This window comes from Cataglyphis hispanica, chromosome 12 (genome assembly GCF_021464435.1).
Source record: "Cataglyphis hispanica isolate Lineage 1 chromosome 12, ULB_Chis1_1.0, whole genome shotgun sequence".
NCBI classification, from domain to species: domain Eukaryota; kingdom Metazoa; phylum Arthropoda; class Insecta; order Hymenoptera; family Formicidae; genus Cataglyphis; species Cataglyphis hispanica.
This window is the reverse complement of record NC_065965.1, coordinates 3,208,605-3,280,693: the sequence shown is the minus strand read 5'-3', so window position 1 is coordinate 3,280,693 and position 72,089 is coordinate 3,208,605. Positions and strand designations below refer to the sequence as shown.

The following is a 72,089-nucleotide window of genomic DNA, read 5'->3' as shown; positions in this document are numbered from 1 at the left end:
ACAACTGGACCGCTATCTTACACTCCGGGAAACAATTTGTTTTAGGGGAAATCATTTTATTTTTTTTTTTTTTTTATTTCTTTCTAAACTCGCAGTCGGACGCTCGCGATGGATTAGTTCTGTGAGCGCGCGTATCACATTGATAAAAGAGAAGCAGAGGACAGTTAAAAACGGTCCGTGAAATAAAAACCATACTATCAATAATAGTTATCAATCTCGTCGTCATTATTTTAACTAACGATGTGCTTCTTTTTTTTCGTGCTGTTGGATCATAAGGACATTTCACATGTGTCACAAAAATATAACAAAGGGCACCAGATATATTTTTTTTTTCAAAATAACGAATTTTGTCATAATTGTGTATTGAATTTATAAAAATAAAATGCGACAAGACATAAAAATGTATGAAATAGAAAATATAGACAAGATGCAAATGATGGGATAATGAAAAAAGAGTATGAATTGGAAAATGAACAAATATATTTAATAAGCAGTCAAACTTTGTCGAAAGCAAAATTTAACATTGAGCAAGATATTAAGGTAATACGAGTTTGATACAGGAAATATTAGAAGTTCCTTCAAAACAGTCATTGCTTTTCACGCAAATTTCAATATTTTTCAAATACTTTCTTAGGAATTTTTAATCTCTTCAGAGTTGAAATTGAAAAAAATTTATTTCATTTTTTTTAATTATATTTTTTAAAATGTATGTATAATTATAAAAAACAATTTTATAATTATAAAAAACAATTTTTTTAAATGTATGTATAATTATAAAAAACAAAAAAATAACTTGAAGAATGTTTAAAATTTCTGAAAAAATAATGTACACATAGGCTTTGTATACATGGCCATTATGTTAAGATTAATTATTCGTGAAAAGATTTTATATAATAAAATTCTCTCTCTTGTATGATGTTTCTGAAAAGATTAAAAAAATAAAAAATTCAGAAAGAGAATACGCTTCTTAAAAATTATTATAGATACATTCCTCATACACACATACAAGAGTGTAAATGCTTTTCGTAAATAAAATATACGGGGATCAAGTTTGACCTAATTCTAGTATATAGCAGTAGAATATTATGATACTCAAGGGATAAATAGTTTAGTTTAGAATCTCGTTATATTTCGTGGTGGAACAACGAGAAGTCTCCATGTGCACCAGCTGATAAGCTGCCAAGTTTTCGTTTGTTTCTTCGAACAACGGAATGAATACTTTATTATTGAAGAAGATATGATGAAGCGCAACGAATATAATTGTAGCACTACACTATTTTGTACTGCTGGCCTGATTAAACGCCACAGCTCAATTGGATTTTGGACGAGATATGATACGGAATATAATTCACAGTTTAATTAAAAGTATGCGATCCTTCATTTGTGCCCGATTATCGCAGAAACATTTGCAGGCGAATATGCATTCATAATAAGGTATTGTAAATTTAACATTTAATTATATATATTTTTCTCTTTCACTATATTGTAATATAATATATATTATTCGCTAAAAATAAAAATATATTATTTTATAGTATTTTAAAATTTAGCGATACATTTAATATAATATCAAAGAAGAAAGTTTTTTTTAGATATCATGTTATATTTTTCAGACTATCGTTTCTTTTTGATAGTAATTTTATTAGGTAGTTAAACATAGCATCATAGGGATGCAAACAAATGTCGTATATGCTCGAGGTGCTATTATATGTGCTGTATCGAAGTGGACATTAATGTCCTCTTACGGACGATTTAGTGCATATTCTATGATTAGAATAATATATGTTGGTTAAAATAGCCGAAATATCTCAACAGACAGTTAAACGCACGAATATAATCTCGAATATTTAGAAATTTTATTGTCAATAAATAAAAACTTCTTTTATTTCTCATACATAATATTCCACTTATATTTTTATAAAAAATTATAGGTTTTCAATATTATTTTAATACATAAAAAAAATTATTTATAATTATTTTCAAAGTGTTAAAAATCGCATAAAAATATTTTTTTAAAAATATTTTCTTTTCGCAATATTGTTATTTTGTCGTTTCATATAAAACAATATTCAGTAAATATTTAAATTAATCGAACCAAGTAATTTTATTATGTCTACCACAGGCGAATTTTATGATCGGAAAATATTTGGCGATTAAATATGATTTTTATTTTATATGAGTAATTTTGTTATAAGAAATATTTGAATTCAAAATATTCGATCAGATCGTGAAAGGTATTTCGAGAGTCGTGCGTATTCAATTACATGTTTAACAGCTTGAAAACGAAATTAGCCTCGTGAGAGCGACCGCGCCCAACGGAATTCGGCCCGTTGAAATGCATTCAAAACTCGTCCGCATCGCGCCATGTATTTTGGCCTGTACTTTGATATCGTTAGCCCCCAGGCGCGTTAAACATTTCAGGAATGTTGGCAATACGTATATCCATGCCCGTGACATATGTTTCTAATGATTTTCGTACGTATTGAGGCGCGCGTATTGGCAAATATACGCGCTATATACGCGACGAACGGATTTCTGTCACTAACGATATATTATTAATACGATTAAAACTACAAACTTTATCATATTTCAATACACTTTGAATGATTCTAGATTGAGGACAGTTTTGTTTTATCAGTAAAATTTAAACTCTCTATTTTCACGGTAAAAAGTAGTCGTATAGTTGTGATATAACTGCAAAATTGACAAAAAGATTACATGTGAGTTAAAGATTTATATTGCATTCCATGTTTTTTTATCCCTCAAATTTTTCCATTATTCTATTTCATTATATGCAATCTTTTTAAAAGCGATATATTTAAAAAAGAAACTACAAAGTACTTTACAAAATTGAATCGTAATTTAATTTTGATAAACTATATGACAAAAAAAAGGAAAATATGTGAACAATTAATTAAGGCAATGAGAAAATATAAGCATTAAATTTTTATGCCTTTAAGATGTCACATTGAATGAATCTCAATGAATGTAATATAACACGAGAAACCTCAGATCTGCTAAATAATTTAAGAGAAGAGCAGAATTTCCTTTTCTTGTATTTTCATAATCTGTTTTACCGTTAATAAAAGAGTCTCTTCTAGCTCTTCTGACTCTTTTTAATTATTTACGTTCGTTCGCATTTCATGTATAATTATAAGTTAAAAGGAAGCTCTTTTTGCGATCTTTATGCTTATTTAATTCATCTGTAAAACTTCAAAAAAGGAAAGAGTCAAGCGGGACTGTATAGGGTTGTCAAGTCGTTTGTAAACCGATGAATCTAAAAATATCTCGACGGCGGGGGAGTCAGAGACCCATAAATTCGGAGCCGGTACGATAAAACTCGCTGACACGGCAGAGGCCGTAATTGCTCCGAGTGCCTCGTAAAGCGCGCATTTATAACAAGCGTATACGTATTTTGTGAACGTCGGTATGTCGTTGCATTCAACCGAGCAAGCGAAGTTTTTCGTTAAACTTGTCGCCGCATATATGTGTGAAGGATTTGCATGAAAACAGCCGAGTTTATGACATTGCATCTTTCACGCAGAAACATCGTCGTCTTTTTAAGATATTCAAGCAACATCCGCTTACAATACTAACTATACTTTCTTAAAGTTCATAATTAAACGTTTATAAAATCATTTTTGTCTTGATCATTTATACTCGAAATTATTTAATATAAGCTACAAATGAAAATTTTTATTCGAGACGAAAGATATCGTTATATTTTCAAGGCATTTAAAACAAAAGTTTTCGCAACATTAACTATATCATTCTTTTCTTCGATTTTATAATTTTATTATATGAAAAATAAAAATTTTAATTGGTGTATTTGAAATTATATTTAAAATTATTTTTTGTCAAAAACACGATAGAACAAAAAATCACGAGCAGTAATTTATTTTCTATTTTATATAAATTGATTTGATAAATATTAGAATGCGCGCCCATGAATGCTAGTTTGATGTAGGCGTATCTGCTAGATTCAATTCAAAATATTCGGTTTATTCTGTGATATTGTTTTCTGAGCAAATTTAATCTTGTTGTGGTGGATCGCAATACACTTGGATACTATTAATGCATAAAACATTTAGTTGTATAACAGTATAGGTATATTTGGACTAGTCACAAGATGGACGCAAATGGTGATGGTTGCGTTTCATCGTGATACTGTTATATTTCAATAGCTATACTCGCAAAAACAATTCTCGTCAGGAATAGTCAAAAGTGGTTTATGCGTTTTATTTGTCTCCAAAATAAAACGCACTATCTACAATCGACGCTTCAACGTTTTCAAAGCAAACTTTTGTCAGAGATAATGCAAAAAAAAATATTATTTAACTGTCAAAAAATATTTTCTATCTATAAAATAATTGTTTTTTTTTTTTTATTTTTTTACATACATATATGTATATTTAATTTAAGTATTTTACAGAAAGATATTATAGATATGAATTAAATTTATTTTATAATTTTTTAATTTTATAATTATTTGTAATAAAAATATTAAATAGAAAATTGTATAATATTAAAATTTATCTATAAAAATATGAAAATTATAATAAAAACGTATCAAAGTTTGAAACTTAATTTAGATTTTATATAATATCAATGCAAGCCACATCTTTTGCAGTTATCTAATTTAGACCATATAGAGCATATCGAATACATTGGATCGATCCAGGTATGAGATAAGGTACATTAAATCCACGCTTAGGTCTGCTTAAGCTCGCACTTGACCTCAATCGTAATGTGGACAGATCTAAGATATTGTTAGCATATTGATTACAACTTAATCGTGACAATGTAAAGCAACTTCCATCATTGAGGATGTTACAAACCAGCATTATCAAATTTTGTATTATCAAACGCGTTATATATCAAATTATGAAAACAGATATTGATTAAAATTTAAATAAGAAAATAATATAAAAGAATAGCTCTTATTCTTAACAATCTTAATGATATCATGCATAGGTAGATATGTAAAGTAAGTATGTATTTATTCATCCAGTATTATTTAATCTACGAAAATGACTTGCCAAAAATATATGCTTATCGCATTGGAAGGTTTAAAATTTAAAAAAATTTTGAACAAACATATATATATATATATATATATGTGTGTGTGTGTGTGTGTGTGTGTGTGTGTGTGTGTGTGTGTGTGTGTGTGTGTGTGTGTGTGTGTGTGTGTGTGTCTGTGTGTGAAACGTATCGGAATTAATATTGACACAAGCAATGACGGGTAAAGAGAATAAATCAGTGTAACGAACAACTGTCAAAACAGCGCCATTTCTCACACCGTTATGCTCAGTCTGCTTAAGAGCCTGCACCCCTATACATTTCATCTCGTCTCGTTTCGCATCACTTCTCCACAACTTCTATTATTTCACACTCGTGAGCCTTTATCGTTTTGAATCGCGACAACACATCGTGTTGAGCAAGTAAATAAAATAATCCGTCTTCCCCTTCATCAATATTTTCCCTCACTCTTTTCAGCAGTTAGCTTAACACTTTCAAATGAGCAAGATACAAGTGAAATAAATGCTAATTTATTAGAATTAAATCTCGTACAATATATATGAGGTAAAAACCTGCGGTTATTTATTTTTTATTAATTATATTAAAAACTGATTACATGCGTTTAGCATTCTTAATGAGTTCTTTTCGTAATTGACTTTGTAATTTCAAACACAAGTTTTGAAGCAAGAGCAAATTTACGAAAGCACAAAGTGGTGTACTCCAACATTGGCGCAAGACCAATATTTCCTCGTTGATCTATATCCTATTAAATTTTCATCACGCTTTCAATAACACTACTTGTAACAATCAATCTGCGAGCATCCAATTAAGTGCGTCGGATTATCCGGCAGCAATTTTGATAGCTACGAGGACTATATTTCTATATATTCATATATTTTATATTCATTATCAGTCTCTGTATCCTTTCCGTTTGAGCACAAAACTAAAACTACATCATCGACATAGATTGTTGTAAATATTCTGTTTGAAAGAATATCTTTATATTTTTTAACAGATACATATGCAATCTTAAAAAATCCTTGTATAAGAAAAAATTACAATAAAAGAAATTAATTTTTAAATGAAATTAAGCGATTAATTTACGTTATAAAAATTATTTAAATCTGAAAAAGTTTAACAAAATATAACTGTAAAAATATAACAAAAAAGTATGAAATATTGTAAGTATGTACAAAGATCGTAGACATGTCATTTTATTTCAATATCGAAATAGTCAACTTTAACATTTCGACAGGAGCGAGCATATACATATACTCACGATCTATTTCTATTAAACGACGTGTCTCGCATAACCATCGTTTATGTCAATGGCGAAGATCTAAGCGCAATTTCAGGATCGAAATGTCGACTTTGCGAAATTATTATCTGCAGAACGTGGCGCGATTGGAAAACAAACCCTTGAAACTGTCTGAATGATACATTGGCGTCAATGGATTCGCAAGCAATTTCCCATTTATTTTCTATGATTTTCTTATCTCTTAGCACAGGAGATGAGACTATTATAAAATGAAACTTACATAACTCGTGTCTCCAAATACAAAAGAGATCTAAATTATGAAGAATGTCTTTCAAAATAAAAGTAAATTATTTTAACTGAATATCTTGCAGTTTAACTCCACTTCGAAAGAATAGAAATAAAGTATGAACAACTTTGAGAAACTTGAAAACACGTTTTGCATGTAAAAAAGAAATTATAGAAGAACTGATAGAAATTTGAATAGTTATAAAACAACTTATACAATTTATCGCCAAAATAATTAATTAAATAATGCAATTGTCTAACGCAATTTTGTATTTACATGGTAAATCAAAATTTATTACAATGTACAAATGTTAGCAAAATTGTTAGATTATTTTTAATTTTTTCTCGAAAGAGAGTTTAAGTCAACCCATCAATTTTCAAGTAGCCTGGCGGATCTCGCGTTAATCTCTTCGTATCTCGTACCACGCCGTTAGAACTCAGTAATTAAATTTCAGTCCCAGGCCAATTGCTCGTGATTGATTTGAATCGTTAAGTGGATATGGTTATCATATTACGTCCACGTTGTTCTCTTTCCCCTCTTTCTAACATTTTCGCGCTCGTGTATATATAAATAATTTATAATCGCGCAAATTTATTCTGCTTTCTCCCCTTATCTTTTACAAAGCAATTTTCCATAAGCGAGCAATAAATTTATGCAAGGCATCTTTCAACAGTGTATTACAGTATAAAATAGTGTAAAATCTTTTATCAAAAAAATTATTTTATTCTAATAAAAATTTTGATTTTCTCAAAGTAATTTCGTGTACAACTGTTCTATTAATATCATTCTAGATCTATATAAATTTAATAAATTTTTATAAATTAAATAAAAATATATAATACATATTAAATATAAATATATAAGCATGGCTATACGTATAATCTAAATTACTATCATCAAAATATAAGATTTATACAAATTTGTATTTATATTTAATAATTTTATTTAATTTGTTAATGGTTAGAAAATACCCTTATGATTTAAAGAAGATATTCGCTCAACTCGACAAAGATGTACATAGCTAGTTTCTGTCTAACATCTGCTGCTAATTACTACCGATCTAATTATCATCTGACTCGAAACAGTCTCTGCAATTAATCAACACACACATTTTTACGTATTAGACTTTTACATCTTTCTTTTATTAGGCTAAATTTACATAGATATATACTAATATTAATAATATAATAAATACTTATTTAAAAAATATTATACATACACAAAATTTAAAAAAAATTATATTATTTATTAAAAAAATAAAGATGTAAACATATTTATAATTATTAGCAATGCAAAAAAAATCTGTACAAACCAAAGACAAAAAAATAAAGAACAATTAACTATCTTTCATTATTAAATTTATTTATATTATTCTGGATTTACATGATATTCTAAAAGTATAACAAAAACAATTACATATAATAAGTATTATTCAAGTGGAAGATATTCAACATATTTGCCAATTAATTTATTTCAACGGCGATATGCATTCATAAAACTCTTTTTTGACAGCTTCCTTTTATTTTTGGCATTAATTCGTTTTTCTGCATAAGATGTTTTAATGTGCGATAATCAATATTCAACAATAATATCCATAGTATTCGATTAATTTAATATAGTACTGATAATATATATACACATATAATATACATACAATCTCAGCTAATAATTTCTAATCACAAAATATGAAATAATAATTTATTATCGAGATAAATAATCCGCAGGTTTTGAAATAATTTCTTTAACACAAAAATTTCATCTCTCTACGTGTTTGACGGTGACATTTGTCACCGATGCGTCTGCGTCATCGTGAGCAGATAAGAGCAGGTCAAAATGAAAGTTTGCGTCGCGCGCGAGAAGGGCGGGGTGATATCAGTCAAACTGTTTTCGAATTTGAAGGATAACCTCGGGTAACCGACGACATCTCCAAAGAAAGTATCTCCGACCTGCTTTCGCCGAGCCGGATCGATGGCACCGAACTTGTCGTCGCTACGTACATATATAGCGAACCGGGCTACAGACTCGTTTATCCCTGCCAAGGACATTCAGACGTCCATTTACATGGTAACATGGCACGACGTCGACGTCGTGTAACTGGGCGAGTTTCTATCCGGCTACCCGACAAAAGGTTATTAGATCCTGACGATCTCACTCTCTCCCCCGCCTCTCTCTCTCTCTCTCTCTCTCTCTTTATCTCGTGGCTCACTTACACGCGACGTTATGGCTCCTCGGCTTTCGACCCGTCGAAACAAACTTCTGTCGTGTACTCGGAGATTTGGAGACGTAACCGTCGGGGCGTCATCGGGAAGAATCCCGCAACGTGTCGTCACCAACCAGTGCAGCGACATGCCGGAAGTTATCGAGAAACATGGAATGTATAGGGTACGGTTTACCTCTTGGTGTATATATCTTGCATTCGCGTTGGAACAAAGAAATCTTGACAGTTTTGAGACAATGCATAACACGGAAGCAAGACAATCGCACCTGTGCACTTGTCACATTGTCATCTCGCGATTCTTCTTAGAGTGTTGAAATATTATTTTCTTAATATCTGAAAAATTAAGAGTCAGAGCGAAAGATATTCCATTGATTTTTATTTTTTATGACGAATGTGTCGTAATTAATTCATAATCCGATTTCAAATTGGAAAAGTAGAGAGATTCAATATAAAACAATTTTGATATAATTTTTCCTTTTTCTCACTTTTATCAATTATAATATCCTAAGCGCGCGCTTACTATATCATTTTTTTTTAATACAGTAATGAGTAAAGTACAGAAGATTTATATGTGAAACATCGCACAAGTTTCTATCGGAAATAATAACGATCGTATATAATAACTACATAAATTGCTTCTGCACTATGTAAGCATTATTAATACACATATTTACGTATATAATTGAAAGCTGATCAGAATATCCGAGCGTTATACATTACGATTAATATATCCCGTTCACGCCGTTCCGATTCAAGACTGACAATGAGCGTAACATCTCGTAATCGATGATAAAGTGCGTATTCGTAGCTATTAGTAATGACGAATCGGTTATTGTGGAAACAACATCGCACCATTTCCTCTCGGTAAATCAACCCTCAGAGTGATTGCCGATCATCTCTCTCCCCTCACCCCTCTCACCTTCCTAGAAACTCTAATTATCTCCGATGCTCCCAAAGTGACGTATGAGAAGATGATATCTGATGCCTTCGTCTAAGTTCATACTAAAACTTTGTTTTCATCGGATTGCCTAAGGGCTGGTAAGCTTGCTCCGTAATCGCTAGCCAAGTCATCAGAATCTAATAACCTTTTGTTCGGAGAAACTAGCGGCCTTACATAGCGTGTCGTTACACCATAAACGGTCGCTCCATTATGATTATTCGCTTAGGTCTATCTCGAGCCAAGATATGCAGTACCTATAATTTAAATTCATTGTCTGATTTGTATATGATGAAAAGTGAAAGAGTAAAGTGATTTTATTTCTCTACACAACGATTCTTGCACTTTGCAATTAAAGATACTGATAAGCGGAAGTCATACTCACCGATTTCTTATGCAACTCGTTGTAATAATCTATGTCTGGTTAGCTAGAATCATACATTATAGAATTTCAGAAATTAAGATAAGCGTATCATTGAATCAAAACATTTCTGGACAGCAATCGAAGAATATAAAATACGATAATCACATTTAAATAATAATAATCTGCCGCTGATATAATCGTTCACGATGATAATTAGCTCATCAAGACTCGACTTAAAGATTCAATCTGGCATTTTGATTCGAATCACAGACGCGGTTTTGAAACCTTGAATCGATACACCTTCGATTTTGCGAGTCCATCGACTTTACTATTGCCCGTTTATCTTGATCTTATCGCTTATTTTTTTATTTATGACCTGTTCTATCAGTAATTCCGCGAGCGTAAAAAGGGTGCGATATAAAAATACGTATACGTTAATCTATGGAACATACTGGCGGTATATATATATCAGGAAACTATATTGATTTAACGGTCGGATATAAACGGTACTCTGACATTGGCTCTGTTCTGTTTAGATGTGCTTACTGTTATATATGCCGCCGTTTTTATTCAGTATCACACAAACTTTATTATTCTAACATTTTTTCGTGCTTTTTAAATATTATTTTAACAGTAAAAAAGATATTAAAATTGAATAAAACAAAATTCGCATGAATAATGTAATTCGAATTAAATTTTGATAGAATATATATTAGTACTTAAAATAAATTTATTAAAAATTTACAAACACTATAAAATTACTAATTCGCTGAAATATCTGCAAAAATTTATAAAAGCTATTCAAGTATAAAAAAACTTTATATTTATACTTGAGTCTTCACATTCTGCGAAAGTATAAAATGAGATTCTTTACAAGCACCAGGAAGATATATTCTCGCAGAAATATTATCGCAAATTATACAAATTATTTAATAATGTTTTTTCCGCACTTAACATTTAAATAGAATAATATACGCCCTCTCTGGCAATATTAGTTCTTGCTCTTTATTACGTTTTCGCATTTTTACTATTACATAAAGAAGAAACGCATACGCGTTTGTATATCACGTCTGTAGAGGGGGAAGTATTGCGATTAAGGCAATTAAGTTAAGTGGCACTAGATTACGAACGAAGAACTTATACATCCAAGATACTGGAAGAGAATTGAAATTATTTCAGCGGTCTCGCAAGAGAACTTATGCAAGCGCAGCACTGCATTCGGGTTAATGAAGTGGAAGTCTTGGGAACTAAAGTTTCCTCGAGAATGGCCTAATCAGCTCGCGATCATATCGCGGCGGATTTTCCTAATCGCCACGCGATGTTCCTTCGCAAAGTGTGTGATTTTATCGCGATAGATCTTACACACCACTCACCGAGCTAAGAACGGATTGTCACAGCTTATCCCGCTGCGTATCACACGCCCGCCCTCAGAAGTCGTACGTACCTTTCGTATCACCGAGAAAAGTACGTTCACTAGGGTGCTAGGTACGGATTTTAATGGAAAAAGCGTATCTGCACAACGGGTGTCTGAATCGCGAGAATAGTGCCGAACATAGTTTCTCTATCTTGTTTATTTCTCTCCTTACATTTCGGACTATCTAGCTCGGGCTATAAAACGCTGCTCACCCTGTCCATCCTTTCTCACCCTTTCCTTTTTCAACTTCCTCTCGCTATCTCATCATACATTCTTGTTTTTCTCTCTTCATTTTTCCATCTTCTTTCTTTCTTTCTCTCTTTGCCCGTGCATCTCTAGTACAAACGTGCCGTTTTACAGCGAAGCTAGTAACCTTTTCTCTATGTTTGACTCTTTCCCTTTTCCATTGTCCTTAGAGTCGACCGTTTCACTCGGGAGCCGTAAAGTCTGAAGCGCAAATAGCGAAATATTCGAGGCATGTACGCGGCGCGGTGCAGTTGAACTGATATTTGTAGTTAACCGCAAAACACGGATGAGCGTGTTTCTCGTTCTTAACGGCCACGCTGCAGAAACGATAAAGTCACCTGGATAAAAAGGGTTATACGAGAAACACGTATAATCGTGCTGTGTACTTCGAGCGCCATTTCCGACGTGTTATTCCGACTAAAATTAAAGTTTTTTTGCCTCATCCCCGTCAAATCGAGAGAAAGACGAAAGAGCTGGTTCCACGCAACGGAACTCAAATTGTCGACGATGTATTCGCATTTGCGCGAAAACTGATTCGCCGCGTTCGTTCACGGTTCTCTCTTTTAAAAATTGGAAAAAAAAAATGAAAGAAAAAATTCGGGAAATTCTTTTGTAGGTAAAATCGAGAAGTGTTAATTATAATTTTATTAAAATTAAAAAGACTCCTGATGTGTTATACATATTATTAAATATTATCAGATATTTTTATTATTTTATTGCATCGCGTTTTAGAAATCAAGCCACGTTTTCTTGTTGATCAAGTATATTTATTTACTCTCTTGTGTATCAATTTTTGCAAAATTAATTTCATTAATTCTCCCCTGCTGTATAAATTATTCGAATCCCGAGATGCTGTCTCTCGGAGAACTTTAAAAATATAAAGATTATTGATTGAACGAGTTAATGAGCCGATAAGTCGAGCGATTCAGAAGCTTAATACATGTCAAAATTTAGAAGACGATAAAATAATAATAATATAACGATGAATCATAACACACAAGTGCATAAAGTGGATAATTAGAGCAATGTATACTAAGACATTAAAGTTTTGTTTGCTTGTCAAACATAACTGTTCTGAAACTTGTCGGAATAATAATGATATGTACTTCTGTATATTTGCTCATCAATTAGAAAAGAAAATACGATTATGTATTAAAAAATTAACAAGTCGAAATTATTTTCCCGATCTATGTATTTATCATACTGTGTATTTGTCACTATAACAAAGTATAACTAGATTTTATTGAAATTGTAACTAATTAAATAATTTTTGTAGCGATAATTTGCAGCTTATCGCGAGCAAACTTGGCAGATTTATAAAGACTGCTCTTTTCTAATTTATTATGAAAATTAATTAGAGAGGGCAATTATTAAATATAGTATATTTAATATTTTTATTTCTTTGTTTTGTCTATTGTACTCACTGTAATGGTTGCCTTCTGAAATTATCCGCTCCATCCCATGTTTGTTTGATCTCGCTGTCATAATTGCGGCTGGCTATGCAACGATTCTCGCGGTTGTACTATATAGTTCGTATAATATCTGCGTCTTGTTGGAGCTTGTTGTTGAGCTGCCTTTGTAGCACATACTCAAGGATTGTCATGGTTTTCTAACCGTGTACGAAACACGGTACTTTATTGCGGAATCTGCAAAACCGCGCGGCATCTCGCGAGCTCGCTTCTTAGGTATTTCGCGAAGAGAGAGCGTCCATCACTTTGGCCGCTGCAAATATGCTCGTTAACTGTAGAGGGATATCGCGTTACGTTTCGTCGAGTCGAGTCGAGCATTTGTAAGTGGATAAATACGGGGTGAGTGATCGTAATCTATTTAGATGTCTCTCGCAAATTGGGAGAGAAATTGAGGATGCTTGCACAAAAGATAAAGCTATAAGACAAGCATAGGCTGAGATGCTAATGAATACTAAAAAAACATATGGAATAGAAGATGAAATATGATATGATATTATGTAATAGAGGAGGAGAAGAGATATTAGAAGAAGAAAAGATAATTTTATTTTTAATATTTTATCAGCTTTTGACAACGGTAAATATAGCAATCTCTAGAATTTATAATGACTTATAAGTGGTATATTTAGAAAAAAAATTTAATTATTTTATGTATTTTCCGATAATAATGATTAAATTTTTATACTTATGATCGAATATGCAACTGTTTCAACAATCATTTTTTAATACCGCTTATGACATTAGTATAACCGCAGCATTTTGCTGCTCACGTTTTTGTCTCTTGTTTCTCTTTGAAAGAGAAGTACTGTAAGCGTTGAAATTTTTAATGCAACGGAAACTTTTTAGGAAGATGTTTCCCCAGTAGCCAGTTATCCTTAATTTGGAACAACGCCAATGCGCAGTTATTAGAAGTTGGCGACCCGTGCGTATTGTGATAGTTAAATATTCAATTTCCATAATCTTATCTAGTCTCATGCCGATTCCGTTGGCAAAAGTGATTGAAAAAACGCAATGATTGTGCCAGTGTCTTATCTAAAGTGTATGTATTTTGATCGTTACTTAATTAAATAAAAATTAAATAAAAATAAGATTAAAATAAAATTTCTTGATAAACGTCAAAATTAATAAAAAAGGACACGTTAAAAAAGTTATATCTGTGACATATTTAGTTATATATATTTTTTTTTTTAATATTTTCTTTTTTTATATATTTATTAGGAAAGGCACATAATTATGCTTTTAACGCGACGGTTGGAAAGTGATAATGAATCTTCTATGCAAAAACAATTAGCTAATTTAAAATAAATATCAAAAATAAGCTATATCGTTTAAAAGCAAAAATAATCATTTGCAAAGGAATTGCGAAACGTATTTTGCATTTGTTCAACTATTCGTGCACTTCTCTTCAAACGATGTTAATTAACAGAGAGCAAATGTTTCGTATTCATCTAAAATTTTTTTTTGCATCAATGAAATATAAATAGATAAAATATAAAAGAGAATATTTGTATTTTTTATTTAATATTTTAATATTTAATACTCTTATACTACTCATACTTTTTAATTCTACGAAAGATTTTCTTAGATTTAATTACATCAATATTTCTGAGACTCATTATACATTGCTCTTTTCTTTAATCCTGCTAATTAATAGAGAAACATTATATCAAAAAATGATGAATATGCAATTTCTTCTTCTTTTTAAACACAATTCTATAAATATTTCAAAATTTGTAGTATTATTAATTAACAACTGACCTATTATTTATTACACAATATTATGAATATGTTTTTTTTTGTCACGATATATTCTTACATATTAAATTTAATGAATCTTATAAAAATCTTATCAGACTCAATCAATTTATTATAAAACAAATACAAAGAAATTGGTTTTTTATATATTTGGTTGTCACATGTGTATATGAGTGATTTAAGTAGATAGATAAAAGTGTGCTTTTTATCTGAGTTTCGATGCTTACTTTTTTTGAATCTTCTCTTAATTCATCGTTCCGTGTTTCGAATACAATCATGTGACAATAGAGTGTCAGAAATACCGCTCGGCAATGTCCTTTGAAGCTCGTTAGTTACTTATCGTTGGCAAAAGGAGCATTCTTGATAAAAGACTGTCGGAACGGAGAAGACGCAGGTCTCTGAAGAAGGCAAAAGGATTTCTCCGAGAATCTGGTCGTTTCCACGACTGTGAGATGTCTCTCAAAGATGAAGATTGTAACAAAGGAAATACTCTCAAGCCGATCGTCTAAAAGTGTTACGATGTCACCTTTGTAACGAACTTCTTCCACTTTTTTATTGCATATTTATTTGAGAAAAAAAAATATGGAATCAATCTCGCATCAATTATTTAAATATAATAACAAAAAATATGATTAGTATAATATATTATTGTGTTTATTAAATTATATTTATTAAATATTATCACATAATATAAATCATATTATATACATAATATTAATAAGAATATATTTAATAAAAAGAATTTTTTTTTTCTAAAGAGACTATTTAAATACGTAATATTCTCGGTTTCTGAATTTGATGATCTTGAAAGGAATTTTTTTGCGGACATTATAAAAATCAATAGTAAAAAAAGATTAAACATTAAGAAAAAAAATCATAAATTTTATATATGTATAGTACTATAAAGTAGAATTATATTATTCGATACCAGTGAAAAGATCGATGGAGACTTATCAGGGAGCATTTATTTTTTAGGATACGTTATGTACATGCGGCTCTACATGCTCCACCCGAAAGAGCAGGCCACTCCACTTCCTCTTTCAACATTTTTATTTAGTAAACATCGTAATATCATAGTATGTACAATAATATACCTATCTATTTCTAACGATATCACTGCGATTACGGATTTCTTTTGTGTCCACTTTTTTTTCTTCTTATCTCATACGCTTGCACTTAGCGAAATCGTCAATTAGAATCTACGGCTCGTCGAATTCCGGTCTGTCGTATTGTTTCAAGCGCACACTCCAAACAATTAATTCACAATCTAGTTAACGATTAGTTTCTCACTCGGCGCCTATCACCTGTCGCTGTTGCGAAATTTCACGCGCGCTTTTGTGCCCGCAATAAAATGCGCGGCGCGCGCAAATTGAACGCAGCATCGATACGGACGAGTCGAGAGAAGATGAGAGCGATACTTTAAAATCTCTCTGATTTTTTTTTTACGAAGAGCGATCGCACTTTGTGAAGCTCTGCAAATCTGCGCACACACGACAAATCATTTTTCCGTAAATGTCCTTTCTGTACAAATAGTGTACACAAAAATACAGGTGTAAGCGAATACAACCGCACGTTCATATGTCACAACTCCAGAATATATTCGCGGTATCTATATGAAAAAAAAAAAAATGTGCACAATGCCAAGGGAAAAAATAGTCTAGGAAGTGAAGACACTGAAAGGGAAACAATCGCATTGAAGTTCTGAGATCGGAATGAGGATGTAAGGGAGGTTTCGCGGACAAACCAACCACGGACTTTGAATTGGATTCCGTTCGCGCCTGGAATTCAATTCTCGACACGGCCGGCCACGTGGAATGAACAAAATTCGAATTCGTTTCATCTTTCCGAACTCGGGCAACGTGCCGTGTTTACCTCATTTCACGGCTCGCAGAGTCGGGAATTCGAAGCGTGTTCGCTTCTATTCTACGCACTATAGGGTAAGACTGCCATAATGTTCTCTCTTCACGAGAAATCCTTTAATTTATTTTGAGATGATTTTTCCAGACATTTACAAGTTTCAAATAATTAATGATAAGAAATAGAAATTATTAACAAACTAAGCTTAAAGAAGAAAAATAAAGACCATAATTCTTCGGTTATTTCAAAATAAATTTTTGTTAAAAATATGTATATATGTATATGTTAAATTTGAGAATAAAATAAATAAGCTCTTTATAAATATTTTCGGAACAAGGAAAAATTTTTTATCTCCAATTGATTCTGAAAGTAACGATTAAAACGACATTTTAATGATTCTGAGCATATTGTATGTCAATAATTGTAAAAAATTGATAAAAATTACTATAATCAGAATTGTTCTGCAGTTATCACTTTTTGACAGCAAGCGACGTGACGCTTAAGTTACTTCCGTTTCCGTGTATAGATGAATCCTAGCGAAAAGCCACGCGATGCCTGGTACGATATTCGGTCACGATATCACTCTTGGTCGATAGGATATCGCGTGATGTACACGTCGCGTAATGAAACGAGTGTTTCATCCAATAATTCGTATTATTAGAAAGTAATATTACGCGAGAGAAAGAGAGAAATAATTTTCGAATGTGTGTACAGTTGCAGTTGCTGATAGTTTCGTTTTGGGATCAGACAATAATTTCGCTCGCGCATTGCATTCGAAGGATGATGAATGCCGCTTAATGGCTCGCGCAAAATTGCATTTGATTTTGAATTCGCCCCGAACACTCGGTCCGGCTAATCGTTACGCTAAAGGAATCAGTTTATCGAAAAATATTGGAGAGTAATGGACCGAATATATTTTCATAATTAAAGTTAGAAGAGCACCAACTGCGTTACTGCTAGATTTAGCATGATTCTTTTGTATGTACAATTAACAAAATTGACATTTTTGCGCATCACAGATATTTTAGAAAAAAATCTCTCTCTTGTATTAATGTATCGTAAATTCTATATGATGAAGGATGAAAAGAGAGAGAGAGAGAGAGAGAGAGAGAGAGAGAGAAGAGGAAAAATTTGATATTAATATTATAAGCTACAAAATCACAGCCAAATTGTGTGTATATTCTTAATTCTAATTTATATTGACGATTTTATAAATTATACTCAAGCTTAATTTAATATAAAACGTATTATATATATTATAATTATTAAAATGAAAAATAATACGTATTTTATACATTTTAAAAATATTTGCTCTAAAACATCACACTATATACACATATTTATAACAAGGATATAATTTTATCTACAAATTATGAATTGTTTCAATTCAACATCTATAAGTTGGGAAAACAGTTTATTTTTAATCAGATGCGATTTCAGACAAATATTTTTGGGAAAGGACATTAGTTTAAATATTATTATTAACGAACAGTGAGTTATATAATAGAATTAGTGTAACATAACATTGAATTTCAGAGAAACAGGTAAATGCTGTATCACATTCCGGTTCATGTAAATCTAAATTAGGAGAGAGTAACACGTTTATTTCATTTTCGGATTATTCGATATTGGTGCACTAATCCTAGCCTAATGCCATAAAAAGAAAATATCATAGAATATTATAAAATTCCAAAAAACAAGATGAACTGATTTATTTGCATTTTAATACGTTAATTGTTTTTATAATTGTTTCAGACGCTATTTATATCTTTATATAAACATATATTTGCATTAAGAAAACATTAACAATAAATTGATGGAAAAATTCGCGTTAGTAAATTCCCGTTAGCAACATACAAGCATTTACAAGCATTCTGTGTGTTTAACCGGAATAACCAGGGCCATTGATACGCCTTCCAAACATCCGCTCGGTAACGGGAAAATCGATGCGACACGCATTGCGGACCCGGTTCCGCGACTCAACGGCGCGCTTCCTATCTCTTACACCCAGTTTCCGTCGAAAAGAAAGAAAAACGCCTGCAAACTTTTGTTTCGGCCTCTGACACTCCCGTACACGCCCGCACAATTATTTTTCTCCCATCTTCTCATTGTATTCGAGGACCGTATATTCCACCGCCGAACCACACGTGTAAGCGTGACTCTAGCAAGTTTGGCCTCTTGAGAAAACTTCCAAAATATTATCTTTTTTACTCTTGCACTCTTTTGAAATTATGTGCTTTTTCTATAGCCACGTGGCAAGATGCCGACAGATTCTGCTTCGAGATTTCTTTATGAGCTTCATTTTTCTCTGCTTTCTATTTCTTCTTTTTCCCTCTTTTCGAAGCGTAATACATTTAAGAGGAAAGATGTGTCAAGAAAATATACGAATAACTTTCTGAAAGCCATTCTGCGGCAGAATAAATAATATTATCATTGTTATAATCGGTCATAAATATATGTTTATTCTTCTTAAATATTATAAATAATGCAAAAATTCTGTAAATTTTGTAAATTTTTCTATTCAGATAATTCAGAGAGCTTCCTTGATACAAATAGTACACTGAAAGAAGAATTTAGTTTATACTTTATTAAGCGGTGACATATATACGAATACGATTGGGTGTGCCTCTCCACTCAACTCAATGCATATATATCTCTTTCATCATTAAAAAGGCTTTTGTGAAATCTGCAAAAGATTTTTTTAACAATCAAACATCTATTTTTGTTAAAAAATTATGACAAATAAAAATGTACACTCTTCTTAAGATTTTATATTTTTCTGGAGTTGTGACAACACACATTTCTATATTTTTTCATTCCTCTCTCGACTCATCGCGTTACATAAATTGCCTCTGACAAACGACCATCTGTGTCGTCCTAGAGAATTTCTTTTGTACCAGACGGTGTTGTATTCGCGTAAAAATGCAAGTAACTTTGCTTCATCGGACATGGATGACCCGAATTGATACTTTTGATACTGTTTGATTGCATTGGCAGACAAACGATGATTCCTTTTACCGGTTTTCCATTTTCTTGCGACTTTCATTTTTCGCGTATGCGCAAGCGGCAAAGAAGTGTTTTGTTCACGCACTATTGCACTGAATCTTTCCAATATAAAAATTTTTAATATTATTGTTAAAAATAAGATATTTTTTAGATCTATTTAAAAATATATATAATAAACTAAACATTTTTCTGAACATTTAAAAATTTTTTACGCATTTTATTGATTAATAAATGTGAATGTGAATCAATTTCAACTTTTTAAATGTATAAAAGTCAAAATTCTATTTAATAAAATCTATTAATATTATTAGCATATTTGATATATATAAAATAAATTTATAAATTATGTGTTAAAGAGAATATTTATACATATTTTTGAAAACTTTTCAATTAGTGCATTTATGATCAGAAACGTACAAATAAATTACTATTAAAAAAATTTTGCTTAAAAAAAAATAGATGTAAAATAAATCTCTCTTTCAATGATGTTAAAAAGCCGAATTTGTTTTAAAATTAATAAAAATAATTGTATAGAATTTGAGTGTAAAAAGAAATATTGTATTATTAATTGTATACGTACTTGCGATGATAAGTATTTCTACATTTAACATAACGAGACCTAAGCAAAATTTTTAAGAAATAATAACTGAATTTTAATACAAATGGTTGTAGATCGCTTTTTTCTGTAGGAAGTGAAGCTTCTTCTCGTTAGACAGGTCGATCGTCGCTCGTCAGCGCTATCCGGCAGGATGTCACATCGAAACATACACAAATAGAAAGTGAAGTCCTTCTCTCTCTCTCTCTCTCTCTCTCTCTCTCTCTCTTTCTTTCTCTCTATCTCTCGTTTGTGCGATTGGAGAGTGATTCCTCCGCATCAAAAATTCGCGATTGTCTGGACGCGTCCGAGAGCGAGGGGAGAGATCGGCTCGCGTCTAAGATTTCCAAAGGCGTGTGAATGTGATGTCGCACAAATTATGATACAGACATTATGTACAAATTCGCGATTTGGTATGCTGATGCTAACGCCGGCGGGACGTTCACTGAAGGACAAAACAGGTCGGTTTGACGCATTCGTCGCATTGCTGATTAGAGCATCGTCATTAGGCTTAATCCGTATGTAGACGCGCACGAAATACGTGCCAGCGAGGCATTGGTTGCGTTTGTGCGTGCGTGTTAACACGGGTCAAGAGTTTAACATGTGTCCGGTAAGCGAGCTAACACGCGTGTTTCTAGAAGCTCGTCTTTTAATCTCCATCTTATCAACTGTCAGCTTTTAGTTCAGCTGTTATTATTTTGTTCATTCTATCTGTGCGGCTGTGGATCTTTAGGGTGACGACAAACAATAACGGGAGCGCTCGATGTTTGATTTGCCATCTTTCATTTTCTACCAATAAATTAATGCATTCAAAATTATGCAAAACTATGCCAATATCACTGATATTTTGAATTCAAGATCTTTACGTAATCTCTACCAGTGTCTCTACTAGTATTGTGTGTTTATCTCTTTAGTAATTTAGTAATTAATTTGAATTACTTTATCATTACTTGATAGAAATATCATTATAAAAATAAATTATTAAAATATCATTAATTAATATTGCATTTATTTTAATGAATTTTTTAGAAATTGAAATAATAATATTTCGCTATCATCAAGTTGTGTCTTCTAATATATCATTCGATTCTGTATTATTTTATTCATATCTATAACGGAATATATGGCGATCATATGAAATAAATGATCATAATTAATTGCAAAAATTAACTAAAGGCAAAAATATATCGAAAAACATGGTGCAATATATAAAATTTTTTATAAACTGGCTAATGATCGATTTACAGGGACGAAATTTAAAGCGTGCTTTGTCCATTATTTCCATCGATAAAATGCTTATTTATGCGTGACCCGCAATAATCACTGGCGACTATTGTATCACACTGTCGCGCACACACGGTGAACTTCAATTCGATTATTCAACCGTTTCATTCGCGTTTATTTGCGATTATAAGATTAACTTTCATGCGCGTAATGCCGCTTTTATTGTTATCTGTCCACGTTAATTGCTTTTTACTGGCACTTGATCAAGTGTCGTATGGAAACAAGCGCGTCTAATTGTTTATTTTTGCTTATTGTCTTGAAATAAGTGATTATTATTAACGCTACATCCATCGCATTACAGTTATGTTAATTTTGATGTATGCATTTTCTCTGATTTTTTTATAGGCTTGCTTTTTTTGTTCATAAAATATTTGTAATCAATTTTTATTTCTCAAGTGTGTTTTTAAAGATTTTACATAAACTAATATATAAAAATTATTAAATTATAAAAAAATTATTAAAAGATCAAATTTTTTCCTTAATTTATTTTTAATTATTTCAATTTTATGTATATATTTAATTTTGTATATTTATTATTCTTTCTTATAAAAATCGAAAAATATTACATATTGTTTTTTAGGCATTTCATTCTCATATTTATTTATTTTAAATCTTGATGATTATTAAGCTTATATATAAAAAGCTTCGAAATGAAACGTGTTCCGATAACTTATCTCCATGCTGTTCAATATTGTTGAAGTTTTTAATTAACGGCTAATCGTGAACAATAGAAAATTAGAGGTCATAATTAAAGCATTCACAATGAGCTACTTAAGCCGATTGTGAGTTTATGCTGATTGCATTCAATTACTAATTCTCTATGTCACGAGTTCAATCATGAATTAAACGAACACACATAAATTTAGATACAATTTCACAATACGGCAATCAATGCATACCGTCTCGTATTAAAACGTGTCTTATCGAATATCTGTATCTGATTATATATTGAAAATATTTGCTAAAATTTATTCGAATTAAAACATTTTTAGTATCAAATCAATGGCTAACTATTTAAATCGATGGATTAATATAATTAATACATATTTGTATAATTATAATTATTAATATGAATAATTTGCGAAACGGCTACAAAAAAAATGTGTGCAAGTATTTGCAGCAAACAATATAGAATTAATTCTTTTTTAGCTTAATGGGTACATTAAAATTTACATACAACTATCAGTATCAATCTTTTCATTCTGTGCCTAGAAAAATAAATAATATTTTCAACGATCAATATTTTTTGATATAGCAGTACTTTCAAATTATTTGATTATTGGTGATGATATATATATCTTTATATAAATTTTTCATCATTTTGTAGTTTTCTTAATAAAGACAATAGGGATAAATTGATCTCTACGTGATGATAATAAGGTTGATTGCAAAAATGTCATAAAATTTATATAACAAAATTATCCATTAATATAAAGAGTCTTATTTTAAAACTGTTATAAAATTTACAACACTTTAAAGGGGATTTTCTTTTTAAGTGTCAAAATTTGAAAAATATTTTCAATTGTGATAAGACTAGTCGTTGAGAAAATATAGTTGGAGAGATAACTCAGCGAATCGTAATAAAATTACGGGAAGCGTCACACCGGGAGCAAAGATTGATTTCGCGAATAGTATATGAGGGTATCGCACCGATTATATCGCACGGCATTTTTATGAAATACGGAAAATTGTCAGATCGAGCACTCCAGTCACGTTTTATTTTCCATTGAATCCACGTAGCATGCATTCCCAAGATTCGACCGCTCGTAAAACGTACCGTAAAGGCAATTGCTTCTCGCCTTTACGTTTCTCGTAAATCGGTTTCTCCCGATGCGGATTACCTAGATTATCGGAGGGGACTCCAGCGGCGGTGGTCGCGACCCTTTTTTCTTCCGTTTGTGGGGAAAAGGTGGCTTCTTATGCGCCGGATTCACCACGAAGCGTCCGCGCTTCCGACATTAGCATCAACGTTTACTTAACTAAATGCCTTTTCGCTGAAAGGTACATACACACATCCACACACATGCATATCCACATACACATACTCTCTCTCTCTCTCTCTCTCTCTCTCTTTCTCTCCTTCCGTCGCGATCGCGTTCACATCGATAACGCGCACGATTTCATCGCGGCCAGTCGAAATGCGCGCGACAAAAGTACATGCATTCCTGCATTCTCCATTTTGATTTCTGATGCACGTCGGCACGAGAGTGTTATTAATTAGTAGTGCACGGAGAAAGTGGCGTCCCTTTGATAAGAAGAAATCAATTAATTAATTCGACAGTAACTCGATGTGTACCATCGTTCTTTTTGAGATCAAAAAAGAGAAGGAATAGATTCGCGTAAGCGTTTTCGCTTCGCGCATTCTTGCTTTACGTTATGCATCTTGTAATTTATCGCTAATTAATTGTAATTCACAATGCTTTCGATAATCAGTTAATTATAAACACTGTTAATTACGAGAAGATAATTGTTGTTTTTCTATTGGCAGTTTTTTTGTCCTTACGAAAACATTGTGAATTACATGAAACGTATATTAACTAAACACGCACTGTCTTAATCATTTTTTTGTTTCGGAATCTCTTTATGTCCCGTACAAAATAATGCAGTATCGTTCCGCGATCACATCTATTAGATGAAATACGTGGAAACGCATTCGCGCATAAACGCATGAGGAACGTACCGCGACGGATGTGAACTCCGAGTCATGGCGCCATTTCCGTTTTCATTTACACCGAGGATATGTACAAAATGATGAGGGACACCAATAGACAACTCGAGGACAGTATCGGTCCCGCGGTCCCGGTCTGCATCGCTTCCGGTCGCTCGCCTGGAACACGAAGAGCAAACTTACTTAAAATCGCTCACCTCGTACAGATAATTGCCGACATTTTATTTTAATATTTTTATTTCAATATCTATATATAAATATATAAGTTGCGAGGAGAATATTTCTCTCTATTTTCTCGAGCGGTTCCGTCTTTTATCGTGACAGGTTGGCGTCGAATTATCCTTCCAACTGGAACTCGGCTAACCGGCTATACATTTTTATTACGTCACTCTTGCTTCTGTTACGCGGTAAACCCATTATTACGAGAGGTTCTCAGTGGTTTGTGCCAAGAATAAATAAACCATCCATCAATCTATCAAGTCTCATTCAGTGAATATAATCTACTTCACGCGAACCGGAAGCGAAGGAGGAAAAGGGTGGGCACAAGAAAAGGGGGCTGAAAAGGCCGGGATTGCGGGTATGATCCGGATAACGAGGGCTCACTGCATGCAGCACGTGGCAGTGCCACGGATTGGATTTTTGCATGGAAAGTTATTGAAATACTAATGACGTGTACACCCGCGCGAGGAAAGTTTCTCCGTCCAATGTGACTGGCTGAAATTAATTGAATGGCGCGCGCGTTCGTTTCGCGACGCATCTCGCAACGCGAAACTTTTTAATGAATTTCAACTGAGAACGGCGCGATACATTCAGATAAATGATCCCATTTTCTGGCGGGCGCAATTTGCCGGACCGCGCGGCGCGGGATCGCCACGTTTGTTTGTCCGTTCGGAATGTTGATTGCGGGCGATTTCGCCGCTATTGTAAAAGTTCTGGCCGGAAGGTACGAGCGGCGTGTATTAGGCTCGCCTCCTTCCTATCCGACCTTCTATCGGATATCGGTCACTTCATGAAAAAGCGAATCGAAGTACAATTTCCGGTGACGCGCGCCCGCGCCCCTCCGCTTTTATCCGTAATGCCGGACGCGAAATTTTCCGACTCGGTCCTCGTAAATTTTCCAAGTTTCGCGCCACGCGAAACTTTGCTACTATTTGCGCGCTATCCCCGTTTCTTATCGCAACGCAAGAGATTTCGGAAAGACATTCCTTCCAACGACGAAATTAGAAGGAGGAGGGAAGAGAAGGGTTGAGGGAGAAGAAGATAGGAGAGAGATGAACTTTCTCCGAAATTGTTTTTAACGCATTGTAACCGGAAACTCTGAGGAATTATTCCGGAATACGGCTAATGGTAAAGTTTTCACGCCAAGTCGGGGATCTATATATTTCTTTCGACGTGGAATATCGGTCGCGGCCGGACGGAGCCGTGCGCCGCTCTATGCGTGTACGAATCGAAGAGTAATTTCCGCCCCGTTCAAGCCGTATCAAGCTGGGTAGTTGTAAATTTCTGCGAGCTTTTAAGATGTCGTATTCTACGGATGGGTCGGGGATTTTTCGACGGTAAAATTTCAAGAGCGTATGCTCAAGATTTATTTTGCGCCGTTGCAATTTGTATTTTCCGCGACAATACGCACATTAATCGATATTGCAACATCAAATCACTGCGATAAATTTCGAAGCAAACATTCTGAAAAAAGTCAGAAAGACTTAAGATTGGAAATTTAAACACGGATTTATTGTACTTGATCTACTTTGTGAATTCTTATAATTTACGTGTTAATATTATATCAAAAATCAATATATATATATATATATTTAAAAAATACATTTAGCACATAATGCAAATGTTAAAAGAAAGGCAACTATACGATTCTATTTTCCTAGATTTTAATGGAAAATAGAAAATAAAAATTTGTGTCTAGAGATTATATATATTGTGGATATTTATTATGGCGATTGCTGTCCATCAAACTGTATCACAGTATTGATAATATTGATCCATATTCAGCTCTTAAGTAAATGACTTTTTTTGTGAAGCAGACAAAAAATTTATATATGAAAAATTTTTATAAATGTATAACGTCAGCTTTCTACCTTTATAATTCCATTAATGGAATATTATTGGATAAATGGCTTTTTCTCATATCGGAATATATTGCGAATATATATATAAAAACTATCTGCACATATAAAAGAATTACAACGTTTCGCAAATAGTCGCTTGTTACATATAATAGTACACCCAAATTATTTTGGTGTCCCATAATGTTCCACTTTATGATTTACAAATTCCGATAACCATGATTCACTAGAATATTCACGAATTGAAATTTGTTCCGTACTCGCGCGACGTTGTCGCATCATGAAAAGTAGATCGGAATAACGAACATAATTCTATGTTTTCCGCACGAGTTTCATTAATAAATTATTCAAGCCGGATCATCGAAGCGTTCGCCAACTCCGCGCGCAACTCCTTCACTCGTCGCGGATGACGAAGAGTCTTATTATACGAAACCGACGCATTCGTGTTGCCGTGCAGACACTCGCGTATTTGCACACGCGAACTTCACGACTGCATAATTGCCGGGAGTTGATTAGAGCGGCAAGTTTCGAAACCGAAAGCTGGGAAGAGACAGCTGCGAATGTATACTTCCGATCGATATTATTTTCGGGATATCGATATGAGTGAATCACGCGATGAGAGTAATAAAAATGCGAGAAAATATATTTTTCTTTTCGTATCTCGATCGCATTATTATCGTCGGATTTCCATTCTAAGCGGATTCGTGAATGGTGGCGGAGCCATTTGTGCGTTCCGGAAAACTTTTTCGATCCGCATCGAGAAAAAGATCCGCGGCAAAAAGATTTTAACGATCGTGATTGCGAAATATCCCGAGTTTACGAGTTGGTTGTAAATAGTTAATGCTTAGAGAGGCCCCATGCGGAATCCCCGAACACAGCGGCGGCCAATAGAATAATTCTGCACGCTGCAAAACGGGGACTTACGACAACTTTGGGAATTTGTGGGGCGGAAATTACAACTTACGGAATGAATAGTCGATTCGGAGTTCCGGTATCTCCTCTTGCGCGTTTCGAAACAACATGATGTCCAGTCATTGCGCGACGAGGTAGAATTACCGTAACTCTATGCAACTGCATGCACAAGTGAGAGCTTGTCAGTCCGATAAGCACGTTTTTATTAATTTCTTAATATTTTCACAAAAATTTGAAAAGTGTCAATAAAACGAAATATTTTATATATTGCAATATACTATTATTTCATAAACATAATTAAAAAGCTTATGGTAATTAGTAAAATTTATGCATAGATTTTATGCACGATAATTTATTAATTATTCGTAGCATTCGTAGTTTGTTTAAATAAATATATTAACGAATGCTGTATATATAATTTGAAAAGAAAACGAAATCTAAAATATAAACTATCTCAGGCTGCTTCCGTAGATTTGACTAAACGATGGGATGCAAAATCTTTACGCGAGTATCCGCTCAGTGCACGTGACCTCTCGCAACTGTCATACTCGTGTCGCACATAAAATATCGCCGAAAAGACAGAGCTGGCGGGGAACTCGCAGAAGTAAAGACTCACCATTTAGAACATGAACCCTGATGGACGCCGTATTGGCGTTGCTGGGCTTGCAGCTGTACTCCCCGGAGTCCGAGGGTTGCGCCGTCTGAATAAGGAGCCAGGAGGTGGTGACATCGCCACCCTTCTCGGTTATCACCGAGACGCCGCCCCTGGGACTGTCGTAGCTCAGTACGTTCGCATTGTAGTACCAGAAGATGTAGGCTGGTGGCTCCGAGCTAAAGTGTATGGCGCACGTCAGGTTTATCGTGCTGCCAGCACCGACATACAGCTCGGGTCCGCCCAGTATCGTCGCCGTAGGTACTGCGATAAAGAAGAATTTTCTTTCGCTTTTCTCTTTCTTTCTCTCCCTCTGTCTCTCTCTCTCTCTCTCTTTCTTTTTTCTCTTTTCTCACTCGTTGCTCTACCTCCTTACTTCTTCCACTATTTCTTGCACATTCCCCTCTCGCTCGCTCGGATAACTCCAGAGATCGTGAAAGCTCTCCGCATGAAAGCCCTTCGGGACTTTTGGTACTTAGCGAACGAGAGGAATGAAAAATCTTTAAAGTCCTCTCGTCGATCTGTGAGAAGTAACGAGGTGGAGATTCTTAACAAACGCAAGGTCAGTCTAATTGAAATAATGAGCGGGACGTTGACATTATTCTCTATCGATGTTGAGAGTTTCGGAAACTTCATCGTTAAACTATTTAATCGTCAAGCGTATCTTTCTTCTTTGAATAGATATGAATATATTTTTATTTTAGACTGATTATTTTTGTTATTTATTTACAATCTAAATATTATTCTAAGCATGATTGGCAATAAAATTTATTCACAATCTGTAACATATTTTATATATCTATTTGGCAATCCCCGAGTAAATATCTAATTTTTTATGGTCATGCATCCGTAGATTCTCTTTGTTGATCATACAATATATATTTACTAATTTACTATAAACATAAATAAAATTATTTAAAAAAAACGTTGATCTTCCAAATCGAGAGAAAAAGAGAGAGAGAGAGAGAGAGAGAGAGAGAGAGAGAGAGAGAGAGAGAGAAATATTACGCGAATTAAAGAGGCAAATATATTTCACTAAGATGTATAACATTAAAAAAAATGTTATTAATAAGAAGAGAACAATGTAAGATTAAATCGTGCGAAAATATACGTGAAACTTACCAACGACGTTTAAATAAAACTGATACGACTTGATAGGTATGGTGGAAATCTGACATTCGTAGATTCCCTGGTCTCGCTCCTGTGCCCATTTTATTTGGAGAGTCCACTCGGACCATTCGTTATTCTGACCCGTTTTTTCTGTATATAGCGCTCCAAATCGCTGGTCACTCGTGTACGTATACATTCCCGCCGTTAGGATGTGGATGTCTCTATGCCTGACCCAGGATACCTTTGCAAACGAAAATTGCAATAAAGATGATAAATGATAAAGAAATAATAAATATACATAGCATCCATAAAGTGTTCTATATGTTTTTGATTACACTACATTTTATTTAAAAAAAAATTTTTTTGATATTTTATATATTGTATTATTAGTATAAATTACCGTTTTAATTTTTTTTATTAATATCTGGTAATTTAATTATTATGTATATATATTATTGAGTTAAAAAAAAAATATAATTTATTTTTCCAAATTTTCAGTCAATTCTTTCAAAAATTAATTTTTATACTAAAAAAATTTTATTGCCATTGCTATACCATTATTGCTCATCCAATAAATACCGAAACGCAAATTCAAAATAATGACAAAAAATTACAAATTTTTGTATCACTTTTATAATAAAGATTAATAATCTAGTAAAATATTCTTTCTCAATTATTTTAAGGTTTAAATCATTCTTTAAGTTTTATCTTTTAAAGTAGATGCATGTACAAATGAGAAAGTTGCTTCTGTGACTCATAAATTTCATGCGTCACGTTAAGTGAGTTTTCTCAGTAAGAGCGACTTGCAAGAATATACTCTCGTACTAGAAGCTTACCTCTCTCAATAACTTTGAACCTAATCCGCTCGACTGCACTACAGTCTAGCATCGTGAAGTGCTTCGTATATAGTATCAGATTTTATTGCGATTCCGCAATGGAAGGATTGAACGAGAGAATCTATTCATCTATTTCCGCGGAACGCCGAAAACCAGTGATCCGTGCCCGAGAGACGGTAAGAAAAGTTGCGAAGAAAACTTTTCCAGAGAAGTTTTAGCGTTCCCTTCCCCTCTCTTGGCGCACGCAAAGCAGATTCCGACGAACGCGTGATGGTGTCAGTGCGAAACTACGAGTCCTCGACGGTTTTCAGGAAAAGCCTTCGAACGGAAAATAAAAGGATTTTTGCGAAACGAAACGATCCAGGCGTTCTCTTACATTCGAGAAACTCTCCCTCAGAATTCTTCAGAAATAATATTATTCTAAGAGCAACGCCCTTTACTCGAATCTCCTTGCATTTCTTTTAAGCGACTGATTTCCTATCTACTGTCCCTTATCTTAACTTTCTTAACCAGCTATCTTATCTTGAAAGCAAGGTTAAGAAAGTTGCAGTATAAAAAGAAAAATCAATACAATTTGACCGGATTAACAAGTATAAAGTTACAAAATAACACAGATTTGCATAAAGAATTGATTTGTATGAAATAGAATTTTGCTTTTTGTTATGGATATATTTAACACAAAAATTTATCAAATTACACATTGTTTATTATTAAATAGAAATTATAAGAAAATTTTGAATAGTTATCTTATACGGTCGTAAATTGTAAGTGAAAACTATTCAGAAGAAGCAGTCGTTTCTATCTAAAGAAATTTTAATTATCATTCTAATTACATGAAAGAGACAATAAAGGGACTAATTTAATCTCCTTTCTCGTGTGGAATAATAATACATTGCGGTGATAAGTGGATAGGAACGAGAAATTAAATCTTTCTGATGAGGAAAGTTGGGTCATTTAAAAGTTAGATCGTAAGAAAAGGCACTTTGGCCTCTCACGTCGAAGCTCACCGACTACTTTAATATTTTCAAAGACTACTCGTTGAGCTTTCAATAAAGTGTATACATCTCTGTTCCGACAAAGCAAATATTTGTATTCTTTTATAGTTTTTCAAATATGAGAAGGAAGAGGGAAAAATCTATAAGTTTTTATATCGAAGAAAGAGATTTGTAATAGTAATAAAAATTATATCTAATAACTCACAACACATTCTGCGTTTGTGTGAAATAATTATATAATATTTTATTCAATTATTTTTATATTAAATTTAAATCTCAATTAAAAAAGTTGTTATTTTCGCCGATATACCCATCGCGCTTTGTAAGCCATAATGCCATTAAATCATAGTGTTCAAAGAGTCATATGTGCAAAATAATATTCATATCGAGATAATTTATCGCTGCCATCCATCAACCATCCATCCCGAGAGTAATCGCGAAGCAAAGAGGGAACATTGGAATCCAACGGTATAAGTTCGACGCGTATTAACGTCGAGTCTTCGTATTTCCCCAATGCGGGGAAATTTCAGAAATACATCTCCGTGGGTGGTCTTTAGCAGAGAGAGAGGTTGGAACTTGGCTGTTTGTCGATATTTTCACAGTGTCCGACCTCATACGTAAACCAGGAGAAGAGAACGGTTGTGTGTCGGTGCACACATACGTATTACTACTGTCAACATATACGCATGTCCCGGCGTTGGCATCACTTAGCGTATTTACTCGGCGAAGTTTACGTCTCTCGCGGGTGTCTGGCTAGCTGGGCAGCTATCGCCCAGCATGGGAACAAAAGCAGTTTAGCGCTTCCTAACTTAACCATCGGGACGAATGGGGCGACTCACAGACGGATGCAAAGCGGCGGCATCCGCGCTGAAACTACGAGACGTCGGGAATGATGTATGTCGAACGTTAAGTGAAACTCGCGCGAACATAACAGGAATGTAGCAAATGGTTTCTCATAATGTCTGCAAGGTGAGTTCTAGCATGTACATTTTTGCAAGGAGATTCAATAGAGAAGTTCTTCTAAAACCGCGATTTATTAAAAAATAATCCATGCTGATATAACGCGCGTAGGTACATTAAGAATTTTTTAATTCTACTAGTGTTTTTATATTTGAATATACGTATATACACACATTTTCTATTAATTCCAAAAATATTATTAAATTGTTTTACAATTAATATATGTGCGTGTATTAAATCTCTTCTAATCTTATTTCTTCAAAAACTGATGAAAAGTGTCTTTTCTAAAATTTCTTTCATTTCAGATTCGACTATTTTGATAATCACACAAATATATCACAATATTTATTATTTTTTAATATCAATATTTAAAAATTTTTAAATAAATTTTTCAAGAACCTTGATATTAAAGAGAATTACAAGAGTTTTAGAATCTAAAAAAGTCATCCATTTATATTATAATAATCAAAAAATTAATTTATATATGAATATTAAATATTTAAAATTGATTTACTTTGTATGCTAAAATACAACACTTCTTTGATTTAGTAATCAAATATTTCTACAGTCAAAATATTCCCTGACAAAAGTAGTCATCATAAAAATTAAAGCATTACATATCTTTTGCATTTTTCATAATAAAGAGAGACAACTAGTTGTAAATCGGTATTGCTTTATCTAAACTGTTTTGTATATGCATTACAAATAAACTTTATATTTTATTAAATAAATTTTATATTTTATTAATTATTTTTGCCCCTTTTTCACGCTCTTGCTTTTGCGTCAATTGAGCACATGATATATCCATCTTGTTAGTTGATGATCTTTTTCGTATTTATTTTCAAATCATCGATCGTTTTTATTTACTGCTTTACTCGTAAAATATGTTTTTCGTCATGTAAATATTAGCCGTCAACTCGTTGTGACATTGACATAGTGATTGGTAAATGCATACGCGTAAACAGATATCTAGTGTGACATGAATCAAGATATATTTCCAGTCTCGATAACGTCGAGAAGATTCTTTATCTTCGTAGTATATTTTATTCAAAATTATACAAAATTTATTTATCGCGAAACAATATTATGAGAATAAGATATTCATATAATGCAATCTCATGATATAAATATTTACAATTGTAACTATAAATATCGTTTATATTCTATTTTTCTACTTCAAAATATACATTTATTTTATAATTTGTATCGTTTCAAACTAGGTATATCTTAAAATTTTTGAATTTTAGTTTTGTCATTTGCTATCTAAAATACCACCGCAAAATTGGCAATTAAAATTTATATGTCTTTCAAAATTAAAAATATTCTGTTGCTTATTATACGTAAGCTCATATTGAGAAAGAAAAAATTTTTATGGCCTTCCAAGCTTTCAAACAGAATTTTAAAAAGTGAGAGAGACTAATCCTCTCATGTATATATATTACTAATATATACTACTAATTGTTTGCTGAAATTTTTAAACGAGAATTTTGTTATTACAAATAAAAATTTTACTAGTATATATATATATATATATATATATATATATATATATATATATATATATATATATACTAGGATACGCTAGTAATATGATATACTACTAGTGGAATTTTTATTTGTAATAGAAAATTCTTGTTTAAAAATTTCAGCAAACAATTAGCTTTTCAATATTACTTTGATAATTGTGCGTTATCATCTCACTAAAGTTTCCTTTATTCGTATCCGACTTGCAGAAACAAACACAAACGCAAATTTAACACTCAAACAATCTATGAATCTCGAATATTCAGTCTCAAATAGAGATCTTGCCGTAACAAAAATCAATCCGAGAAACCCATATTTGCTGAAACTATCCATTTCCCCCCTTTCTCCGGTAAAATCAATGTTCCGTCTGCCCATATATACGGCAACATGTTCTGTCATAGATGAGAATATGAGATTACAATAAGAACCTGTACTGTGACCTAGAATGTGGCATTTGGGATACTATTCCGATAAAAATCATCTTGCAAAACGCGGCGATTATGAGACGAATAATTTCGTTAAATCTTTCATTATGTTACCGAATCTATAATATAAATTTTATACAATTTTTTTTCGTTAAAAAATATAATAGAAAAATAATGTCCGAGATTTATTTCTCTCTCTTCTTCTGTGATTTATTTTATTTAATATTTAAAATTTAAAATAAATATTTAGTATTTAAAATTAATTGAATAAAATTTGAATATTAATATTCAAATTTAACTCGTCTATTTTATCTATTCTATATATTCTTTTACATCCTAAGCTAAAAAATCCTTATAATCCGCATTATTAAAAAATAATGGTATGAAATACAGACATTTCAATTGAAATAAAATAACTTATGATTAAAGTCACATTGTTTAAAGATTCGAATAAAGGTGAATATGATTTTAACCCTGAAATTTTTTATTATATATAGAATTAGTGGCGAGAAAATTTGTGACGCAATATGAATTTCTGCATTAATACAAAATAATACATATAAATAGTTTAACCATTTTCTAGAATAACGCTTCCATTGTTTCAATATTTTACGGAATATTGTATTTTCACTTTTGTAATATATCTTCTTTGTATCTTTTTTAATATCTACATAACTTGCATTGCGTGAAATTTTATTATTTTTCTCTCGATAATCCTGCTATCGCACTAATCAGACGAGTGTTTGTGTCATAAAATACGATTAAAAACTCCCTCTTTTAATATGCAAAATTTAATCCATGATGTTAAATGAAAATAATGCTGATATTATAAATTTCCTGAAACATTCGATTCTATGCTTGCCTGTAGTTATCGAAAATAAAAATTATAATAATGTATCCTGCATATTTATGATAATATACGGAGTTACAAGATGCTCTCAGGTATTTTTTTTTTTTTACAAAATTCATTAAAAATCTTTGTGATTCAAAAATGATATTACAAGTTATTAACACAATTGCATATATTTAATTCAATAAAAAAATAAAAACAATTTTTTATACTAAACTGAATATTCAGGAAGTTTGTCAAATAAGATAAAATAAAATTAAACAATTTTTCAATTTAATAAATTCGATTAGTAAACATTATATAAAATTTAATAAAAACAACAATATAGATAAATTAAATTAAATGAAATATCATGAAAATATCATCAAAAATATACTTAAAATAAACTTATTAACAAAGGTAGAATATACATGTACAAAGTATCATATTTTAAAGATTTCTTCGAAGAATCTTTTAATATTAAATATTTAAGGAATAGAGAAGAAATATTATACATAACAATTTTTAAGATAAATATTTATAGCAATCTAATATTTTAATGATTTAATTATACTTAAATTACTTTAATAATATTAACTTATGTATTTATATTGTATATTAGCTTTGCAACAAGCAGCCTCAGGCAACTAACCAACTCGTAAATCGGGTTCCGCGTGAGGCAGCTTAACCATTAGTGCACGAATAATTAAATTGCTTTGTGAGAAAGCAAAATTGCGGAAAAATTTTTGAGTAAAACCCTGATCTATTATTAAACACAATTACCAAGTAACGTCGGGAAACAACAATATGTACAGAAGTGCAAAGTCAATTTCTTTCTTATGTATTATTGCATCCGACGCTTTTACAATAGCGCTTAAGTCTTTACAGTTTCAATTATTTCAAGTTATGATTGAAAACAGTAAAAGATATATTTTTAGATAAAACAAGTTTTGTGCAAGATATTGTATTTGCATCTTACATTTATAATATTATATCAATTTTTTTTTTCCTTTTTAATACAAGTATTTAATAAAACACTATTTTTTCTTTTTTAATTTTAATATTAAATATTTTAATAATTTCTTTGTTTAATTTGCGAGAAACAACTTTTTGCTTTTAAATTTTGAAACATTTTCTAAAACTATTGAAGCGACTTTTTTTCGTGTGAAAAAAATTAAATCCAGATTAAAAACGAAATTTTGTCGAGAAAAAAGTATGGGGAGCAACTTAACGTATGTAACAATTTTCAATTTTTGTCATGTAATATTTCTCTCAATCTTTTTAATTGCTTCATAAAACCTAACATAGAGTTACGTTTACTATTGCTGTTTCAAGAAATTTTATTGGCATCGTTAGAGTAGAGTAATTGAATCTCTGCCTTGTAATAGCCGAAAGCGAATACATCGTTATATGATATCCAACAAACGCATTTATTTAAAATAATAAGAATTACATGTTTGTGTATTCTCATAAACGATTAAATTTAATAAAATGATCTATATAAGATCGATCAATTTGATTATTTAACAGCTCTGATAATTTCTTTCAGAGATAATAGTATTGCGATAAAATGGAGTTTCCAGTTACCTCTAAGGTCAATTAACGTCCAATCGACTCCGTGCAATTCGATTATATCCTGCAAATCGTTTATCTTAAGATCGGATTCTTTAATAAAAGAAGTGAAAAAGAGAAAAAGAGCGAGAGGGAAAGACAGTTTGTCTTTAATTTAAATGTCACACAGGTTTAAATTAAATGTACATAAAAAATTAATAATATTTTGTATTAAAAATGTTATATTAATAATATAATATTATCATGCGTTATATATTAAAAGTATCGTATTATTAATATCCCCTTAAAATGTAGTAGCACTATTAATATAACAATGCAGAAAGTGGCGTTTTCATAATCAAAATGAAGATTTTTGTTCATTTATGCAATGAGCTGAAATATGAATATTTTTAATCATATTATGATAAAATTAATAATAAATAATAATCTATGGTTATTTTAAATATATTATTACTATTATGAAATAATAATTTTAAATATATATATCATCATATCATTTGTTGATGTTATCAAATCAAAGTAATTATTACTATAATTTACAATTATAACATTTTAAGTTATGCGAGTATTATTCTTATAGATGACATCTCTTATAGACATTATTATATGGTTTCTTTTTTTTGTAATTTATAATGATAGATAATACATTAAGGAAAAATAACTCTTACGGTCTTGTCGCCCAAGTTGCGAACTCGGCACGTGAGGTATGCTGCTTTTCCAATCAGAGCCGTCACGTTAGTATTCTGCGAGAAGTCGAAAGTGGGTTCCGGTTTCGCTTTCAGTCCCGAAGAATGATCCAGCAATTGTTGTCGTGGTCTGGTTTGAATCGCGTGTCTGTCCATGTTATCTATCGTTCGATCTCCTAGACTCAGTGTATCTGAAACGAAGATAAATTCGCTGATTGAGTATTCAAAAGTTGCAGCATACATCGAGTAATCGATATTAATTACGATATTAAGTACGACAACACGTGTAACATATAAATTTTACATATTATTCTCTCATGTTTAATGTTTGATAAGGAGTGCTTAAAGCTGCATTGAAATTGTTAACAAATTTTATTTGAATTTTTTATCATCTTTTTAAATAAAAGACATGAAATTGTGACTGATATTTGCATCTGACATTTTCAACTTTATAGAATTTCAATTTATACTGAAAGAATACATGAATAGAACATTTTATCTGTATCTTTTAATTCATTGATAAATTAGCTTTTAAAACCAGACAAGCAATTAGTAAAATTTCGGGTTAATTGAAATCTCCAATAGCAGCTATTAAATGCACGAGCGAGGAATAACGAGCGAGGAAGCTCTGAAACGTCAATGTCCGCAAACGTTTTCAACTCTTTGAAAAATACGCAATATTCTCGACAGTGGCATTTTTTCTAGAATTATTCGCTCCAAGTTTCAATAAAAACGATCAGATTTTTTTGTAACTTGAAAATCGATTTTTTTATCAATTCTCTATTTCAATACTCGCAGAAGCTAAACGCAGGTAGCGACAGTTTGATACGCAAGCGACGATTCTAGTATTCCTCGAAATAGAGAACGATTGGCGTTTCACTCGACAAATCGAGGATATTGATTTCGTCTATTCACTCGTGCCGCATTCGCTACTATCGCATGCATTTGTATCTTTTCTTGCATGTGATACACTCACGCGCGCGCAATAATTTTTGTTATATTTTACTGCGACTCTTGTATGGAGGCTTTATTACAGTAAAAGCTTTAGATTTCTGTGAGCATTTGCAGCATAGTCAACTTAGGGACAAACCTATAGGAAAGCTAATGACGTTTGAACTTTAAATGTCTCTAATTGTCAATAGATACAATATTGTGAGATAAAGACTGATAATAAAATATAATTATTTATTAGATTCTTTTCTGATTCATTTACAATAAATAATTTTAACAATATGCGTAATGACTATTTGAATAACTGTTGAATTTTATTATATCAAATAGAATAAAATATCTTTATTTTAACAATTTTTTGTTCACATACCATATACGTTTGTGTTAAAATCTTCAGAAATTTTTTTTTTCAAAGTCAAAAGTCATCTGCGCTGAATACGTTTTAGCCCGTTTCAATCTGTGATGTTGATAAAATGAAATTGTTATATACAAGGCACTTTTTCTTCTATTTTTCTCTTTTGATTTGTCCAATCTCTTCTCTGTGCTCTCTTTCTCTATTCCGGATGTATTTTGCTCCTTTCTTTCTCTCTCTCTCTTTGTTATAATTAAAAAAATTACTCTATTCGCATAATTGCGAGAGCAAAGCGAATTATTTGCATGTATTTATCTTAAGAAAAGTAACGAATATTTTAATAGGAACATACGTGAAGGTAAGGTGCACTGATAAACTTTCGGGATTCGTTCCAGCCAACTGCGGACTATCGATTTTCGAATCGCGTATAAATATCAATTTATAGAAAGCAATCGCATAGCAACAATCCAAATATCATTAAAGCGCAACGAATATGGAACAATTTAATTGTATCGAAAAATGAAAATGGCGTTTCTTATAAAGCAAAAAAGAAAGAACATAATTTGCACTAACTAATGTAATTTTATTAAGTAAAAATTTAATAAAAAATACATTGCGCGTAATTTTAATTTTAACTGGTTCTTTGTTAATTACTTTGAAGAGAAAGTCACACCATAAATGAAATTCATTGCAAAGAGTTATATTATATTTGATTGATTATATCCTATATAGGACTCTATCCTCTATTTTATTCTCTATAGAACTTTGCTAGAAACGTTACAAATATTAAAACAACATTCTCTTCTGTTTGTCATTTTCTCCTGAAATTATAAAACATAATAGAACATAACTATGTATAAGTGGTTTAAAATCCTGAGTAGTTGAACTATTTACCTCAAAAGTTCTAACGTTGATTCTAAATAATATGTAGATGTTAACTTTTAACTAGATTTGTAAAAGTTACGAAAAGCACGCACACCTTTACGCTGCAATATTTGAAGTAATGTATTATAATTACAGTAGAAAGAACAATATATCAAAATCACATATTTCAAATATTTGAGAAATATATAAAAACAATAATTTTTATTTTTAACCATAATTTAATGAATGAAACTCAATCAACTATTGAGAAAATTTAATGACATTATTCAAGACTCGTGTAGCTGTGTGTTGAGATGCTGCAAAATGGTCTGTAGCAGTCGTGCACTTTGTGCACTGTGAGTTGTTGAGTTAGAAATGCACTCAGGAACGGTCGATATATGTTTCGAAGTAGCAGAAGTGTTTGCTTAGTGTTTGAAACTAACTCTGCTGCATATTCCGGATTTAATGGCAAAAGATATATCTTATACTCTTGTACAAACTTATGCCATATTTAAAGCATTTTAACTAATTGTTTCTTTCTCACATTTTGACTTTATTCTCATTATAATATGTTTTAATTTGTATGTGAAATATTTATATTTTTTAATTATGACAAAATAATCAAATAAATAAATAATGGCCATTAAATCCTGAATATTTTATCTTTACGTATATTTTTTATATATTCTTGGTATTTTATTTTATCCTATTACAATAAAGAAATAATAAATCCAATTTCTTAAACAAAATGCCCTAGTGTTGTTAAATCCTTAGTATTTAAAATATGAAATAATTGAAAACGAGGATTCTAAAAAAAATCCACGATTAAAAACTGCGTTTTTATTCAGTGTATAGATAGTAGAGATCAGCTTTAACAGCCAAATACATTCAAAGTATCTATAGTTTAGTAATCAGAGAACTGTAATAGCTGCGGGATGTAGCTATAGCCGGAGGAAGATTGGGAATTAGATTAGATCAGAGCTCATTACGCTTTAGCTTAAGAGTGAATTAGGTAAGAGAATGGGTAAAGGACTCTACTTCCGGCCAAGATAAATTCTTCTTCCTCATTGTTTTTCCTATAATACATCACGTGGATGATAATGACACTGCCATCTTGAAGACAATGGCGATGAGCCGCAATGTAGTAGTCTTGTCTCTCGAAAGTCTGAGTGCTGAACTTTAAGACGCCGACATAGCTCTTCAGCTTTGGCATTCTTGCAAGATCTGATACACAATATCAGACGATAGCAAAAGTAGTACATTTTTTCGTATTTGTGGCTTCTTCGATTTTGGCGTGAATCTCTTCTTCCGTAAATCCGATCATCATTCTTCATATTATTTGTTCTAAATATAAAACCGTATAACGAATGAAAAAAGTAATAAGTATAAAAAATAAGACTTTATTATCTGTTTAAAGTTTTAAAACTTTGTGTAAAAAAAAAAAAATTATATTTTTAGTTGTTTATGAGCCTAACGCAAAAATTATAAAAATAATTAACATTTCTTTGTGTTCAATCTTTAGTATTTATTATTGTGATAATATTGTGTAAATTTGCATATATACATTGTATAAACGAGCCAAATAATTACGTTACTTGTTTATTTCGACTTTAACGATAAAATTGTTGAAGCTTCGTTTCTCATGAGACAACAAAGGGGAGTAAGTCGAGTTGTTAGTTTGATGTCAACGCACTCAAATGGAAACGGTAGATTGTAACCTCCCTAATTAACGCGGACGTATCGTAACGAGCGAGCAAAAGCTGATAGTCTGCGTGGAAAACTTTGCACTTCATTAGCTTTCCACTGTGATATGCCTCAGGTGCAGTACAGTCTCATGCTTTTAAAGCTTTAACAATGTGATGTCCGTAGAGAAATGTATGTATATATATGTGTGTAGTAGTATTAGTAGATGCTTGCTCGAATCTCGATATACGAAGACAGCAATGATGATATAGAACAGACGAGTTCTGGGAAAAGCTGAAGAGAGGGACTCCCCGGAGTGCATGGAAAAGCTCGCTATAAGCTCTCTTTGGTCTTAGTTGCCGCTACAAAATTAATTAAAGTAAGTGCTCGCTCAGGCGGACGCGAGATATCAAGAAATGTCTTTTTGTTGGTCGCACAGTCGTTAAATCCGTATCATTTCACAGAGGATAATGAGCGGCAGGTATTTCCTTAGATATGTCACTTAAGATTGAGCGAAAAGATTATTAAGATAAAGATTAAATTATATGCGTCACACGTAAAGCAAAAACGTTGTTGGGTGTTTATATCTTGTTCGTCACCATTGTGGCATCGCGTGGCATGCTAATATAAAATACAGTGGCTCGCGTGCATTTCGAGTGACGTGTTACTGACGTTGCAGAACTCTTGTTTGGATTCTGTTAATTTATATGTTCTTTGTATAATACGCGTGACAATTATTTTTATACATAATTTATTTAAATCTCCGTAACTCATATTTCTAAAGAAAATATTAAAATAGATATGTCATAATTAGGTAGTAAAAGAGATCATTAATATTTAGTTTTAGATGATTAATATTTTAAAATTTTTAATCTAAAATTAATTTTCTAGATTATCAATGTTAGAATATGAAACTGAACATGGAATATTATAATTTTAAATTCTAGATAAAATATTTTTGATAAAAGCATATTCTTATTATTTTGCGATTGTTAATCTGTTTAACGAATGTGAAACGTTCTGCAAAAATACATAAATCTCTTGGAAAGACAACAAATTATTTTCAATAGAAAAAAAAAACATTCTGCGAAGTAAAAATATTCGCGAATAGATTGTAATATAACTCGGGCAATTTTCATCGATTTATAGACGACTAGCCGTTCAGCAAATTGCGAACCATTCGTTTTCAGTGAGTTAAGGAAAAACTGGATTTGTCGGCGGGTTCATGTCGTTTCCTTTTTTTTTCAAAGCGACTCTCAGTAATTGCGTTCTCTGTCACTTTGACGTCATTTGACATGGATGGTTACTCGCGTTATTATGGTCGCGCTTAAAATCATAGATTTCATTTATAATAGATATCATAAAATAAATGCGCTTTAATTGCAATTATGAGGAAAAAAAGTCACATGGATTCTACGATACCAGTAAAAAAATTTAGGTCGGATACGATTTCCATATTCTTTCTTTTTCATTAATTATGCTTAAATGTATTATATATATTTTCAGAAAATAAAATTTTTATAAGTTGGCAAATTTAACATTTTTATTAATTATATTTTACTGATGCTATATTCATTACTACTAATTTGCGCCTCAAACACAAAAAATTTATATTAATGATTTATAAATTAAAATGACGGATTATTAACGTTTGTATATCTATTAATTTTTTGAGCCTTAAAAAGTTTTATAAACAATTGACATTTATCGAATACATATATATTGTTATATTTTATGTAACTTGAAACAAATCTAATATCTCGAGAAAATCGTGATATAAAAGTAATATATCAATCGTGAAGAGAGATATCGGACAAGATCTCACAATGAATATAGATGGTTTTTCAGAGAAATCTAAAACAAGATGAGAACGTTGATTTTTAAAGGTAGCTCTTTCTACAAAATTTAAACTTAAAGATTTAAATATATATTTACTTTTAATGCAAAAATATTTTTAAGAGCTAGTATGTCATGGAAAATAGGCTCAAAAGCTTTGGAAAAAAATAACATTCTCGTTTGTATGATTTCTCAATTAGTTTTCCCTCAATTTTTGATATCGCGTATAACTTAGCATGTTATTGCTTCAAGCCTCGTCCGTCATTCACGCGGTCAGTGGCGAACGCCGAAATTCATTACGCCGGAAAATAGTTCGCGAAATGGCAGACGCGAAAAAGAATGGCATATACAATGAGTTATCGACGCGAAAGTACCAATAGATATTGTAACAGCTGCGGCAGCCGCAGCCGTATCATAAAAGGCCGATGATGGAGGAGGAATAACGATACCTCCGGCGGGCACATATTTCTCGCGTTACGATATATCGAACGTCACAAAATAATCTTCTTCATAGCGCTTTCCGCGTCTTCTTCCGGAGCATGTTGGATGGAAAATTACTTTTCGCGTTGACTTATTTGACGCTAACTGCCTGCACGTGACCCGAAGGATTTGCGCGCGAATCGCATCGGTGCTTCTGGATTAAGATATTTAAACGAACATAAGATCGCAGCCGTCTCTGCGTTGCAATTTCTTGAGAGAGAGAGAGAGAGAGAAAGAGAGAAAGAAAAAGATAGTAGAAAAGAGGGGAGAGGGGAATTCCAGACTGGCACTGCATCCAGCGATCTGAATATTTAGATCGCTCTAGGGCATCGGGCGAATGACCCTCGCAATGGTGAGAGAAGATCGTTTTCCGCCTCTGTAGAAGTGGACGGTAAAAGGTACGATCTTATTTCGAGCTCATCGCAATTTGTACTCAGAGTTCCTCGGAACCTTTACGGTTCGAATCCGTAACTGCGACTCGACGAATCGAACGAAAGAGCTGAGAGTTTTTCTACGATCGCGGTAATAGAATATTGAAATCTAATCACGCTTCTTCGCTCGTCTTTCTCTTTATATATAATGAGAGTAGATTAATTTAATATTTTCAATATTTTTTTTTTTACATATAGAATTATGTATTCAAACGTTATCTTAAATTTTATTATTATTTGACGTTACATTTTGAGTATGTCTGGGATTACAACTCAATCAGAAGCTCAGGGTATCGCGCATTATTTACCTGGTTTGTAAAAGTGCCCTCCAGTCGGATATGCATCATTGTGTAATAAACGAGATTGGACATTTTTCACTCTCTACATGCGAAGAATTATTGGTGCGCAAAACTTGTACGTGTCGCATGAACAAATTTGTAAAAGCACGCGTTTTACAGTGAATTACTACGCATTTGTTGCAAAGTTTACGTTTTTGTAAAATTTATTTATAAGTAAAAAAAAATATATGGCATAATTTTTATAGAAATATATGTAATCTATATTCAAATCAGAAGGCGCGCGAGTTATTTGAGCAACATTTCATGCATTATTTTGCAGCGTCTTGCAATGCGTGATTTCATTCTTTCTGAACGTACACGAAATCTTGCTTAGAGGCATAGAGGAATTGTTTGCAGAATTTAATAAAATCCCGCGCGAAAACCCGCGATACGCTGCCAAGATTTACGACCACCGGAACAACCACCGCGCACTGTGCGTGCCGTTTCGCGGAAATAACGGAAACGCCGAAACGTAATTCCGTTCCAACGGTATATGTTGTGTTTGTATGTGTGTGCTATTAGTTTCCAAATTATGCATCAGTGATGCGCGCGAGTGTTTAAGAAGAAGGGGTGAGAACAAAATATGCAAATTTAAAATAAATTGACAACCCGAGAAGCTTTAACGGCTTTAACGGCGTTCTTTAACGGTCACTCTCGAACAGCTTGTACCTTCGATAAGTAAGCCAAATAAAATTCCACGGTTATTCTTATCTTTGAAACTGGCCGTGTAATTTAATCATAGCGGCGTGCAGTCGCGTGACTTTCGCATCATGGATTTGTCTTCCATGAGAGTCGTTGCGCCGGTGCCCGATGTTATGTGCCCGCGCGAGAGACGCGTTATTTTTTCACGTTGCCCGAGATTGCACGGAAATAAATCGCGCCCGCTCGTACGCGCGCCGCGAGCATAACTTTTGCGTGTAGTAACGAGCGACGTAAATGATTTGTGGGTAGGTACGAAAGCGGAATAAAACGGGGAGTCCGCCGCTGATACTATGGCGTGCGAAATGCGCAAGCGTATACTTTTTTATTTTAACGAAATTAGATGGAACTAGATGGTACTTCTGAATCCGAGAAGAGCAGAAACTCAAAATGATATGTGTGTGCGTTATCATATGAAAATTTATCTGATAGAACAAAGCATTTTTAAAAAAACTGGCAAATATGTATATCTTTACACATTTTATAAAAAATTGTATTCTGTTAAATACTGTAAAAAATTGTTTGCAGTTGGAAATAATACATAGCATATGAAAAGTTATTTTAATAAAGCGAAATGTTTTTGAAAAGCACAAATATATATATATATATATATATATATCTATAGATATTGTATTTTATTTTGTTAAATAAACAATGTTTATCTAAATTCAAAATAGTATCGCGTACGATAAAAGTTTATTTAATAAAACAAAGCTTTTTTTATCTAAAAACAAATATATATTTTTGCATTCTGTAAAAAAAATTGGAATTTTAATCTTTAATTTCAATTCATTAGATATAATTTTTATGTTTTCCATAGAAATAAAAGAATGTAAATTTATTTCTCTTTATAATTATTTCATTATAATTTTCATTATATGTATATGTAAACACAGCTTACATATATTTAAATCTCATAGAATATATAATAAAATTCTATTTCCTTAATTCTATTTCCTTATTTAAAAATAATTAGATTAATGAAATGTTAAATTTATTGTAAAATTTTGTTTCAAATTATTACATTGATTTCACCATATTCATATTTGTATTACATATTTATATGCGACAAATATTATCTAAGATTTGGCAATTTTTGCTTTGATAAAAAATACAACTATCGTACTTCTCGCAGTTATCTCAGATATACAAAGCACGATCCATATAAATGTAATATATATCTAATTAAAAGTTAGATCTTTGCGGGAAGGGAAATCGCTTTATTTTCCACTCAGAAGGAAAGATTCAGAAACTTATAATTATAATATTACGAAAGTTGCAATAACCACACAGAAAGATTGTTTCGAAAATGCAAAGTAGATATTATTATGCTTATTATATATGTATATTATGCGTGTTTCTAGTTCGTTCAACCATCTCCCTAATGCCGTTGTGCAGCCAACATTTCCCCTCAAATATCTCTAGCCATGACATCGCAAGTGCGTTTTGCATTCGCCGAATTTGTGTCGGTTTTTTTCGAGATTACTCGCCCTCGTTGCTCGCGTCGCGCATTGCATCCAATGCATAAAATCGTCGCGTAAAATTTCCCTCGCTATAAACTGCACAAATTTACGGCAGGGCATTACGATGTTTAAATGCGAATTTTAGAGAAGTATTTTGTACCGCAAGAGTCTCGGGATATTTTCACGTCCACTCATAAATTTAAACGATTATGATTTTTATTATATGAAAACCTGAATAGAAGAGGACAGTATTTCGTGGAATTGAGAGATTGTATAAAATGATTCGATGCTACATTATAACAAATATATTTTATATATAGAACGTAAATTAATCGGCGTAAATTGAAATAAATCCGTTTTGCAATAAATTATAATGTTCTCTGCTTATCACTTGATTTTCCGCCCGTCGCGTAAAATAATCCAGTATCACGCATTAAAATAAAATATGTATATAAAAATACAAATATCCAATATTTAATATATATATAGTTACGTCTCTTAATGTTTAAAGTTTAGAATATTACAAATTAATAAAACTTTTTATTTAAATATTTCTATAAAAAGATAAGTATTACTGGCTAATAGTACTAAAATAAAGCCAATATTAAGAAGAATAATATAACACACAAGATTCTTATTATATCTTGCATAAAGCATAGTTAAAAAGAAAATTAATATATATTTGTGATATGCAGTAAAAATAAGAGTTTTTATTTTTATACAAGATTAAGAGCAAGTGAGAGAAAATAAAAGCAAATAATTTTCAAATCAAAGCTCGAGCACTGTTAGATGTCGGCAGAATATTTTTTGCAGACTCGTTCAGATAACAAAGGAGAGAAAGGACTTTCTTCCGTTAATAAAGAAATACTGTACTTTTAATTAAATTGTTTGTATCTACATACTTAATAACACTGATAACAAGTCATTCTATCACCACCAACTGCGACGCAAAAGAGAGATCTTAAGTGCGCAAAAAGTTAAATTTATTGACGTATAAATCTCGTAGTAACGTCCCTCATTATAACCGCTAATGATCTCAAATCAGACCTCGAAGCTTCCGCTTTTTTCTTTACTCTTCAGAAATATCTTCCCCAACTTTCCTCGCTCATTACGTACGAAAGGAAAAAAGGGATGTTGCGCCCTCGCGGGACAACAGAGTGATAGAACCAATTAATTAAAAATGTGTGTAGACCAACTGCACGGAACTTGAAATCTCCTGGCTATGTGACGTATCAAATGTAGGGCGAGCAAGTCGCGTCGCAAAATAATGATAGTCATGATTCCGCGTGTTTATCGTTTACTGTCACGTGACGCGGAAAGGCAAAACTGCAGAAACTGTGTTTAAAGTAGGCGAAAGCACTCGCACTTGGTCTCGTAATTAAAACAGGGAGTGGAGCTGGGGAAATTTAACGTTTCCTTCCTTTCAAAGATTTGCGAATAATAATAAGTCCCCCAAATCTTGCGCAATTCAGTTTAAATTACGTTTTGCATCGTGTGCGCGATGTCATTTGCGAATCGCATGCGAGAGGTAGACGAACTGATGGAGGGGGAATTGAAATGAAATTTATTTGCATAACGCAGTAATATAATAACGAATTTCGTTACAACAATTTCTGAATCTAAATTTAAGTCGATTGTACTGATATTTGGATTGCATTGAATTTTCGCTATATTAATGTAGATATTAACCAGAGCTTTATTATATGTACTCACGAGAACAAACTCGATAAAAATATTTTCAACGAGATACGTACGATAATGGATGATTTATATAGGCGTAATTCAACAGTCCCATGTATAATTAGCAAATGTATTAAATCGTTGCAAAATATATTTTCTTTATAATTCTGTAATATAATGAATTTTACATACAGACACGAGTTTCTATTGCAACTTTGCAAAAGACTCTTTTATCTTCTCAGCGTTTGTTTGGAATAAAAACATAATTAATTATCATGTGATGGACGGAACGCAGCTCGTTAATAAAATCTTTGTGTTCTACGATCGGAAGAACTTGCCCATGAAAAATTGCACATGCAAATAGCGGCTATAATACGAAAACAATGTTTAATGATCCTAAAATATGTCGGTTGGTTGTTCAAGATTTGGAAAGGATTAAAAACTTTGGAATAATTCCCTTCTTTTCTTTTTCACTTAGGTAGGTTTATTTTGCGAGCATTCAGCATTTCCCTGTATTCTCGCTGTATAATGTCGCCCCATCATCTTTTTTATATAAAATATCGAGTCAATTGAGCGCGATTCGAGCCGCCCAAGCGCCTAACAGTGTTACTTTTACGAACTTTGCAGTAGCTGGCAGGTGCGCCGTCAATCTCGAGAATTTACCTGCTAGACTTCATCCTAGAATCATTTTATTCCTCTTTCGCACGCGCTCGAAAAGTATGATGAACCTTGAAATAACTTTTCGCAATAATAAAACGAGAGAGAGAGAGAGAGAGAGAGAGAACGAAGAAGAGGGAAGGAGAGAAAAAGAGAAAGAGCTCGACTAACAAGTTTGCAAGCACGGAGTTCCTTGCCTCGGTATTGCCCTCGGGCGCATTTGGTTACTCCGGTCGAGGATCTCTTTTTAGAGGAGTCTCGCATATATAGATCGGTCGGGGAAAAAACTCGAATAAGAATAAAGTGGCCGGTAATTATTTTTCACGCCGTACGCGAAATTCTCGGGTTTCCATTAAGGATCCGCCTGGCAATGCTGCGCGAAAAAAGATGATTCTTCCAGAGATTACGCCGGATTCAGCGGCATTCCGCGTCGCGAAATGATTTCCGCTCCACTTAATCCGCTGCAAACTCATCGCGGATCGAGATTTATATATCTCACCTACAGTAGTAGCATCACGAGATTTAAATTTGTTGAATAACACGGTTAAAGATATTTTGAATCTTTGCTGAAAATAGTTGCAGAAATCAATTATTGATTATAGCCTAAGAATATGACGACATGCTGCAAAATTTATGCAAAAATCTTGCTGTTATATGATGACTGCATGAATAAATTTTTTAAGAGTTAGCAATTTTTTTTAAATTTGTTTACGGCAAATATCGATTTTTTTTTTTAATTATTAGAGTTTATTAAATTTTAAAATTCTTATTCGAATTTATTTCCTAAAATATTTTTATATTTTAAATTTAAAAATTTAATATTTAATTTTTATATTATTTTATATCGACAATATAACAAAAAGATATCATAAGAAAATAATATTTATATAGTATATTTATTATATTTTTAAAATATTTTACTTTATATAAGATTATGTGTGATATTCCTCTGAACTTATATTTTTTCACAATAATTCTATTAAAAAAAAAAAAAAAAAAAAAATTTTTAAACATTTATTTGACGTTTATTCTAAATTTTTAATAATGCAATACGAAATTTTATGAACAAATTGTTATCCTTTGTCTGTATTCATGATCTTTACCACGAATTTATATAAATGAAAGCCACATACACCTAAACACACATCTTAAACTTGAGGAATAATCTTTTCGACAGTTTTATACTAGTACTACTTAATTAATAAAGTTTTGCTTCAATCGCGGGAGAGGAACAACCTTTCTCGTTTGCGTAAACTTCTAGACAGTATAGTAGACTTATTCAAAGAACTGGTATCGTTACTCGTTGAAGTAAGACAGAAATATCTTTATCTGAACTGGAACTGCTTAATTATTCTTATCATATCTTCGCGATTAAACTTATATCATTTGTTTAATTGAATTTGGCCTTTGACTATAATAATCCATAGCTCTTCTGTAAATGGCAATAATATTCAACGTACCGCTTGTTTGGATAAAGACAAATAAATACAATACATTAATTTTTTGATAACTTTTTACTAATGTATTATAAAATATACAAAAATGTTTTAGTGATAAATCGGTGTTATTAAAATTTCAATAAAATTATTTTTTGAATTAATGTTTCCTGAAATTTCCATTTATTTACATAATTATTATTTTGCAATTAATAATAATTAACTTTACGTTTCCTATTTTAGGTACGTGTACAGACATACGTATGGGTATGTGATGCTCTAATGATGACATCGTGACAAAGAAGATTGATTCATATATTAAAAGATTTATTTAACATTAACATTGCAATAAATTAAAAATGAAAATGTGTTTCATTATGATATTGTAAGAGCGATTATGTTTATAAGAAACTTTATACATTTTTGAAAGGAATTTATTAATGACAACAGCGTTAATAATAATTGGAAGCCTTATTTCTACAAGTCTTATTAATAGTGTTCATTAATAAAATTTTTTTATAAATAATAATTATAATAATTATAGAAAATTCTTGCAATAAAATTTTATGGAAAAATTATTTATCGTGAAAAAATATGTAACGTTCATAATTCTCATACTGAAAACTAAAAGTAAATTAAAGTAAGTTAAAAATATCTCGTTAATTAATTTTCAATAATGTGTAAATAGGTCATAAAATCTCGTTTTTCAAGTTAGTTTTATCCGATTTTGTTTTAACGTTGATTTTATCGAAAACTGAATCGCGAACATATTAAATATTGAGAATAATGAACTGCCATCGAATTTTTGCAAAGAAAATATCGACTTTCGAGTCGATAAAAGTGTCTCTCGTTAAAATTTAATATTGCGAAGCTACATGGCGAGAGCATTGCTCTATACAACGAGAAAACTGGTAGCAAGATCCGAGTTGCTCGGTTACTCGGAACAGCGGGGAAGCAGGAAATTTCGATTTATCGCCGAGATAGAGAAGGAACGGGGGCCCGATCTCTCTTTCGAACGACGTCGGGTCATATTTTCCGGAACGAGCGCGCCGCAAGCTCCGCGGCGACAAGCCGGTATAATAAGATGAGATACGTGGCCTGAAAGTTTTGTGCTTCCACAAGACAGTTCGAAACATACCACGCCTGCAAAAGTGCACCGCTGAGAGACTATAACAATCTTTCCACCAAAATAGAAAAAAAGAAAAGAGAGAGAGAGAGAGAGAAAGATTGATATAACATGACAGTCATAAGTTCGAGAGTCGTGAGATAGAAAGGGTCCCTTGTCACTAATTTTCCATTTTCAATTCTTAGAGAAGCTAATTTCACTTATTTGTTACGGTGTTTCACTGTGTATTTGCGATTTATCTCGCAATTTTAACTAAATTATGTCGCGATCAATCAGTTTGAGATCCGGCTTTAGAGAGTGACCGTAATTTTTGAGTGTGTGTGTGTGTGTGTGTGTGTGTGAGAGAGAGAGAGAGAGAGAGAAATGTAATGTTTTTCTGAAAATATAATTAATACTTTACACAAAATATGATTTTCTCAATTTGTATGATTTAGAAAATGATACCTCTCATAAATGTTAATTTGAAATTTGATTTTATAATTTTTATCATTATATTAGAAAGAATATTGTTAATAATTATAAAAGCTTAAACGCTTTTAAGTAAGTTTAAAAATGGTTAAAAATAGATTTCTGATTATAATCTGAATGAATTGTGGCTAGATATTTCTATTTGCAGATGTATTGATCTTGGGTTATATGTCAAAGCATGCTCTTTCATCGATAACTAATGTCGGTTGCGGCTTTGATTACAGTCATGGTGAGATCAGATGTCTGGAGAGTGCCAAAGGAATAATTTACGATATGAATTTTTCCGAAGGCTCAATTTACATGAGAAATCCAATATATGCATATACTTTCATTTGGCATACAACCAATCTACAAATATATATGATCCACAATTAGTAACCTTAAATTTGAACAGATTCTTTTTAAATATTCCAGTCAATTTCTTTATAGTTAAATTATTATTATTTATTGTATATGTCCAGCATTTCTCTTTTATATAACAATGATCAAGATATAATAACATATAAAATATTAAAATTGAAATAAATAAAAATAGTAAAACGCAAGATGCAACAGAAATAATTAATTTATTAAAAATACTAGAATAATAATTTTATTATAAAAAATAAATTAATTAAAATAGATTTAAAGAAATTTATTTATATAAATTTCTGAATGTTTAAAAGTATTAGTTTTGAAATCTTTGCAAAAGAATGCTCGTAAATTCAAGCTAGATTTTTTCATCTCTGATTATGAGTGCAACTTGGCTTAAAATATCATCATATATCGCGCAAAATAAATTATGTAGTCCATTTTTTTCTGAACTGAACTGAGACATACTGAGATACCTCAAACTATTACAACGCATCTACATTTTCCATGTTCACGGTGAAATTTTTTCCCCGTACATATGTACGTATATATACGTATATATCTATCGATAAGCCACACGCACGTCGCTTTTATTGCAGGTTCAAGTACTGCGGGTCAATGACTCGCCTTCTCACGACTGATGGCATACACGGTCAACCACTAGAAGCAAACGCGAATCGTCTATAGAGCTGTATAAGCCGTATTTTCTCGTCGTTGTATCCGCGACGTATCGAGATGCTAACTAGGGTAAAGTTGCTTTGTAGAATATTGCGGTAATTAGCGTATATATTAGCGCTGGGTGTGTGACATCAATCACTCTCTTTCTATCTTTCTCTCGCAAAACATGCACGATGCGTATGCAAAAGGAAATATCGCTATCATGCATTATTAATGCTTAATGTACAACGGTGTTTATCCCGTAAATTTAATCTTAACATTGGCGCGACGCCTATATCAACATGTTATTTCATGGCATTTAATGATAACATGCGAGTTTATCATTAATCTAATAATAATACAAACAACAAATCGTTTTTGATGTAATAAGATTTTTAAAGATAAATAATAATTTCAAATATTATATATTTTATAAATATTCTTGTACAGAATATATAATATATTCTGTAATATATATTCTGTACGAGAAAAATAGAAATATCTGACATGTTTGCGAACTCGATGAAACGCATCGTATTTCTGCAAAAGCATGTGTTCTGACTTGTTTTTAATTTGCATGAATAGTGAGAGCAGAGTAAGCAAATATTCTAAGAATACTCACGATAAAAAGCGCGTTTCATTTTGAAATAGTAGTGCATTGAAAGGAAAAAAGAGAAATAAAAAGAAAACTGCAAGATATTCAAAAGTTTATTTAAACTATCTACTGACTCTGAAATGCCTGAAGTTTTTATAAGCTTTTCAAAGCTCCGTGAAAATGATAATGCAAACATTATTTGCGGAGACTTTTGGTACGCATTTGGCTAACAACCGTCAAAAGTTTAGGATTTGCAAGAGGTTTGCAAAGAATAAAATAGAAAACTGTATCATTATACAAACTTCCTAGTGTAAAAAGATATGATTTCTCTATATATTCAATACAGTCTCTTTAACTGAAATATAGATAAAGGAAATAGACAGAAAAACGTATACGCTTTAAAAATGTTTGTTAAAAATTTGTATAAAAATAATTTGCGCGAACTATTTATGAGAGAAAGAGAGAAAGATCTTTTTCAAAGCCTCTTTGACGCATGTATATTTCAAACAGTCAAAGTACATCTATTACATTTTTGCAAATTTGCTTTCCTTCTCATTTTCTCTCTCTCTCTCCCATAAAACATTTTTAAATTAAAGATCTTGCCATCTTAAATTAAGACACATGTAAACTGTTTATAAAGCCATTGTGTACTTTTTACAGCATCCTTGAAATCTTGCGTAAAACCTTCTTAGTCCCTTTTAGCAATCCTTTCGTGAGAATCTGGAAATCTCTTGAAATGTTTGCCGAGCGTAAATCTGTTAAACCACGGGTGCGTTTCCAGAAGATTAACTTTGCTTGATCCCATAATATCGTGAGATCCAACACGAAATACCTTCGCCTACGATGACTATCTCGCAACGTCTTACCCAATTAGCATGTTTTAGCCCGCTTAGAACAACGAAGCGGAAGTTCCAAAGATTGTAATGAACGTGCCGACAAATTTTATGCCTTATATGTAGAAGAAGCTATAAACTGTACAAAAACAGGAAGCTTGTGTGATATAAAATACGCACAGTTTCTATACATATTTTTACAAATCTTGTAAAATTCGATCAATAAAGTTTTCGCAATAATAATTTGACCGCAACTTTTTAACATTCGGCCTTAGATATTTTTCCAATTAAACTTCAAGTTATAAAATTCTGTCACAAAATATAGTCTAGTTAAATTTATATTACACATACAAAATTGATATTCATAAAAATTTATAAGAATCTTTAACATTTTCCGTTATTTATATATATAGTTTGTAAACTATTAATATTCCTTGTAAAAATCTCAATTTTGATAAATTAAAGAATAAAGAACATGGTGCACACATATATGTTTAAAGCATTGCTGACATTAAGATCGATGATAAACAAATATTTGGAAACCAAAAATAAAGATCACAGATACATTCACACACACACACACACACAGATTTTTCGTCCCAAATTAGATATTATATTCTTAAAATTTATGCTATTATTGAGTTCAGACATGGACTATAAATCTAATAATAATTTCTATGTTTTTTTTTTTAATGACGGAATAGAAACGCGATAGTAGTTTAAAGCATACTTCTGTTAATTTCTCTGCGACATGGAAAATCGAACTCATCGAAATTATATCGGTTTCAATACCTGTCCTGCTAAATTTTTGACATTCCCGCACTTTTGTTTGTCCATTTCGGTCTATTTTGACTCGTGCTACTTTTCTCTCGGTGACACTCGCCTTTTATCATCTTGCACCCGAAGCGATGGTAATTGCTTGAATTTCCGAGGTCCTCTAGCGCGACTGAAGATCGCCGAGCTAGGCATCGCGAACGGAGACAAGCGTTTAATTTACCTGGGCCAAGTTCGCGCGCCAAGTCCTTGTCGCAGTCCGTGGCGTCGAATGAAATTGCGAAAGTTGTTCGTCTAGAACGACAATGGCGCAAACGAGGTGTGAAGCGAGGCTATGAAATATAACGGCACGACGACGAGGATGACAGCGACGACGACAACGATGACGACATTCTAACTCGCTCGGGGAGGCTTCTCGGGCGACTTTTTGCATCATGCGTACCATGTAATATTCCAATGATCAATATATGTCGCGTGATATTCTTCCTGTGCGAGATCGATACATGTATACATCGATATATATATATATATATATATATATATATATATATATATATACATATATGTATTCAAAAGGAAGAGAAGCGTTTTACTTATGGGACGCGCGAGCACCATCGCTGACGGCATCGGTCGACTTGGGCCGAGTTATGAATAATGCATGCGATAAATTTGCGTCGCACGCATGCAAGCGCGCCGATGTAATTCCATTAGCTGTACCGTTTTATCGCCCGATATCGTGGATTCAATTGAGTAACTCCTTTCACGCCGCCAAGTACCATTCCATTATTTCCTACGACCGCCCTGCGCTACGACAAGTCGCAGGGTGTGCGGTACGTGATCCCGATATTTCTCGTGCACGATAAATGTCGTGTGGCATGTTAACTAGTTCATTAACGTCTACAGTTTATTTTTCTAACAAATACCTATCTTCTATCTTGTTAATAAATGATATAATGAGATAAATAGACAAATTATTTTTATTAAATTTTCTAGAAAAGTACAAATAATGACCTCTCAATCGTTGCAATCTTTTACTTAAAAATAAAAAAATATAGTGATATATTATATACACACATTTACATATACAAATAAAAATTTAGGATATGAAAAATATTTTATTTTGTAAAGTTAAAATTATATTTTTATAAAATCATATAAAAACAAGAGAGATTTACTTTTTCTCAAATAAAAACGTTTTTATGAGTTTTTAAATTAAGTTTAGCAATTAACTAAAATAAACAATTATCTCAGAATATTTTTAGAGAGAAATTTTTTATAGATTAAAATTTATTGACGTCACTGCGCTTTTTTGTCAGAATTAGTAGATAATTATATTCTCGCTGTATAAAGAAAGCTTTATTTTGATAGAACCTATGAAATGAGATTACGAACAACAAAGATTCATTTTTTTATAACTTTAATTAATGTATCTCAGTGTTGTCTTGCATTTTAACTTTTTTAATATTGTTATATTTTTAATATTTATAATAAATATCAATATTATTTTTAATTATTTAATTACATATGAATAATGAAAGATGTATTCGAAAAAACGACTTATGTATGTGTTGTTTATTCTATTTAATTATAACACACATATGCACATTTCAAAAAGGAAATAAATGTTTCAAACTCTTTGTTATTATTAAAGAAAAGAAAATATTTTTAATTAAATTAGATTTTTTTGAAAAATTAAAAGCAGATATATGTATAATAATTACACGCACACGAGCAAAGTTATATAATAAATTTTAAAAATTCAATTTTTTAGTTTATATATAATCTAAAATTAAAAATAATAAAATCAAAATATAAACTCTGACTTATATTTCTTTAAGCAATTTCTGTGTGTGTGTGTGTGTGTGTGTATATGTTTAATGAACGCAGTATATTCTACTATTCCAAATAAAGTAAAGAAAATAATTTGCCATATACATGAAATTAGTTCAATAATGAGTCTTTTCGTGTCTATATAATTTTTAGAGCTTTTTATAGTTGATAATAATTTATATCTTTTACATAATATGTGATGTTATCTCATTATCTTCATTTGTGTCGTAATTAAACGGTCTCTTCCTTTCTTTATGAGACGATTCATTAATCATTTTAATTAATCGGCGAAACGACGCGAATTATATATATACTTATATATTATTCTCGTCGCTTTATATATCACATACACAAGCACTTAACACATCTTTCTGGCATTATGTAACATATCAAACATTGGTAACAATTAAATAACATCCTAAAATTATGTAATTTAAAATAATTGTAATGATTTCTATTATATATTTGATATGTCAAAATTACATTATAATAAAAGCTATTAATTTCTTTTTATTTTATATTTGTTCCAAATATAATAATACATATATTTATCACATATGTCAAATTACATTATAAATTTTGCAATACGTACCCAATATGAAATGTTTGAATTAATTATTATATTTATATGTAACTTGATAGGTAAATAATTGAATATTCTCTATTAGAGTTGTGTATATTTAAATTTAATCTTTTGCGCAATTTAATTTAATTTAAAGTTCTATTCCAAATGCTTCATCACTAATGCATTGACTCCAATTTCAAAGCCTACATATGCAAAATATTTTATGTATCACATTTCCTAATTAAATAATTATATAATATAAATGTGCATAATTATATATAATTATTACATTTTTCAATATTAATTTCTCCGGACATTTATTATAAATTGCGAGTAATTTGTCCTATTTTTTTCCATTCCATCTCATTTCATGATGATTTTTATTTTTGTTTATTCTACTATCGAACAAAATTTAAATTATAAATCATTTTCCATTTTCAGTTTACATTGACCGTACATAGTAAAGGAATTGTACGGGTATCACAAGCAAACAGCAAACAATCGACTTCCTCTGCGTTTACGAAGCGCAAACATGAGCTATAAATCTCTACATTTCTTTCCCCTATCCCTCTTTCTCCCTTTCTCTCTCTTGCTTTTTGACTAGAACGGCAGTCGTAAATCTCTCTTCCTTTCCGAACAGCAAATGTCGCGTTGCAATTAACGTAATTAAACTGAATCTTAATTTTCGTGGACGATAGTAAATGAGATTTTATCTACGTTGTGAAATACCATTTTGCTGCTTCATGTATACGTATCTTTTATACTAAAAAGACCAATTTTGTTTATTCTTCTTTTATCATCATTATTTTTGTATCAATCGTATTATTTTCTGGTTAATATTAATCAATTTATTTAAAAATTATGTTTTATAAAATAGAACTGTAAATTTATTGTTTTTCTTTTATCACATAAGGTCAACAGTAATTTTTTTCCACTTAGTATGCAAAGATAATATGTCCGGTATTTAGTTACAATCATTTACATATTTACAATAACCGTTGTTGCTTTAACATGTTTATAATTTTTTCTGTTAAAGGAAACAAATTTATTAATGATTTAAAACGACTTTAATAGGATAATGTTTTAATCATTAATAAACATTTACGATCTGAAATTGTAATTGCGCACAAACACGATATAATAATAATTTCAAGGTATTAATCATGTTTCTTCTTCATGATCCGAGGTACTTCTTCACGTTTCCCTTATGGTCATTTAATATATCGCGAATACACGTCACGAGTCATCTTCTTTTCTTGTCTCAAACAAGTAGGCAAGATCATGCAAGATGATTAGAAAGTGGCAGAGTAATTACCTTCTGTGCACATGAAGAGTATGGCAGCAATCGAGAGCCTCGCTTGCCATCTCAGAGCCATTTCCGCGACTATTCGGGAGACGCTTACACTTGAATGCTAAAATGATTCACATCCTCTTCCCTAAATCGCTACTATCACCATCCACTCACTGACATGGTACACCGTCTCAGGCGGCGTCTTATCACTCGTCTCTTTCTGACTCTTGCACGCTAATTAACACACACAGTTCACAATTGCATCCAAACGTTTCGAAAACTAAATAAAAAGCCGACACGACTTGCAATTCAGTTCAAGATATCAATCCTTCCTCCGCAAATCGCTCGATTACAAAGGAGGATAAATTATCGCGACAGCTGGCGGTTTGGAATCTGCCACAAGATACAGAGCCCGGTCCGTCGCGCGTGATCTTTATACGTCGATCTTTCACACAAAGTGGTATCTCCTATAATAGTGACTATGTAGACAATAACGCGCGCGAAAATGATTATGGCAAAACTTTTGATGGGCGGCGTATCCTGCGAAACTTTTCAGCTATATCGTCGGATAAAGTCCTCGCGTTCCTCCGCGCAAGGAGGAGAGTTTGAATCTTCTCGGATTCCCGAAACAATTCGTAAATTTTTGCAGTTGCTCCGAGAAACTTCGTTCCGCGTTACACTTACGCGAATTTTGAAAATTTCCCGTTCACGATCATCGAACAGGTCTTTCACAGGACGGTCCCAGTTTCCATCGCGCGAACGCGCGAACTTTTCATTGTCGTGCGGAGAATCCTGAGAATGAAAAATCGCCGTGGATTCGTAAGAGTCCACATAATCAGAGATACTTCCCGATCGAAGCAACGAAATCCCGACGATCGACGCTGCGATGAATCTCGTTCGGAGCAATCGATCGATCGCGCGGAGACTTGTCAGCTTGAAAATTACTCCCGGACGTCTCTTCTTCGCTCTCGCTCCGTCACTCCGTTCGAAAGTGTTCGAAATCGCGCAATCAGCGGTTTGATCGCAAAAAGATTCTCCGTTCACCACAAAATCGCATCCATTGATCAACTCTCCTTTTTTTTGTATATTAAATCACTTTTTAATAATTCATTGATTGAAAAATGTTTCTCGGATGTTGCGGCCTCTTAAGTTTCCTTTTATTTCTGTTCCTCAGCGTCTCAAAATTCCGCCTCCTTCCCTCTTTCTCTCTCTCTGCGCATCGATTTTACATTTCGATAAACAATTCGGAACTCCAACCGCCGCGGCTTTCCATGTCGATGTTTCGGCCTCGCGAGCAGTTACACGCGGGTACTTTTTTAAGAAATCGTCACGGCGATCGTTCGCGTACGCGACATTGTATATAGCATAACGGCACGCACGCACGTCTTGTTTCGGTGGCAGATTTACCCTGACTGGGGAGATTCTCGGCCGTGGGAGCATGCGCGTTTCCGATCCACCCCCTGTGACGACGGAGGCGCGCAGAGGGTCCGCGGATGCACACGCACACACATAAGCATTTACACCGATGCACATATACTCTCCCTCTCTTTCCACATCGACACACACAAACATTCGTCCAGAAGGGTGTACGCACACTCATACACTTATATGCGTGTATGTGTAAAGGAAACCTCTCTCTTTCTCTCTCCCTCTTCTTCCTCATCATTTCTCTCTCTCCTTCCCCCTCTCTCTCTCTCTCTCTCTTTTCACCCTTTCTTCTTATCCTCAGGACGTCGGGACTGTGTGTCACGGACAGAAACTGTGGCAAGGCGTGCAAGGAGTACAGAATCAAGGTACGAAATCTACGATACTCTTAGAGACATTGTGATGAGCTTAAAGATTTACTCTTCACGTACTTGTCAATCCAATATCACGAATATGGAGGACCTTTGACACTGTCAGGTCCTAGATCTTTCCTTTCCAGAAAAAACGCGAAATTTAATTATCTAAAGCAAAAAGTTAGTTCCAAATTATAACGCAAAAATAATTTTTAATAATAGTAATAACTTCAATAATAATAAATATTCATCTTATTATTTGAAAAATCTTTTTTTTTATATTTATCATTATATTTATCATTTTCAGTCTTCCGTATTTCTTTCCCGTACTTTATTTATATTCTTCTGAAATACTTATGAATAGCAAGATCTGAAATTATCTTGATTCGGGAATAGAAAGTATCATAGACTCCCGCAAAACGACTAAAGGTAAAAGGTATACGAATTATAAAGGAACAGATAATGTGAAGAAAACGTTCCAGAAATACAAATACTATAAAACTTTCGAAGCATCTTTAAAAAGCCGATACGATCTGCGCGAAACGTGCAGATCCCATCGCAGATCATCAAAACACAAATGTTGGTCGACATACAAAAAAATATATTTTTTCTAGTATTTTTTTTTTATTATTTATATTGTTCTATATAATTTGTATATAATTAACGCGTTGTATATAATTGATTGTGATACATATTCCATGTTATTAATATTAAGCGAATATTGTTGTTTCATAATTCAGTATTTCATCTTTATGCATGCAATATACATGTAATTAATATAATATTTTAAAGAAGAAATGCACATATTATAATTATAACTACTGGATTAAATAAAAATTTTATTGTTTTAAAGGTTTAGGTAAATAAAATGTCACTGATGGAATGTCATCTGTTTTGTAAAAAGCATAATGCTACGCGCAAGAGGATTGGTGAAACTAATCATACTATCAGGGATTAGATTGATACGGGTAGATACATCAGCCACAAAGTATGTATGTCAACGGTGCATGAACTTTTTGCACGAAAGTGTTATTGGTAATTTTGAAAATTGCTCGTATTTTTATTTCGCTGACTATATCGACCAGCAGTCGTGACGGGCGTTATTTTTACGTGGTAAAGTCATGTTGGAAAAAACCGGCACATAAATTTTTATTACAGAATAATATTATATAATAGATATATGATTTAAATTAAGACAAGTTTTATTCTCTGAAACATTTTACTCTGACATTAATTAATTCGTGCATCTATCAGAATTTTACATTTAACGGTCAATTAATCTTTAAGAAACAATTTGATCAAAAAATATTATTATTATAAAAAAAAAAGATTATTAAATTATAAAATATGTTTACTATATTTATTATATCTAATAATAACGATAATTAAATGTATTTTTAATGAAATACTTATAATACACGAGGGAATGTGACAATTTATATTAATGGATGATCAGGTTTATGTTTTATTATAAAATTTTATAAAAATTCAAGAGTTGTAGAATAATTAAAAGTTTCAATTCTATTATTAAAAAAATACACAATTTGAGAAAAAGATATAATTAAACATATTAAATGGATACTATTCTTCACCATATTTTCTATTTTTATTTAAATAAAAACACAATAAAACTGGAATCTGCCACAATTGTACGGATAACATATTAGCGGACAAATTTCTCGTTTTGCCCATATTGTAAAAATACAGATTTACTGTCTAAATGTTAAAGTGCAAATCCAACATTTGTTTATATGGAACGTGCACCCGATTTACGCGTAAATTTGCCGCGATTCAAAACTTTTAACCGGTTTACTGCGTCGCGACAAAATGGAAGTAAATATTGCGGGAGAGATTTTCCTACCTCCCCGTTATTCGACGCGACTTAACACGGTCGAACTGGGGGAGAGAGAAAGAGGAATGGCAGGAGGTAGTACACATTGAAAATACTTCATCGTTTGATTTACGTTTGTATGTATCATCGCTTTTAAGCTGCCAGCAGTAATCAGCCGAACACAGCCGGCCACCATTTCCCTCGATAGCGCTTTTTCACGGTGGAAACGCGGTAAAACTTTTACTTCCGCTTGGCGCGGATGGAAATTCTGTCATTCCGAATCCCGTGTGTAACAATCGTTAGTCTTCCCAATCGTGGACAGATTTTTATGCCGTAAGACACAAACATATGTCTTTAACATTATTCCATATTATTATGTCCTTATCTTTGTTTTAAGTTATAATTTACAAAATTTAATATTTTATTTATGTTTTTTTACTAAAAAAATAAAAATATATTGTATACAGTATGTAAAAAAATTATGACCGTTTATTAAAAAAAAAAAAAAACTAATATATTTATTTTTTCTTTTTTTATTGTTATTTTCTATTTATTATTTATATGATATAGATTCAAAAAATGCCAATAAATTATCTCGTTATTTTGGTCACATAATTAATAATTTAAATTTTATAAGTGTTGCATCCAAAAATTTTGGCGAGAAATATAAAAAATCATATATATATGGAATATGATTTATCATAAATTTGTATTTTTTTATTTAAAGTTTCTTTGTTTAATTAATAAATAAAAAGAAAAAGAAACAGAACTCTCTCTCTCTCTCTCTCTCTCTCTTGGTACTGAAACAGTTAACCGTGCAGTGGATCACTTGTTCTTCGTTTTAGTATCTTGTTTATAACTCGGTTTTTCGACCTATAGCAGTAAGTCGTATTTGGGATGGTGTATAATGCATAATGAATGCGTATAGATCGGCAACATTTCTAGAACCTTAGTAAATATTTGGACGTCCATAATAAAGTCAGCACGGAGACATTGAATATTAATTTACATCTTTATTTTACATGTCGACATAAATACTTGGTATTCTGAATAAGTCTAAAAGATCATGTAATATTAGCGTATGTTAGACATTAAAATGTTGAAATCCGCACATACACAACTACTGACATTATTAATCTCATAAGATAAATATATGTTCTCTTGTTATTCTGCTTGTCAAACATTTTTATTAATTTACAAATCAAGTTTGTAAATTAATTATCAAATAAAGAGATAATCTCAAGTAATTGTGATATATATTATACAGTAAAAAAACGCAAATAATTTTTTTGTATATAATCCTTAATAGATTTTCAATATATTCTGATCTGTTGCATTATATGTTTATGCCCAATAATTTTAATTTAATTTAGTTTTATCTCACTATGCATATATACATATTATATTCATTCATCTATATCTATATGAAACATGCACACTGCAACGATTTAAAATAATTTGTCTTTTATATCTCTCAAATATAATATAGATCAAAAAATAGTGTTAATCTTTCCATAAAAAAACAATGTTAACGATTATTCCAAATTTCTTCTCAAACGCTATTTACAAAGTGATATATTTTATTTAGCTCGACATGCGCTAATGAAGAAAGCGTACGTAATCAAAGCGAGATTTATATCGGAAGCCATTTGGCGAGCGAATCGACGCCCTCAATTTGCCGTCATTATCGGTAAATAATTAAACGTTTGCACACTGCGAGGATAAGCACAGCGCGACCGCGCGGCTGGCAGGCATATTTTCGTTTGTTGGCTGGCCATTGGCGTTAATCATGAAGGAAGGACAGAGTACGTGTCCAATTAATTTCTCTCTCTCTCTCTCTCTCTCTTTCTCTCTGTCTCTCTTTCTCTCTTATTTCTTTTTCATTAGATTGTTTCCATTAGATTGTATGCTTGCGCGAATTCAATTCGTGAAGACGGCGATACCGACGCGATACGCATCGCGACGTATATCGGATATGAGCTTATTTCATCGGTGCTGATCGCGCAAAGATATAACCGCCGCGGAAGGCAAACGTGCGCGCAAAAAATGAATTTAAAAAAAAAGAAAAAGAAAAAAAAAGAATGTCCCACGCCTCGCCCGATGACGTACAAACCTTTCCTCCGCCTCCACCTCCGCCTCGGTAGGGTTATAAATAACGTCTCGCGTGACGGGCCCGTACCTTGGCTAGCGGGACCATTCATCAGCCGCGCGCCTCGCACGTGAACGCTCTGATAACGACTCGACTCGGCATGGCGCGATCGTTTTACCTGAAAGACGCGCCGATCGACGAATATCCGTCTGCCGTCGCCACGCGACGCGATTCCGGGCGTGATCTTTCAACGCCCGGGTCATTTGGTGCGGGATTCTACCGATAGCGCGAGACTAGGTAAACCAGGTTCGCTACCGTTAAGATAGCGAGGCGAATGCGCGTTTCCGTTACATCCCTGGGAGATGAATGATGACGATGATCACTCCCGAAGATTTTACTCTTGACTACATTTTTCCGTCGTTACATCATCCTGATCCTTCTTTTCGATCATGATTCTCTCTTTAACGAGTCGCGCTTTCTCTAAATGACTTTGGTTCAATCTTTCTTTCTTTTCCCTTTAATCTCTCGATTAAAAAATTGCAATTAATTCGAACTGATAATATATGATTTCAGTTCTTTTTTTTACTCGATAATCATCTCTCATTCAGCATATTGGAATGCACGATAGAATATCTGAAGTTTCAAATCTATCTTTCGTATCACAATTTTTATTTTAAAAAAAAAAGAGATTTATTACACACGTTGTATCCAGAAAAATGTTTAATTAAATCTTTCATCAAAAAATATTGATCTGTAATATATATCTGATATATAATATATTATACATAAAAGAATATATTGAAAAAGGATTGTTGTGTGAATGAAAGTAGAAATTTGGTAATAACTTATAATTATCGTAATAAACAATCATATATGTATAGTCTATTATATAAGAGATTTATTCATAGTTCCTTTTTTTGTAAAAAATAAATTGCTAGATATTTCAAATCATTATGAAAGACACTGTTTCTGATAGTGTTCGAAATGTAGAAATACGATTTCGCTCTGAAGCTAATTAGGGTTCTTAGATTTTGTAGTCAACGACTGATCGGGTCGCATACAATACGATATATATACATGTAGAAACATAGCAACCAATTTACTTTAGCTAATCTGAGATAATTAAGGATCACATCCTCTATGCTTTCAATTACAGATCCGATTAGATCTGTCAAATTATATAAAAAGTTAATTAAATGACTCTAATATATAAAATGCTAACTTGATACTTAAATTTAGATTAGGAAAACAGTAAGGAAAGTAAAAAAGTAAAGAAAGATAAGGAAACATGGGGACCATCTAGTTAGCAGAAACTAGCTTGGAACATTCAATTTAATATAAAAAACCAGAAATTGTAATAAATATCAGCTCTATATATAAAATATTTTATATTCATTGCTCATATATATTATATACACGCGCATGCACTTCTTATCTGAAAATTTATTAATCAACTTAAAATCTACATTTAATAATCATCTTCTTGGCAAATATTTTTGTAAAAAATTCTTTAAATAATAATTACGAATTAAATAATATTGAAAGCAAAAAATTAAAAAAATTTGTTTCATGAAAAATTAATTTAAAAAAATTTGGAATCACTTTATGCTTTGATAAAACTCAAGCCGAGTTCAAAAATTTGAAAAATTTGTAAAATATTTAAGAAATTGTTTGTTGCAAAGATATTTAATGTAAAAAGTATACGAAAAAACCATAATTCTTTTTAATATTTCTGCCAAAAAAGAAAGTAATCCTAAAATTGTTTTATGAAACGCATAGGCGGTTTGTTAAATCTAAAAAAATTTTATACTTATAAAAATTTTATTAAAAATTATTAGAAATTCATATGAAAATCTTTCTTAATGATAATGTATATATTTTTTTTCTAAAATATTCATACAAAAACGCCTTTTACAGCGGCATGCTCCCCTCCTAGTTCTTTAACGCTCTTGAAAATTATTCCACCAGGCGTGAGTAATCGGACGCAGTAACAAAGTCGTTACTCCCCCGAAACGCCACTCAGCCGTCGTAATCGTTCGGCTGATTCATTCGCTGCGGGAGCACCCGCTAATTTCACATCGTACCACAACTTGGCTACGACGATTATACTCATTAAGAACGAGATTAAAAAAACTGGAGGAAAAAAAGATATAAAATTCTGCCGCGCGGAACTCCACACACCTTGCAGATAAACTCGAGCGATAGTTGTTTATGTCGGCATGTATGCGTGTATGTGTACGTTAGGACCAAGTTAAAAGGTAGACGTGATATGCTCACGACATCGAGTAACGGCGTACGTACCCCCAAAGGCTGACGTATATAAAGCTTGTCTCTAGCTCAGGTAAACCGGCGACCTCCTTTTTTCGCGAAACACGACTGTAACATGCTAAGATTTCCGATATTTCGAAATTGATGCTGATAACGTAACGCTCGATGAACGTGGCGGGCAGAAACTGTTCTCGTTTGCTTATTCACGTGTTGTCTTATCGGCGAGCGGTTGCGCCAATGGCTTTTGCGCGAAATTGAAAACACCAACGGGGGCGGAAAAATACGTCACGCGCCGCGATAAACGATTCCGCACTCGGGGGATGTTTATACTCGCGTATTTTGCCAGCCATTCTCTCGGTGTAGCGCGAGACCGATATTCCGAGATGAATTTTAAGCGAAGCATTTACGTATTAACCGTATTCACGACGTTTTAGAATATCGATGCTTTTAAACTGGATGCTGTGAGAATTGATATAAAGGAGGTTTCACGTATTGATAAAGATCAAATATTTGCTCAAATAACTATTTCAATGAGCTGGATATACTTTCGAGCTGGATAAAATATCCTTTTCTGCGCTATGTGACATTTCTTTTCAATCGGAAATATTGTCAATAATGCAAAAAGAGAGCGGTTGATGAGAACTAGTATCTCTTTTATATACTACACATAGAAGATATGCTAAAATTAACATTGCTAACTAAATCGGATTGATAAATCGAAGGTAAATTCACGTTCGGAAAAAATAAATACAGTTTAGACACAGACGTGAGAATAATTGACAATTAATAAATTTAAACTAACAAAGACATTTTTAATTAAATTTAATATTTTAAAATATCATAAATTAATTAGGTTTAACAATCAAAATAATTTATTTACGTGATACATTATATATCTTGTTTGTGTATCGCAATATATTATTAGATTTTATTATCTAATGTTCACATTGTAGCAAACGCAAAATTGAAATGTTTCATTGCGTCATGCTTGTAGGGTATTTTGACTAAGTTTCCTGCGTACTTTAGACTAAATCTAAACAGCCAAGTTCGCAAGATTATGGTTGGAATATGCAATCCCTCGTAGGTTAGCCGTGAGTGCGGACTTAAGTAGAGATCTTGGTTGAATAGAAAATTTTGACACACCTGCCAAAACGAGATAGTTAGGTGCAGTGCTTGAATTTGCAGTCAATGTTAAACATAGTTCATCATTGCCCCAGAAATTGAATGTAAGTTGCAAATTCTCATATTTATATAAATGAGAAATACATTTTGGTATTAAAAATTAAACCCTTTTTTAAAACATTTAAATTTTCCATTGAATACATAAAAAACGTGAAGATAACGCAATATACACAGCAATAGTTTGGAAAGTAAAATCGCTTAAATTTAAGGAACATATTTAATAGAAAATTTCTTTTCCCGTGTTGTATGATTCGTGCGTATGAAATTTCGATTATTTGAACGAGAAGAATACTTAAGATATAACGCCAAAATCAGTTGGTCGTCGATGTTTCCCGTACTTGGGACAATAGCCTTTGGTTGGTATTCCCTTTTGCTTAGTTGAGCGAACAGAGCTAGCGGACAGAATTTCTCGTGCTTACAATGACCCGCTTGTTACCGAAGTTACGACACGATAGATTTATTCCGCGTATGTCGATTCGCAAGTTTGCGGGAAAATGTAGCTTCGAGGGTATGATTCCGTCAAAGGGATTGCTTATTTAAGAGAAGTTGCTGCCCGGGATGAATTCCACGGTTTACGACTCATGGTTTGACCGGGCTCTCACTTGACCGGATCACGATCCAAAATGTTAGGCGGGTATTCAGCTTGTTAACCAATCGGGGGAACTCGTTGAGTAGTTTGCCCCGCTTTCCGCATGGATTCGGCTCTTTAGCTGGGCATCAATCTCTCTTGTACGCCTGCAGTTTCCTTGTTTGTTGTGCGGTTGCATTGTATTGACATTGTGGAAAAAGTTGAAAATTTTTCTTTGATTTTTTATTAAAATTATTCACGCAAATACGTTATGTCTTTTCATAAAAGTATATGTAATAGCTTTTCTCATTTTCCTTTAATAATACTTGGTTGTTTTAAAAAATGAAATGAAAAACTTATTAGTAACTTGTCAGATCATTCTGTTCTCTAAGCATATTGAAAGAAAGCAGTATAAGTATTTGCAGCTTTGCAATACAGAAAAAATTAAAAACAGACAGAAATAAGGTTTTTACTTTAATTATAAAATATCTAAATAAAAATAACATTCATATCTGAAAGCATTAAAATAATGGTAATAAAATATGCTAAAAATGCTTTTACAATATATACAAATATTTGTATATATATATAGTATAACGTATTTATACATTTAATTCGTTTTTTCATCTTGCATTTGTTTTGTGCGTTAGAGTACAGTAAAATACTTAATTGGTAATAAAAGAAAGAAACGCAAGCGAGAAAAGCACGGCATAAATAAAACGAGGAGAAAATTGTTACGCGATGACAGTCAAATTCCCGTCTGCATACGTCCCTATTTTAATTTTGCTACGTAATTACTCGTACGACGTTACAGCATCGCGCGGCAGCGTAAATCCTGGACGGTTTTAAGGGTTTCAGTGGCACGGTAATTTTCAGTTAGCCTGCGGCTTGCGGCTTGCGGCGATGAGGCGAGTACTTAATGGGGCTCTGGCTCAAGACACAGCAGGGCAAACATTCTTGCGCCGGGATGATGGCCAACTTTGCGAACTTGCGTATATAAGTGCTCGTTCGGTCGCTGCTCCTATTTCGGATGATACTTTTCCGCCTCCAGAAAGTCTTGCGATACTTCCCCCTCGTATTGACAAAATAAATGCTGCTTCTCATGCTTATATTTTTCTAACAACATTTATCTGCGCGTTATACAAATAAAATTGCTTTCCAATAGCTATATATCTAACGCATAACTGTGGTGAACACTATTGCACAATGAATATAATCAATTCGATAATACGGCAAAATTTAATTATGCACATGGGATTATTATTTCATGTTATATCGAACAAGTCATAATACGACAGAAACGTTCGTTTAACAGATAGATCGAAGCTGGAACAAAATTACAAGTCGCGAAATAACACGGTCACCTAAATGAAGTATTTTTAGAGAGAAAGAGAGAGAAAAATGAGGGAAAAGAGAGAAAATTATGATATTATTATTGTATTTCTTTAGCATATTTTTTATTTTAATGATTGTTTTGATTCAGTGATATATTTGATTCGTGAAAAATAAAATTTATTTAACAACAATATTATAAATTTTATCTCAATTCCGAGAGATAATATATTATAAATTTCTGCTCTGCATTAAAAGTTAAATTAACCATGAACCATAAAGAATGTAACTCGGTTGAAAATAATTGAATAATTTCTTATGTATGATTTCTCTTTATTTTACATTTTATTTTTGTTTTACATTTTACCTACATGTATTTCTTTCATTACTGTTATTTTATTTTTCTATACCATTGAAAAGCATTCTAAATGTAAATTAAAATGCATTTTTTAATTATTATAATGAATTTCACAGTTACTATAAATAATTATACATTTAGAACTCCATATAGTATTCATATGCATTTTTATCTTAACTATGTGATGAAATTTTAATAAAAAAAAATTAAAAAGAAAGAAAAAATAGATCTATTAATTAATTTAATTTATTTATTATAGAAAATGCGACACATGTTCTCCTAAATTGTCTAATTAACGATTGACATTTAAATAAATTCTACTATATAATCATTCAGTAAACCAAAATACCATATTATATTTTATTGTTAAATATAATTTGAAAAAATTATGTGATATAGAAAAATTGTGTATGCTACTGAATGATAAATACAATTATTTTCATGACGCAATAATTAACTACGTTTTCTATCAGTCTTTTTCTCTTCATTTATTTTTTACTTATAATGGACTTATTCAGTGTTCCCGAATATTATATTTCTGTATAGTCGGTCTGCAATTTCCGAAACCTCCCCTAAGTGTTCGATCTTCGGCAATTTCTGACCGCGCCCACACACATCTTGCCAGTTTATCTTCGAAGCTGCTTCTCGTTGCTTATCGCACACGAGCCTGACGAAGACGCACACACTCACTCGCATTTCGTATTCGGCTTTCGGAAAGATCTCGGCGAAACTTTTCCCGTTTAACTTTTCGTAGATGCGCGCGCGAGGATCATACATGAAAATTGGAAATGTCCGTGCACACGTTAACGACGTGCTAATGCTTGAAGAGCGGCGTTCCACTTTGTTCTATTTTCTCCCCTCATCTTAATTCTCTTCATTCATCTCTCTTCTCCTTCGTCTTCTCCCTTTCGTTTATTGAAGTCCAAGTAGCTCTGTCGAGCGACGTCGTGGAAGGACGACCACCGGCTTTGTTTCGCGAGAGAAATTTCTCAAGTCTCTCTCGAGTCTGCATTAACTAGTATATTTCTTATTCCCCTATTCTTTTCTTTTTTTCGCGTTATATTTCCACTTTCCCCTCGTTATTAATATTGGAGTACTATAGACATTTTACTCAACGTCAGCTATCGCGAAATATCGAGCTTGTCGCGATGGTCGTTTTCTCTCGCGATAGATTCTTCAAGCAATATTAACAATCCCGTTGTTCTGAGCGTTCTTTATTTCTGTCTTTGCGAGCAATATTAGAGCGTAAATATGTCGATATATCTATTTTTATTTTAAAATATTTAAAGCATGAGCTTGTTTTGCAATAAAAATCTGTAGATTGGTGCTTCATATCAACTAACCATATATCAATTATTCTTTTAATTTTTCAGCATTATTCTTTTAATGTTGAAATATATATAGATATGTTGGTCATATGATACAAGACAGAAGAGAAGAGAAAAAGAAAGAAAGAATAAAAATAATAAGTTTGTTTGAGCTCAAAATTTTATTAAAATATTATGCTATGTAAACGCAAAATATAAACCTAGTTTTTCTCCTCTGTACAGATATTCTAATAACAATAATATACGCGTGTATACATACATAAATGTGTATCATATTTTTAGCTAAATTTTATCTCCATCCAATTTCTCGCAGATGGCTATAATACATTATATAGATTTCTTCATTCATCGAGAAATAGGTATTGAGAAAGAGAATGTATTTAACTCTGATATATTAATATTTCTATATATATTACTATTTCTTTTTTATCTCTGCTTTGCGATTAATATTTTTGTGAGTATAGTGTTTCCCTTGGGAGAGATTTCCTAAAGAAAGAGAGAAAGAGAGAAGTTTTTTCTTTGCTTTTTTTTTCTTACTTCGTAGATGAACTGGTTAGAATTTCTTTGCAAATGAATGCCTTTGTTTCGTCAAGAATTCCTCAGCTCAGCGCATTAACATCTTTGTTTATTTGCCCGCTATTTCCATCTGACGACTAACATTGAATATAATCTTGGATACAATCTCTCTCTTTCTCTCTTTCTTCATGTTATAATATTACATCAGACACAAAAACACTTGCAGCACCTTTTGGGATGAATAGATTGTCTGTGATGCAAAATATAATACCCAAAGATCTAAAGAAGTTAAGAAATCAAAGATTCTTGTGTGAACTCGAGAGAGATTTACTGTACTTGGAATTTTTTATACATGTATTAATAAATTTAAACATTGAGAAATATAATTTTCTGAAAATAAAAAAGAAAATTTGAAGCATTAAAATATTTTATCTTTGGTTATTCATCCTTTAATATATTATATTATTATATATATTTTAATCTTGTTATATATAGTTATCTAACAATGTTTAATTAGAATTAATGTA

The 72,089-nt window shown here is 32.1% G+C and overlaps 1 protein-coding gene across 1 annotated transcript; it reads right to left on the bottom strand.

Annotated features, from left to right (window-relative positions):
* Positions 1-23,321: 23,321 nt before the first annotated feature.
* Positions 23,322-58,880, bottom strand: LOC126853284 (cell adhesion molecule 2-like). The gene is made up of 5 exons (XM_050598885.1): positions 58,337-58,880; positions 36,935-37,143; positions 29,138-29,366; positions 27,980-28,279; positions 23,322-24,532 (listed from the first exon to the last, which is right to left on the bottom strand). The coding sequence occupies exons 1-5, from the start codon at positions 58,395-58,397 to the stop codon at positions 24,432-24,434; spliced, it is 900 nt and encodes a 299-aa protein (XP_050454842.1). The 5' UTR covers positions 58,398-58,880; the 3' UTR covers positions 23,322-24,431.
* Positions 58,881-72,089: the final 13,209 nt, after the last annotated feature.

Excerpts from the sequence above, each read along its gene's own strand:
- LOC126853284 (XM_050598885.1), bottom strand. The coding sequence starts at position 58,397 with ATGGCTCTGAGATGGCAAGCGAGGCTCTCGATTGCTGCCATACTCTTC. Across the intron at positions 37,144-58,336 it reads ACTCTTCATGTGCACAGAAG|ATACACTGAGTCTAGGAGAT; the intron begins GTAATTACTCTG and ends TCTTCGTTTCAG. Across the intron at positions 28,280-29,137 it reads GTTTTATTTAAACGTCGTTG|TACCTACGGCGACGATACTG; the intron begins GTAAGTTTCACG and ends TCTTTATCGCAG.